Source organism: Embiotoca jacksoni, unplaced genomic scaffold, assembly GCF_022577435.1.
Source record: "Embiotoca jacksoni isolate LCO1_2020_lvr unplaced genomic scaffold, fEmbJac1.0.p SCAF_6, whole genome shotgun sequence".
Taxonomy (NCBI): domain Eukaryota; kingdom Metazoa; phylum Chordata; class Actinopteri; family Embiotocidae; genus Embiotoca; species Embiotoca jacksoni.
This window is the reverse complement of record NW_027185414.1, coordinates 8,559,813-8,630,538: the sequence shown is the minus strand read 5'-3', so window position 1 is coordinate 8,630,538 and position 70,726 is coordinate 8,559,813. Positions and strand designations below refer to the sequence as shown.

Below are 70,726 nucleotides of genomic sequence, written 5' to 3'. Positions count from 1 at the left end.
CTTGTTTTTTGTTGTTGTCTGGGCTGAAGTTGGTCTGAGGGCGGTCTAACTTTGTCTGCCACTTGGTGCAAGGCAGATAGTGTATAGCAAGTATACTAGAGCAACATCTGATGCTGCTGCTTTTGAGATAACAGTTGTGGTCCTTGAACCCAAAATAATGACCTTATTGAGGTTAAAAATCAACTCAGAGCTGAAGTTGAAGGGAACTTCAGCTGGGTAATAATAGTCTGTGAATTTGGCATTATGAGTGAGCTCTTTCACAGAGTCGTTTGACCCATTGTTAAAATAAAAAAATATAATGGCACCGCTTTAACATGAAAAAAAAAAAAAAAAAAAAAAAAAAAAAAAGAAGAAGCAGATATAAATCCTATACAATAATCCTTTGGATGATTTTTTTTTTTCTCAGAAAAACCAATAAACAATGATGTAAATATTATAAATATTAAAGACTTCCTCTTGATATTATACAGCGTGTTAAGGGTGAGTCATGAGCAGGGATATAGTGTGGAGTCCGCTGCTCGTCACCGAGGCCCCGCCCACGCCGTGACGTCTCGGGGAGAGTGCTGAGCAGCAAGAGGAAAGCAGCTTTAATTGCAGGGCAGCGAGAAAAGCCAGCGATGGCTTCGCTCAGGCAGGAGCACCACTATGGGCTCTCCTGTGGAAAAAATAACAAAAACAGCCCCAACAGGACGCTGTTCCATGTCAAGCTGACGGACACGGCTATCAGAGCGCTGGAGGCGTACCAAAACCTCAAGGTAGAGTTTCCCTGTGCGCGTTTGGGGATCAATTCAAGTCTTACACTTCTCAAAGTTTTCGGTTGTGCTTTTTCTTCCTTGTAAAAATTCACTGTTACCTTTGTGTTAAATTACTGTTTGTTAAGGCTTCTTTTTTTATTTATTTTTTTATTTTATTAATGTAGTTGTTGACATGATGTAGTCAGTTTTGTGGTACAGACAGTCGCTCCAGTTACTTCTAACTGCGTTTCCTTCTGAATCATTTGGCTTCATTGCTGCATAGCAGGACTGAACCCCTGTGATTGTCGGGAAAGACAGAGTCCGTCAGCTGTTTGCTGGGAAACCTTCGTGGTGCTTCAAAGTACAGCAGGCAACCCGCAGGCTGCATAGTTATCTAATTGACTAGTAGGCTAGTTCGTCTCATAATTAGCTCCAGGGGAGACCATTAACGGCACACGGGCATTATTGATTGTGTAACTTTAATTTGCATTTAAACAGATTACGTCGTGTGTTGACTGGACTAATTGAGATTAAGGAATTCACATGAACAAATATATGACACAACACATGGCTTATCTGTCGTTCTCCTCTTCCCTCAGGGGTCTTTACCAAGTGAACCATCGATTTGTTTTAAAGGAAATCAAGGGGTAAGTTTGCTCTCATTCTCTAATGTTAATTTAGTCACATTAACAGCCCATGTGATGGGCAATTGATCAACATAAAACAAGGCTTTATTTCCTTATCTGCCAATGGATACATTACATTACAAGATGAGTGGTTGTGTTAAAAAAAAAAAAAAAAAAAAAAAAAAAAAAGGCAACACTCCTTAAAACAAAGGCAAACAATTTCTTAAATTCAAGAACTGCAACGACGCTATTGCTCATCACACGTTTGTGTTGACTCTCATGCCCCACCGTGCTGCCACCAAGGTCAGAGGACTCATGGGAGCCGGTCTTCTCCTGCAGATAGGAGGCAGGCAGGTTACTGGGTCAGGCTGGTGACTGTGGAGAGGCTTTGTTTGGTCAGCGAGCGGCGCTGGGAAAAGGATGCGAGGAAAGAGGGAGGGAAGGAGAAGTGCGCACACACACATGGACTATCATGTCCACGTCTGCCTCCGCCAGATTCAACAGTGAGGAAAGGAGTTATCAGGAGTCAAATGAGGAACCTTCGTTGACGACAGACCTGCCTTGCGCATGTTGTTTTTGTTTGGGAATTTTTTATATCTGTGTGCATGTGTACAATACATTTGAAGCACCAATCAGCAGCATCTTTCTGTGGCTCTTTAAATTGAACCATAATCTGCAGTAAGTAGCCTGAACTGTGTGTTTTGATTTAAGCCAAGGGGAAGATTTACTTGTCAGTCAATGCTAATTGCGCAGGCTGGTTGGAACGAGTATTAACCCCCTTTCCTGTCATGGCAAGATGAAGTGAGTTGTTTTTGTGGGGGGGTTTGTGTGGCTAAACCTGTAAATATGCATGGTGGGGGAGTGCGAGTTGCTTCGTCTGAGTTTGAAGCGCTGGGGTACTTTTTACAAGATAGTTTTAACTCAAAAAGGGCAGTCGGCTTGATTTAGACTTCCTGACCGTCAGAATCATTCTTACAGTTTTGGTGTGGTGGATGTGGCTCCGTAACTCATCCTCAATGTGTTCAGTCTGAAGTTTCTGAACTGACTCAAGTTGTCATGTGGGATTGATTGCTGAGATAGTAATTCTCTGAGCAGGGGTCAAGTGTTGGAGGTGAGGGGGCGGTCAGTTTGCTTTTTTTTTTTTTTTCCCCTATTGTTTGTTTTCAGGGGAGTTTTAGCTCTGTAGATCTCAACTGCAACTCTCAGTGCACACGGATATGTGTGGCATTAAATTAGAAAGAATGCTGCAAATCCAAAGCTGTGTGACTTGAGCATATCCTGCAGTGCACCAAAACTAAACTTGATGATTGGATTCATGTTATTTTATCAGAAATTGAAGTGCCTGTTCAATAAAGTGCTTTAAAATAGACACACATGGTTGACCTAAGAGAAGAAGTTTACTAGCTTTATTCTGTACTGGATGCAAAAGGGAAATGGCAGCTGTTAAAATACAAAGAAAGGCAATAAAACTGATATTTGAACCAGGGTTAATTCCAGTGGAGATTTATTGTAAGAGAGCTGTACTGTAGCGACACTCGTCAGGAGACGTTTCCTTGACAGTTCATCTGTTGTCATTGTGATTGCGGAAGGATTGCAGGGAATTTTTCACCCCTCCCAGCACATGGCACAGAGAGCTAAAGTTATTAGCAAAATGAATGTTTAGAGGTAATTACAGGAGTCATGATGCTCTTGATTACAGCGTGAGGCATCATGACTTCAGTTTGCATTAGCTTTCGCTGTCTGCCTGACTCAGACATTCATAAATCTGTGTCTGTGTGTGGAGCGCTGGCACACTTATGCTGCAGTAATAGCTATGCTGATGACATGAACTCTGGCCTACTAATTTTCCTGTCCCGTTCCCGGGCTGGAGTCCCACTTTTTCCTCTGTGTGTGTGTGTGTGTGTGTGTGTGTGTGTGTGTGTGTGTGAATTGAAGAGAGAGCACACCTTTATGCTAAAGTGTGTGTAAGTGATACACTGCATGTCTGCATGCATCAGTATGCATTGCATTTTTTTATTTGCTTGCTGCGACCTTGTGGGGATGGTTATTTTTTTATGCGGGTGTGTTTGTTTTTGCTGTGTCCTGTGTGGTCTGAAGACATGATTTATTCATGTCCCACCTCCTTTTTCCTGTCTTGCCCCCTGTGCCCATTGTGCTGCAGTCGTTGGCCTGCTAGGACCCGAGTGGGTCCCTTGAGGACCCGCCGTGTGTGGTGTGGGTGTGTGTGTGTTTGTTTGGTTGGTTTGGCTGCGTGAATGAAAGACAGAGAAAACTTTGCCCCTTGGCTTTCTACAAGTATCCATGTCTGAGTGTAGGTTGTTTTTTTTGTTTGTCTGTGTGTGTGTTTAAGCTGCCTGTGCTGAGATCCTATGAGTCCCCTCTGATTGTGTTCTGTCTCCTCTGATTTGAATAACAATGAGCGGGGGAATGCAGGCTGTGTGTTGTCACTTGGATCACCCAAAATGAATCAATTTATTCAGCCCAATGCGTTACAGTCAGTCCAGATGTGTTGTGGCCCACCCGGAGGGTTTGTTTGTGCCCAGCATGATAGAAACATCCCTGCTGTGCATCTAATGGAGTGGAGACTCGAACTAAGAACAGTGCAAACATCTTCCATCTTTAACATTTGCTTATTTAACCATGACCGAAGTTGAATGTTTAGAGTTTTAGCTGACATCTCTGAAACACTGATGTTGCTTTCAATGCGGTGGATGCTTCATTATGAGGTGTGTAGGAATAAGAACTGGTTAATTATCTTAAAGCAGTGAAGAAAATACGCTCTTTATTTGAGCATAAATCATTTTGAAACATTGAGTGTTTAACAACACGTGGAAAGGTGTAGGGCATTAAAGGACGTAAGCACAAGTCCATATTTTCACTTTGCACTGCATTTCAGTAATCTCCTCAGTGTAGCGCATGTGCTGCGTATGTCACTTGTTATAAATGTATGTTGTTTTCCCTCAGATCTCGTTAATCGGTGTGTGTGCCCACAAAGGGAAAATTGTTAAGGGATTATGATGTTTTTAACATCGGTTATAGCTTGCAACTTTTCTGTAAAAAGCCAAGAATGAAAATCTTGTGCAGCGACCAGATTACATATTTATTTAGCGAAGGTGTGAGTGGAGGGCGTAGACAAGCGTCCCTCTGAGATCTGGCCGTGGCAGCGCTGGAAAAAAGCGCTCTCTGTCCGACGAAGGAGCTCAGAGATACGAAGCACATCTCGGCTCGCTGAGGAACGTGTCCCGTCTTAATTCCCTCATGTGAAAATTCACACCATAAGTTAATGACGCATAACGAGGTACTTGTTCCGCCCCACACACACACACACGTGTGGGTCATGGTATGGCATGGCCCTAAATGTCTAGAAACATAGCATTCTGCAAGGATCCCAACGCTTTGGGGGACGAGGAAGGATGGGGCAGTCGTCGGGCACAGTGACCCACAATTTGTTGAAGTTGACAGTCTGGCCCTCGGGCACCTACCGGAGACGTATCGTTCTTGGCATTACAGCCAGAAACCTCGGGGGATGCTCGTGGCACTGCACCCCTTCCTCCTCCTTCGTGCCTTCCCTCTTCTGCCCGAGCGCTGGAGCCTGCAGCTCTGGCAGCAGCTCTGCCCCTCTGTGAAATTGCAAATGAAAAGGAATGGAAGGTGATTACACTCCGAGGCTTGATTACATGCACTGTCTCCCACTCGAGGCGGCCACATTAATCACCCAGTGTCGGCATGTGGAACTCGGCACGAGAGAAGACGCCGCGTAGCTCCGAGCGCCGACTGACTTGACTGTGGGATCATAAACACGCGGCTGCAGGAAAACGCGCATAAATGCGACTTTCTTTCTTTGCGTGCTCTTCTCCAGCTCGGCTGACCCCCCCCGTCCTCCTCTCCTCCTCCTCACAGACGGAGACACAGACACACATTGTTTTTTTTGTATCTCTGTCCTTCATTGTGGTGGGGACTTGCCTTAAATGGCATGTGTCAACTTGTGGCCCTGGGAACCATTCAGCTCTTTTCTTTGTGATGAGAAGTAGTGTTTACTGAAGTGTGGGGACGAATAGGGTGGTGGCTGGCTGCCTGTCTGAGCGTGTGTGTTTATTTGTGCGTGTGTGTGTCCCTAGGCCAGTGGCGAAGATGTTTGGCTGATAGCTAGACTTTGGCCTTTCTCCCTCCTCACTCTTATGAGTGGCAGTAATGCTGATTACACCCTGGTGAGAGGAGCTGGAGCTGAGCCTCTCTTTGCTCACACTGGATTAACACACAAACACACACACACACGCACACGCGCACAGAGTTTGCATTAGCAGCCTTCCCAGAGAAACTTGCCTCCTGCTGATAGCAGACAGCAGTGGTGGAGACAAGTTTCATTCCCTCCTCCTCCTCCCTCTCCTCCTATCAACCAGAAAGGGGAAGCAGTGCCATGGCATCCCACTCTGGAGCCGAGGAGGCCAGGACAAAAGACGGCCTGTTTTCAGAAGGCCATTACTCAGGCTGCAGAGGATGTGGAAACAATAGGCTGCATGAGATCTACACCCAGACCCCACATTCAACCAAAAGCTAGCAGGAAACATAAGCCCTGTGCAGCGACAGCAGTCTCTCACAGTTTTTGTTCAATCGACTTTATAGTTTGATGAAGCCAGGAAAATGAGCCTTTCCCGTCCTGCATCTTCCACGGGTTGACACATTTATGACAGTAGAGAGTGAACTGAGGCTCATTAAGACAGTGTTGCCACACAGACTGGCAGTCTTGGCTTTCATTGTCAAAACTCGAGCAGGAATGCCAGCGGGGGTTTTTTCTCAGGTGGAAATTTTCAACCTTGATGCAGGTCAACTGGGTAGTTTTGGTATTTATAGATAAGCAAAAATAATCCGATTATTTTCAAAGGTTATTTAAACAAAATAGTAAATAATAATAAAGAAAGCTATAAAGGGGAAGAAGGGCAATAACTATCCACATAATTTTAAAATATAATAATCGTACAGACTTACTGCAGAGTAAAATTTGCCCCCTCTTCTACTCTTACCCATTGGACAACGTTCCAGTTGTTGTATAATGAGGTTTTCAAAATTTTAATACTAATAATCCAATTGCCAATTCAGTGATTATTTGTCAGGCGCTACAATCGCGGTGTCATGTTTTCTCTTTAGGCTGCTTACGGGTGCTTCCATTGAATGTCCTGGGTCAGAGAGAAGCAGATGGGTGGTGGCTTGTAATGGTGGAAAAGTTTCTAACTGCCTTCTTTTTGTTAGTTGTGATTATGTTTCGTGAAGGTTATTGTAACTTGATTTGTTCAAGGGTTAAGGACATTTGTTGTCTCAGTATCTTAACCTAAAACACTTTACATTACTGTGTTGTGTTCACATTAGAGCGGCTTGTGAAAGTTATCTCGACGAATCATCGGTCATAAAACCCTCAGTTGACTGAAATCCCTTTTTTAGTGTTATTTTGGGCACAGACATTGAACCACTGACCTTCCTCCGGTGGATGGAGAAGAGCCGAGTACTGTCGGCCCACGGAGGGCTACTGGAGTGAAGCTGCCCAACAAGGTGTCTGAGGTTAAGGTTCAGAGTGACGGCCCAGAGCTGGGTGTCCCTGGACTGGGATCCCGCACTGGTCTCCGCATGCACCGTCCTTGAAAAAAAAGTGCCACCTAGAGTGCATCAGTCAGGTGGAGGTGGTGGGGGTCACAGGGTCATCTGTTCAGGAGTAAGGCTCGACTAGAGTGTGATTTTGATCATGAAGAGAAGGGCCTCTGGACACACGAGGGGTAGTGACGGAGGGAAACGCCTCCACTGCCCGCCGCTAAAAGCAGAAAGGGGGAGAGACCCTTGACAATTCAGAGGCAAAGGAAAGTGCTGAGGATTTTCTGCTTGACAGATCAGAAAGGAATTATTATTGAACAGCCAAATCCAATTCGCGTACAACCCGAGTTCATTTGCCCTAATGTGAATATCGCCAAGTTCTTTTCGAAATTCAAGTCTTGGCTTGACTGTTTGCATGACGCCGCACGAAGTGGACTGAAATATGACACGCACACACAAACACACAAACAAACACAATACAAGTGCATTCACAGAAACATGCAAGTCACATGGAGACATACAGAGGCAGAGTAAAATATGGACTCGCACTCACAGACACCACTGTACATGCGAGTATTTTCACAGAGATGTCATTCAACTCAAAAAGCCAAGGAGCTCAAAGAACTGCAAGTCACAACTCGTCAAACCTAAAACTGCTGCTGCTGCCACTGTGCTCCCTTACATAAGCAGCTGGGGTGAAAAGTTGAAATGTCTTCACATTTATTCAGCCTAATTTCTAACATGATAAATATAGCAAGATCTGAACAAAAATGTCGGTGGCCTGAGGGAGCGGATGCGTGAGTGAGATGGAGGGCGTGACCTGCTCTCTTCGGTTCAGTCTCTAAAAAGAGAGAATAAGAAAATGTCATTGAAGTGAACGGCGTGCAATAAAATTGCAGCCCATTTATCACTGTATGGCAGCGTGGGGTTTGTTTGGTTTGTATTTGTCCCTGTGGATACTGATACGAAGTGTTTTCACTGAATTAGGCTGATTAGGCCTCCTGTCAGGACTGTTTGGTTGATTGACGGCTCTGCTCTTAGCCTGGCTGCACATGTCAGGGTGGGACGAATGACACTTTTGTTATTATAGCCCAATCGCACCAACATCTCAAATGGTGAACATTTTGAATGAAATCTGTTCCTTACACATGTGACTTTTAACCAAATCTGCATGTAGAATAACCCTTCAGATTATTTCCTTTGCTTTGAAAGCTTGTATTGAAAAACTAAAAAAGGAGTCTGTGAGTCTGACAGAAACAGGCAAACCGATAAAACTGAAATGAACGAAGAAAACAGATGGAGAGACAGGCCCACGCCAAGAATAATGCCTTTGAAAGAGACAGACAGACAGACAGCGAGAGAGGGAGAGAGAGACAGACAGACAGGCAGACATTTCACACAGACAGAATTAGTGAAAAGAGCAACCAGAACAAGACTGTCCTAGCTGTGTTACTTACAATCAGAGTGGTGAATGTCTAGAGTGAAACAGAGTTCGGTTCAGGGACTCGACTGGAGCGACAGTTTGGGTTAAAAGTTAACATATGTTGAAACACCCGTCAGATTCAGGCTCCTTTTGCTGTGCCTCTTTGCCTTTTGGCCTCCGGGGGTCACTGAGCATTACTGGGGTCATAAGTCACTTTCAAGGCGATTTTTATTGCATCCATTTCTTAAGAATAGACCCTTGCTGCTTCTTGTATTTACACTTAACCATCCTGGTAACTTGTAGCTTGTTTTGTTGCCGCGTTTTCTTGTCTTTTCTTTTGCTCAATCAAGAATCACAAAGATCAGAAGCAACCCACTGATTTTCTGAATATTTTACTTGAAAGGAAGACGATAAATATTTCATTATTCATGGTCAGTTGAATTCTTTAAGTGCCAAAACCTTTGTAAGAGCTCCTCTCCGGGTTTGAATTGCAGTGTGTGCCTCTCAGGAGAATGCACTGAGCTCTTTGCTGTGGGCCCCATCGGCTGGGAACGAGAGTGCTTGTTGTAGTTTGCACAGCAGAGGTCTCAAAGTCTGCCCGTGGGGGTCGTACGAGCAGACATCGCCGGATAAATGTCAGTGAGCGCGCCGACGTGCAATGCATGACTGGGCATCTGCAACAGCTGGAAATACTGTGACGGCACACAGCACAATCTGGCGGACACATCCGTAAATTATTAATTGTTGTTACAGAGTAGGAAGATCAGAGGAAATGTCCTCCGATGACCCCCTCGCTGACTAAGTAACACGTTTGTTTCCAAAGTAGGTTGTTCCTTTTCAGTATAAAATTTCAGCATTCATCTTTGATAGACTTAATTTTCACCCAGAAGTGCTTTACATCTGCAGCTCTTCCAGACAAACAGAAATGTTTTGAACTGAATTCTTATTTTCCCCACTTACAAAATGTGATGCTGCTAAAAAAAAAAAAAGTTTTGTTGGAACAACACAATTATAATTTTATGACTTTGTTTGGCTCGTAAACTATGTTCCTGTAAAGTGGCGTTTATCCAGCTTACTAACTGTATTTTAGCCTTCTGCTACACTAATAACTCCTCGTAAAAAAAGCTAATCATGCTTTATGTGAACTTTGGATATCAGAAGTCGTGTTCAAAACAAGCAGCAGAGCTCTGCATCGTCTGTCTGGGCTGTTTCAAGTAACTCGCATGAGCAGCACTGGCCAGGTGAACATTTAAATGTGCGCTGACCTTAATTCCTCTTCAGGGTTCATGTTCTTTTTGATTGTGGCTAGTTATAATAATGGATGAGGATGACGTGTTTTTTTTTGTTTTGTTCCAACAATAGTCTAAAACCTAAAGATATTCTGTTAAAATGTATATGACATATGGTGTACTTGATGGCAAACGGTAGGTTACACATCGAGTGATGTCAGCATTCATTTTAAGTTATGTTACATAAACCTGAACTTTTTCTGTGTGCAAACCATAGTTGGTGTTAAAGGGACTATATAGTATAAATTCTGATTTCCATTTTTTTTCTTTTTCTTTGTTATTAAACATTTGTTACATTAATATTTTATGTGGAAGAAAACAGTGGTCAATCCATCAGAGAGCGATTAAGCTACAAGAGGCGGCCAATCAGAAGACAGGGGCACTGATATTTATGCACCTTAAAGACATGGACACAAAACAGCCTGTTGTTGGTAGAGCCGCAGAGGGGAAAAAAAATGAAGAGAAAAGGTCCAAAATATCATTTAGATGGCTTTTAGTAATTAAAACCACAAACATATCTTCTAAATAATATCAGGACTGCAAATAAAAAGTGTAACAATGGGACCTTTAACAGTATCTTTGCTGAATTTTTTTTTTATAGCAGTAAGAAAGAACCACGACTCGGTTAAAACATGACTAAGTACCTCACAAAGCCAATAGCTAACATGCTTACAATAACGGCAGTATTATACTTCTGTGTCCGCGAGTACTCGAGAGTCCGTGAGGCTACGGAAAATCGAAAGTTTAGGAGAGGCTGTGTGGAGAGGTCTGTCACCACTTGGATCTCAACAGTTTGCCTTTTAAATTCAACAACAATCAAATGTGCAACCATAACGGGGACATTGCCCACAGTTTAGGAATAGACATCGATCTAGAGTCATGATTGAACCACGTTCTCAAAGAGTACTACTACACGTCCACGGTGTTCGCAATTTATTGATGGTTTTGCTGAGACTTGTAGCCCTTAAGACTATTTCTCAAACTGCAGTTTGCAACTGAAACAAGAACTCTTGTTTAGTGCAGCTCTGACTGCCAGCTGCTTCTCTGGTTTCACAGCTAATTTAAGGTTTCACAATGGGGATGGGGATTTCTTGAAATGATTTGTGGGTGTAAGATGGTTTAAACTCACAGATATGTTAGTGCTGGCCGTGGCATCTGTATTTAAAGCACTCTTTTTATTTGTATCACTAAGAGGTCGTTGAAAAAGGAAGGACGTAAACTGTATAAATATTTAGTTGCACGATCTGACGATCTAAGTGGTCATTTAACCGAAAGAACACACATCGCAGTTGTGAAATGTTGACAAAAATGTCTCATGGTGTCAAATAATCCATACGGTGATCTGCTCAGTGTTACAACATGTTTTCTTACCATCTTTCTGTCTCCTGCAAACAATGGGATATCCAGTGTTAACCTGGAGGCTGTAACTGTGTCATTAAAGGGCTGGCCCCAGGCAAACATTGCACAACCCAGCACAGGACGCATTAAAATTCAAATTATGTCAGAAACTGAGATCCACAAGTGCGGCTGGATGCAAGCTGCTCTGTGCTACGAGAGTTCAGCCATACTATAAACAGTTTGTGTGAATTCCTGCGGTGAAAGCCTGCGTGTGAGGACATGTGCAGCAGGCTGATAAGAAAAAAGAGCCAACGTCTGTGCTGCTTTGTTGCATAGTTGTGTCAAAACATCTGAGGTGACTTTTAAAGACAGCAACACAGAAGTAACGGGGCCGCCCCTCTGAAACTGAACTGAGCGGCAGTCGCAACATTTATTAGTTCAGATCAGATTGATAGTCTATTGATCTCCCGAGTCGTGGTCAGTGTCCGTTATCTTCTGAAGCAGAAATGTAATTTATAAATACACTCAACTGTCAACCATTTACCTGATTGTCTGCAGGACTGGAAGTTAAACTGTGATTGATTAGGGGACTGACCATATCTGTCATTCAGCATTTGTTTACACTGGCGCACACACAGATAAAGACGCGACCATTAAAGTGATGGTGCTTGCAGATACATAAAGAATTTGTATAGGAGCTGCGGCTGGATTTTGCAGCAGTTTGCCCTGGGTTTAAATGTGTGCACGCTGCATGATAAACTGTGCACCTGCTAATTTCGATTGATAAGCCAACAAACACTTAAGCTTACATCTCATCTTACTCTTAAGAGTTTCAGCACTGCTGAGGCAGGACCAAAATAACTGCTTTGTGCATGGTTTGGTTTTAAAATCTCGTCTATCAGGAAGTGCATGCCGTTTAGATTGAGTGTTTTGTTTTTACCTCTGTCACTGTGATTTGTCATTTGTTGTGATTGAATGGTTTAGAAATAAAAAAAAAAAAAAAACACAGTTGCACATAAACGACCGGTCTTGAGAGCTGGCAGTTGCTTATGCAACATTTACATTGAGTGGGATTTGTGTACCCGATTCATTTGTCTCCACTCACTCCTGATGGAAAGAGCTGATTCTTGAATTGCTAAATGCTCCACTGTGTTCAAAGGCGAGCTGCTGACTCTTTCAGTCTGACGTTTGTTGCTGAGATGGTGATGTACCGTGCGTTTTTAGAGCTTTTTCTCTGAAAATGATGCTATGACAGTGAACCAAAACATCAAGTTATGTGCTTAACGATGAGCTTAAAGGTACTAAAAAAAAGTAATTTGATCTTTTGCTAATATAAACATGATATATTTTAACAATAGCCATCAGTAAGAGGACATTACACATGACATAAATACATAGTTCCCATTTTAGAGTCTTTATTAAAACCACACTCAGTTAAAATAATTATAGACACCATTTCCAGGTTTAAGAAATCTGAGCAGTGACTGGACACGATTGGCTAAGTGGGACCAGAGCCGTGTAGCAGAGACTAAACCGAAGATAGCACTGGAAATCCCCCACTATAACTGCACTTTAACTGCTTCCCACCCCAAAGCGACGCCAGCAACATGAGGAATGGGACGGATATGAAGCTGCTGATCCCTCGGCCACTGTTCAGAGGCAATAGAAAATAGTCGTGATGACAGTGTGGATCTCTGATGCGCACTGAGATTTAACTTGCTGCATTTATTGTAGCGCATGACTAGCTCTTTATGAACTGGCCTTCACTCACTCGTGTGTCCCCTAAAACTCCTTTTGTGCTTCTGTTGCAAATTTCCCATAAAACTACATGGAGGTCACATTGAATATTTTCTGAATTTTACTTTCGTAGACCTGCAATAACATCTGTGTCAGTGGTCAGATCAGCGTGGATGCTAACTTTGTTCTGATCCCCATTTTTCTGGATCTGTTATTATATGTCTGTGTGTGTTCGCGTGTTGCGTTGGTCTGCCCTGGAGGTTGCAGCCTTGGCTCTGGTGCGCTCGTCTGAGTCTGCCAGGAGATCTCATGGACGCCTCAGTGGAGCGGACTCTTAAGAACATAGTTTACCCAATGAGATTTATTTAAAGTTACAGAGCTTTATGGTATTTATACGAGGCCGTGTTGAGATGTCTTTGAAAACAAAAGCGGCGCTTTTGTCCTTTCTTAAAAAGCCGTATATAACCTCATGATGTCATTTCAGCGGAGTATTTCTCCACAGCTCATTTGTCATAGTCCAAGTGCTTTAGTCTCAAACAACTGCACTGTGTTTCTGTTATCTCCCAGATTTTCCCCAGCGACATTGATCAGATCATGCTTGTATATCTTCCTATACTCTTGACAGAAGACTCATTCATGCGTCATCTGGTTTCACTGCGCTTTTCCCAACCTCTGTGGAACGTGAATCAGACACCACTGGTCTTTGATATACGCAGAATAGGGTTTTGTTTTGTTTTTGACGTCACGTTGTTTAAATGACTGGTATTGAACAGTTTGTGTAATGTAATATAATTCGTCATGTGGGAGTTTGAGTGCGTCGGTACTTCTTCTATAGTGTTTCAATGCAAACACGAGTCAGTAAAGAAAATATACATTGTAAGAAGAAGAAGAATTTGGAAGCAAGTGAGGTTAAACAATGCATGTCCATTTGTTATGTTTTTGTTTTCCCTTAGATTTTCATTTCGAGCTGTCAAGGATGATAAAACATTGGCTGGTCAGAGGGTTTGTCCAGTTTTGGGGTAAAATATGTAAATTTTCCTTTTTAAATTCAGGGTGCTTAGTTGGAGGGTGATGAAACCTGCAATAAATGAACACCTTTTTAAGATGATATGATAAACTTGTTATCAATCAGCTGCTCACTTACACCTCCAGCAGTGACAGAGTTTGGAGTTATGTCCAATATTTAGTCTCGTTTATCTCCGTGTTTGGTCTCTACCAACTCACAAGGAGAAATCTGTTTCTCTGGCACTATGTAAACCAGCCAGACATTTTCTCGTCCTGTCTTCTGTGTAATGCTCAGCAGGTGATGTACAGTGGCTTTTTAGAGCTTCCTCGCTCTGGCAGAAACGATGCTATGAGAACGAATCAAAACCGTACATTTTCAGGACAGACAACTCGACAAAGAGCTCACTATAAAGTAGCAGATTTATAGGATATTTCTCAGTGGGCTTGTCAGTACGAGTATCCCATTGTCATATTGTTTTCACGTTTGATTCAACGATATAAAAATGTTGACTGTAGCAAATTTAAGGTTTTGTTCAGCCCCCGAGCTTTTCCTGCTGTGGCACCCATCTGGCTGTCCCTCCAAGTAATCTCTGAGTCTGTTGCTCAGATTGCAATTAAATTTACAAAGCACATTTATGTGCCCCAGAGGTTGAACCATTTTTGTGTTGAAAGCTCCGTGAGCTTTTCTCTTGTGCAATTCTCAGCCTAGAGAACATATGTTATGATATTTCATCATCTCTTGGGCTGCAAATATTGTTGTACACGTTTCATTTCATTAGTTTCCCTTTATCCTCCTCTTCTGTTGTTTTTGCTCCTAAAATGATTTTTTTATTTTTTTTATTTAAGCAGCCCTGTGGCCTTTTTTTTTTTTTTTAAACAAGGGTTAGGTGTATTCTTAGCCCCACCTGCAATTAAAGAAAAATACTTGGTGTGCTTTTTTCCCCAACATCTTTTTCTTGTATTTGCATGTATTGAACAGCGCAGCCGGCAGGCGATATTGTCAAGCTTTTTTTTTTAGAGTGAACTATTCCTTTCAGGGCTTTTTAACTACACTAGTCAAAGTCTGATCTCGACAGTGGGCTTGTTGGTTTTGAAAATAGAAACTTCACTGATTTATGTTGATTGCAAAAACCTTGGCTTTGGATGGCCTCGTGTCCTTGGCTACAATACATTTGGCATGCGAGTTTGTCTGAAATTCTGCTGAGTAGGTAATTGCTTTTCCCTGCAATAAGTTGACAGTTTGAAAGATAATAAGATGTATAAACTCTTAGGAAAATGTTGACAAGTTAAAGCAACTGGCTGGTACCAAACCAATGAAAGAATATAAGCATGTTTTTACTGCATGTGGTCGTGCCCACATACAGTACACATAACCTGTTTTTATGGCCAAAATCATGATGAAAACTGGCAGAAAAACCTGGAATATGTGTTGCACATTGTGTGGTGACATGTATTGTTTGTATGTGTGGAGTTTGGATATAGGAACATTACTTGTATAGCTGCTTTTGCAGACATTTTCACACGTTCGTTTCTGTTTTAAAGAATTCTTTTAACCAGTTTTTCTATCGTTTCCTTCGCAGTACATCAAGATCCCAGCTCCCACATCACAGTCACCTTCTGCTCCTCGCGTCTTCTCCTTCTACTTATCCAGCGACAGCAAAGACCAGCCGCAAGCCAGCTTTGACTGCATCCATCAATATGTTTCGAGGTATGGAATTTTTCAGTATCGACGGTGAAGTACAACCATGTTTATTTCCACCAAAATTTTTCCACCAAATGCTACTTTTATCCAATATAAGACCCTGTCTTAAACACCAGTGAAGCATTTTTGTATGTATTTTTTTTTTCTACATAAATCAGCAATGAAATTTAACAAATATTTTCTGCAAAAAGAAATTCTTCAGTTTCCGGATATGTTTGATCTGATACACTTTTTGTGACTTCAGATGACAGAATTTTTTTCATCATAGATTAGCAGCTCGCAATTCACCACATTTTTTAAAACCTGATTCTTCCAGCTCTCTCTATGCTCATATATCATGAGACAGTTCACTCGCAGCTGGCCGTACACAGCACGGCACCATTGTAATTTCCTGTATATTTCTGAGCTGAGCCTCTCATTACTGTGACCTGTGATGCTTTATTTATGGACTGGATATGCTTGGAAACTGAAGGTTACGCTCTGTTGCTGCCTCTTGCTGCCAGATGGCTAATTGTGGTCTTGACTTTAACTAGTTGTGGTTTCAGTCAGTTGCTGCAGCCAAAAGAAACAGCGCAACAGCGTGAGGGCAAGATATAGCTCTCTCTGGCTTCATATTTGTTTAGATTTTTTTTTTTTTTTTTTTTTTTTTTTTTGTAGGGTTAAATGGACGTAATGGTCAGCGGTCACGTATGTAATTGTGTTGTAAAAAAGGAATATTGGATTGGGGAACAGTTCCTATTTTTATATATTTAAAAACAAAAGGATTTGGCAGCATAGTAAATCCCTGATTTATTTACAGCATTAATGCAGTCCAGGTTCACGTGTTAAACTTTTTGCTTTTGTCCAAGATGATCCTTGTTTTGCAAGCATGCTGGCAGGAGCTAAAGTATTCCTGGTGGTTTTCCACAGGATCTAAACTGCTTTGAACCAGGATATCTGGCTTTCACGGCTGTAGCAGGCTGTGGAGCTATATCTAGCCTGTGACATGACATACAGAAACCATAGACCTGTCTTCTACCGCAAAGCCACGTTAAAATTGTGGGGAAATTTAGTATGCCGCGTGGCGCCTATACTGATAGCTAACAAGACTGTGTCCTTGCAGTGTTTTTACTGTGGAGTCGGAAGAAAGCTGTTCAAATAGCTTTGTGTTTTTATTTCGCAGTGACGGCCGTGAGCAGCTGGAAGGTCAAGGCAGCATCCAGGACAAGATCACCGTGTGTGCCACAGACGACTCCTACCAGATGACCCGCGAGAGGATGTCTCAGGTGGAGAAGGACAGCTGGAGCCGCTCCGCCATTGAGATCAAACCTGGAGCCACACATCCAAGTAAGATTAGGCAAGATGCCCCGTAATGAAAAAACAGAGGATCGGAGGCTGACACAGCTGCAGAGTTTCATGGGGAAGGGTCAAACAGCTCTAAGCTTGGAGAGAGATCAACAAATTGGATGTGGACACAATGGTGCCCTATAAAAACAAAAATAAAAGTATTATAGCACCAATAAAAGTCAGGAATATTTGCCTTATTTGAAAAATATTGCTTAAAGCTTAAAACCAGATATTTTCCTATGTGATGTGTAATGAAAGCAGATGTGTGGGCTGTGTTTTTGGTTATACAAGTTGAGACCAAAACCTAATTATTGTCTCCAGTATTTATTATTTTTTATTCATGTTTTTTGTTTTTCAGTCTGACTTTGTGTCTTTTCTTAAATCTGTCTTTTAAAAGAGTGTTGACCAAATAGGTGCTCTAAATGATTTCATAGGTTGTTAAATGAATTTGCTGCCCTGTGGTGCCACAAGCTTATCTGCTCAAAGTTATCACAAATTTCTAATGATGAAGAAAAGTTGGCAAAAATTTTCAATGCAACTAGAAATTCAAAGATGATACGCTCGTGTGTTTTCTTAGATCATAATCATCAAGAATACCTTAGAGCATATTAATCATACAAAGGCATGAACTGGAAAGCTACGCTCTCTTTTTTTTTTTCTCTTCTCCAACCTTTGCCGCTGTTATGCAATATTTTTTTCTTGGCCCAATTCTAGACCCCCATGTCAGTCCTGGAGCTCCAGGGAGGAACTCTGGCTGGTTTAGACCAAATTTAGACTATGTGGATTGTGTAACATCAGATCTTTTAGGTGAAGATGACATAGCAGCATACAGTATGCCTAAAGGGGAAACATGTATTAAGTGCAGTCTAAATTCCTCCCTCAGCCTCGGCAGGGTGTCATAAACACAGTGCACATTATAAAGCATGCCAAAACCTACAGCGCATGCATCTGACACACCACACACCGTAATTAGGACATAGTTCAGTGTATTTTCATCATGATTAATGACTGTTTATAGACAAATGAAAATGCATGGGGTTGTTATCTCTTGGCAGGACACACTTTTGTGGTTGAACAGAAAGCTTTCTCTTCCTGCCCCTCTCCACCCTCTCTGACCTTCAAAGCGCAGATTAACCTATAATGGGATTAGCACAGAGAGAGAGGTAGCTTTCACTGCTCTAACATGCCCCACCCGTCTGCAGCAGCGGTGTAGGCAATAATCAATCGCGTGCTTACATTTGAGGAGAAATATCTGCAGACCTGCATGCACATGTGATCTAAAGATAATGCAGAAGATATGTGGATGAATATTCACACATCCACAACCAGTTGTCACGACAGTGCAGCCCACAGAGCGTGTTCCCCGTGTTGAACAGGTGAAAGCAGCGTTGAGAGGTTCAAAATCATCTCGCTGCCTTTGTTGGACCTCCTACATAAAAATGTGAAATGCTTTTGATTTTTGTGTCAACGTGACACATTTCACTGAGGCCCACTTTCCCTGCTGCGGATTTACAAACGAGCTCCAATGAGTTTAAATTTAAGTCTCTCTAAATGTCAGGAAACTCTGAAGACTTGATTTCTTGATTACTGACATATTAAAAGGAAAAGAATATGCTGTAATATGTATAACAACACAGGCTTTATACAATTTGTCCTACTGATATGATAAAGTGTAGAGTTTTGATGGTAATTTAATCCAAATGCTACTACAAGAATTCAGATGTATCACTTAAATTAACCGTGTTTTCATTCTCTGTGTTCAGGTAAATGTGTCAAGTACCACAAGAGGCCAGCTCCTCCGTCTGCCTCAGACAGCAGCTTCTATAAGCAGTCTGCCAACAACCGGAGGAGCGGCGGCACGGCCACCCCGACCCAGAAGCCCCTGAGGGACCGCATCATCCACCTGCTGGCTCTCAAAGCGTACAGAAAACCAGAGCTGCTGCTGTGGCTAGAAAGAGAACGAGCCGGCCCCAAGGACAAGGCCGAGCTTGGTGCCATACTGGAGGAGGTACTGAGACACAATACTGCACGTGAACACAAACACTTACATGCATGCGCAGACACACCCTTAACACAGCATCTAAAAAAAAAAAACCATCACGCACACGGTCACTTGTGTGTTCGCTCATACATTTGACCTGCACATTTGCACACTACCCACACATGAAAACATACCGAGTTACATGCACACACATTTACATGTATTGGCTCCTGTCTGGTGAGTGTGTTTTGAAATGAAAGCCCACATGAAAAACTATGTATATTAACAAAGTGCTCCAACCTACCGTCAACACATTATAAAATGTATTTGACACTATTAAAAAAGAAAGACATCAGTTTCAAGGAACTACCACCAATGTTTCACACTAAAATCACAATATTTAAAAATAGCGATGATTTTAAACTGTGTGACCCAGGATCTAACAAAAATCTTCTTTCAGGCAAGCAAACATATAATCTTGGGCTGAAAGAAACACGGACCCTTCGTGCTTTAACTGAAGCTGTGATTGTTATTGTAAAATATAATGTACATTTTGTCCATATACATTTTTGAGTAATTGATAAATGATGTTTGTGCATTTGTACTGCTGCCATTGGTGTGTGTGTGTGTGTGTGTGTGTGTGTGTGTGTGTGTGTGCGCGCGCGCGCGCGCGCGCCTGTGTGTGTGTGCGCCTGTGTGTGTCTGTCCGTGTGAGTAATTAGGTCGCTGCAGTAATTGTCTCTGCAGAGATTGTGTTTGCTGTTGGGCGGGCTGCTCTGTCAGGCGGCCCCAGAAAGATAGATGTTCTGAAAGGCAGTCTGACGAGAGGTTAAAGTCACTGAGAGAGAAAGTCTGAGACTCCCTGATGGGAACAGAATCACAGAGAAATACTTTTGCTTTTCAGGAATGTGGATGAGCCACTGTAGCACATCCTGGTCCATCTTAGCAAATATATTTAAGTATTTTTGTAATTACACAATTTATTAATTATTCTAGTAACACAAGTTTTCAGCTCGCCTGACAGTTGACAAAATAAAAGCTGGAATATACATACATGTACATGTAGGTTCAATTTCAAATCAAGAGAGGCGTTTAAAATGTTTTCAAAATACAATTTTGACTTTATCAAAGTAGTTAGACACTATTTTGGGTATTTTACGTCAATGTTTACATTTTAAAATGTAAACAGGCCTGTTCTTTTTTAGCACAGCCACATTTTTCATCTCCTACAGTAATAAAATAAACAGACTTGTTAAACAAATGTAGAACATGTATCTACTTTTCATATGACTGTTTCTGAATAAGTTATCAGTATTGTATTTTGTGGAGTAATTTATGGTATCTAGAAATCACAAAAACAACCAATTTGGGCCTATTAAACCATTAAACTGCCATATAATAAAATAGCATATTTGTATTATAACAATGTGTCAAATGACAAAGAGGATGATTGTAGCTTGTAGTTTTATAGCCTACAACTTTACTATCTTGGTTCACTATCACCACTCGCATGTTGTTTTAGGCCACAGCAGGCAGCTGGTTCACTATAAAACTCACTGCACCCTACTTACCCAGCACCGAGCGGCAGACAAAATTAGCACCTAGCTGGTTGGCATGTTGGAGAATGTAACTGCTCAACAGCCAGATGTTTCCTTCGGGAGCTGGTAGAGACCAAAAACTAAAAAGTAAACATTTGACTTTAATTTGCCCGGTGGTCGGAGACACCGTGAAGTCCCAACACAGTAATTCACATAATTGTAGAAACATCACACCAATAGAGCTTATTTTGTTACGTAGATGGAGTAAAACTAAGCTTTCTATCAACTGTGGTTAAGCCGTGTGCACAGTTTTGAAGTTCAGAAATTAAAGGCATTAATGGGAGTTAAAATTAATGTCATGTGGTGTCTTGGATATTTCAGGTTGCCAAAGTGAATCCCAAAGACAGCAGCTACTCGCTGAAGGATGACTTCTACAGACATGTGCAGAGGGACTGGCCAGGCTACAGCGAGGAGGAAAGGCAGCTTATCAGCAGGCTGCTAGCCAGGTGAGTTGGACACAGGCGGATACGTGGATGCCTTTAACAACAGACTAATGATTTCAATCTGCTACTGTCATTACACAGCTTCTTTCTCTGTGACATGGTGTGTACAAACAAGTCTGTCTTCACTTTTGTCCGGGCCACTTTTTGCTGTTGATTATTGTCAGCACAGACTAGTGGTGAAAGTCATTATCACGACTGACAAATTGCTGTTACTTAAATTTTTTTTTTTTAAATGGCAATTGGACCTGGAAACGTTATTTTCCGCTTGACAGTCTCGCAGCTTCCAGCAGGCACAGGCCCTATTAGTCACCTTTTCACCTCTCGCCCACATCCTCAGCTCTTAGTCCCACAAATCTGTTCCATTTTCATGTTCAGCTTTAGTAGTTCTCCAGTAAACCGGCATAACTTTGGAGTTAAAACTGAGCGTTTCTAAATTCCACGTAGATGATATATTTGTGTCTCATTGCCTTGTCCTCTCTCTGTTTAACAGGAAGTTGCAGCCTCATATCAGCAACCAATCAAAGAATCTTCAAGGAAACTCGTTGATACTGAAAACCTCAGAGGATCAAAGCGTAGCAAAAAATCCTGCACTGGTAAATGACCCTTTTTTTGTTTTCCATGAACCTTTCAATATGTGTGGAAGTCACCAATCTGTTTGTAAACTTGCTGCTGCTTTTTTTTATCGTGGTTTCTGCACATGTAAATGAGTGCCGTTTGCATTTGAATTGCTGCCCTCCAGTCTTCACCCTCTGCCTTTGACCTGTTGGTTTTTAAGTTACACGGGTGAAGTCACTTGAAAAGAAGTGAGGTTGTGATTGGTATTCGGTTCATGACTTTAAACGTCAAATTAATAAGCTAAGTTTCAGGCTGTTTGTGTGGCTTGTGTAAAAAAAAAAAAAATATTTAAGAGATAAAAGTTGATTTCTCAAATTTTCTTTCTTTCTTTTCCAGAAACGCCCCGTGCCTTTTGACTCACTGGAAAGGCTAGCAGCTAAGAGACAAAAACTTACAGACCAGAGGTTACAACAGCAGCCCGCTGTAAACGGACTCTTAAACAATAAAGGAGCACACGATAATGCAACCTTTACCCTCAACCCCAGTTTCCACACAAAGACTGAGTTTCAAAGGACAAGTACCCATACTGATTACCAAAATGGCTTACCAGGGGGCAACAATGGCTTTCCTCTAATGCACAAACTGCCCAGCAGCTCTGACAGACCTGCTTCAGAGACCACGGAGCGGGAACCCAAAGTGAACTTCCTCCCGCCCCACCGTGACCCAGACTGCGCTCAGCAGCAGCTCGCCAGCAGCCAGCACAGAAAGAAGAAATCCAAAAAGCACAAAGACAAGGAGCGGGAGAGGTTAAAAGACGAGAAGCGAAGCGAATGGTTACAGACGAGCCCTGATCTCAAGCAGCAGTCAGGCAAACTTGACAGTAAGGCCTTTTTCTTTTTACACAAATTAATATTTTGGCTGATATGGTTTTTGGTCAAATAATGAGATCAGTGATGAGAGGGGGAAGTCTTTGTTGATTTTGACCACATCCCTGCTTTTATAGGTCTTTTTTGATTTCCATGCGGCAGTCTTTATTGCTCCCGAGACTACTGAGCTGTCACGTCTCCAAAACACCCTCTTTGTTGTTATGTGTCCGAAATGCAGTTTCTCTCGTGAAGTTGAACCACTTATATTTAAAAACTGTTGATCAGTAGTAATTGTGTGCGAGGTCGCTCTGAGTGGCCGTTTATCTGACAGCCCCCTGGCGCTTTTGTACAATATTGTCTCGTAAGTGTGGCTGTGTGCGCTCCCTTAAGATCGCCCTCTTGAGTCCTCAGTGTGTTATGTGGCTGACTGACTCAACAACATCTTGAGTGGTGCACTGGGTCTCCTAAGCCGAGAGGTCTCCTGACACCCACAAGCTCCTAGCTTGTGTGCACAAGGGAGGGCGGGGACACTCGCACAGTGGCTTTTAGCAATACAAAAACACATTGATTGACATTCAGATAATAGAAAAGTATCGTGCAGAAGACTCCACTGTCGCTAATGTCGTTTTCTTCATCTCGTCTTTGTGCTTCAGATCCCGACATCACAAATGCTGTGGCCTCAGAGGAGAAGCCGGATTATGTGCTGTAAGTCTAAATGTGTGTTAAAGTAATTGTTCCATGTAGTGTCACTGTTATACTTTCCTTTTATTTATTATTTGTTGGTTATATAAAGTAGATGAAAAGGGAAGATTCAAGTGATGAATGCTACCATAGCTACATAGCACTGTGCTGCCATCTAGTGTCAAGAAGCGGTACGACACAAGTAGAAAATTTTAATTAGGATTTGAGATAATTGTCTCTTTTAGAAAACCCAACATCACATGAGTTAAATAAAAGAGTGTGACTGCTGAACTATATCCTATGACAAAATTCAGATGTAGAAGTGTATCTTTATGCTGTAATCTGTTGCAACAGGCCGAATACATTGTGTGTCAGGCCATATAACGTCACAGATACATCATCACTGAGTGTGTTTGTCTGCGTGACTCCTTGTAGCACCTACAGCAAGATAAGGAGTTTGGAGCAGCGTGAGAGGTACCAGGAGGATTTCTGTGCAGAGTATGACGAGTACAAAGACCTCCATTCCCGGATCGCCACCATAACTCACATGTTTGTTCAGCTGGGGTCCAAGATCAAGAGCCTGTCCCCCGGCACACAGGAATATAAGGTACTTCTAGACATCCAGATCTGATCTGATACAAGGCACACAGTGCTGAATTGGGATATTAGTCTATGCAGATAAATGAACAATTTAATGATTTGTATTTTGTACCATTTAGATAATGGAAGACCAAATACTCGAAAAGTACAACAAGTATCGAAAGGTAAGTGAAACATTTAAACACACAGAAATCTTTTTTTTACACCGTAGCTAAGAAACACTTAACATTTCACACAGAACTACATTTTAATTTAGCAGAAACTGGGTGCTAATAACTTGATATCGGTGCCAGAACTTGTTGTGCGTTAAGTTTGATCATTTTTTTTATTACAGTGCTGTTAAAGAATTCGTGTTTATTAGAGAAATGCATCACACCAGGGTGGAAAGGTCATCATCCAAAAAGTTTCTGCCTTTGGTCACTAAAGCTTTTGGATGAAACCAACACAGATTCTTTGTCTATCACTCTGAGAACTGTAGGAGTATTTACGGTCTTAAAATGTATCCCAAAAAGGAAGTTAGGGAACAAGGAATTATAATATCATCAGCCAATGTGAAGGAGGTGAAAGTTTTTCTCAGACTGCAGCTAATTAGTGTGTGTATATATATATATATATATATTTTTTTTTTTTTTATTTTTTTTTTATTTTTTTATAACATTCATATAGAAAGCAATATGTATGAAGTAAAACCTTTTGAAAGGTGCTTTGTATTTGATTACCCTTTGAGACACATTGCCACAGAATGTCTAAAAAGACATTTGAATTATGTTTTTATTATTATTATTATTATTATTATTATTTTATTATTTATTGTTAAAATGTTCAAACTTTCCATAGTTATGCACCACAAAGCATGAAAAGATATTCATCATAAATCAGGGCTCACAAATCTGGTTGCTACCAGCTTTCTTTAAATAACTGTGTGCACCATATACTGTAGCTGGACCCTGAAATAACTGCATTCTCATTTAGGTCATTCAGGTAACTGGACCTCCAAGGAAATATCTTTTTATAGATTTATCAGCTATGTTTAGTTTAAGACAATCACAAGATTACTGACAATACATAAACACTGTGAACTCTGGAAGGAAAAAGTCAGCAGTAAACTCTTTAACCCGCTTTATTTTTAATGTTGTTTTGTTTTTGTAATAGGCGAAAGTGTAGCAGTATGGCATTAGTTTGAGAAGGGCTGTTGCTGTTGTCTTACACTTTGCTCCTTTTTATTTCCCATGATCAGATATTATCCATACTGGTTAATGGCAATCATTTTTAGCTTGGTGTAAAGAATAAGTGTAACGGTGTAAAACCCCTTTTTATTTACACACTTTCTTCCTCTCCACAGAAGTTTCCAGGCTACCGGGAAGAGAAGAAACGCTGCGAGTATCTCCATGAGAAACTGTCATACATCAAACAGCTGATTATAGACTATGATGACTCCAAGGCTTCCTCATAGCATTGGCTCTCAGATTCTTATGTATGGAACTCCCTATTATGCCCAAGTGTCAAACAAAGCATTTTTACAGGAGAGTGATACAAAAGGTTTTGAATCAAGCCACAGTTGTCGATACAGACCGCTTCTGCTGGGACCACGGATGATGCTGTGAGCACGAATGATATGAAATCAATAGCAGATTTCGCTCTGGTCTTTTTTAAGCCTGTTTGTTTCCAAGTCATTATTTCTTAATCGATGTCTTGTTGATGTGAAACATCCAAGGGAGGGGCAAAGACAGTCAGCCTTGCTGAAACCAGAGTCAGTGTAAGCCATTGAGATGGAAATAGTCTGTGAAAGTAGCAACAACTTTAACTTCTACACTTTGTTTTTGACACTTGTTAAGTCAAACATTCCTTCAGGCAGTTTCTTCCCTCTCCTTCTTTCTAAAGATTTCATTAGGCAGCGTAAAAGAGAAAATATACGCATCAAAGGGGCCTCATTTGATAAAGGATTGAAGCCGACCATTGCAAAAAACCTGAAATATTGTAAGTCATTTCATCTCGTATGTAGCCGTCATGTCTTATTATGCAAATAGAGGAGATAATTCTACCTTTTCCCACTGCAGTCTCCCTCAATATTTCAGGAACTTGAATTGAAGCAGGGGGAGTTTAAAGCAACTGCTGCATCATGATATTTAAAAGTGGATTTTTAAGTAAATCTAAAAGAAGTTTACCATACATTGGAAACAAGTGAAATAGTATCACCCTCATGGCAGTTTTTGAACAGAATAATGTATTAAGATTTAGATATTTTGCAATACAGCCCCTGAGAGGCTCCCACTGTTCACCTGGATTGATCTGGTTAGTTTGTTTTCTGAATGGAGAATGTGATCCTGACTCATCACGTATTTCATTCAGATTCATTTCGAAAGCAGCTGCACCCAATGAGCAAAAACTGGAAATTAATTAAGTGGTTGAACACCAATAAGTTGAGGGATATGCCGTCCCCCAAATGCACCCGAGTTTATATAAAGTATTTTTTAACCACACTCCCTTTTATTACAACGACTGGTAAATGGACCAAAATGCTCAGACATAAAGCAGCAAGTCTAGTTTAAAGTATTTTAGCCTACTGGAAAAAAAGTATCTCTATCTCTTTTTGCGTAGAACTACTGATGTATTTATTTTTTAAGCCCTTTTCTTCTGTCCTCTGTCTTTCGTCGGCCTCCACAGCTCGTAGCGTCCAATCTTGTGAAATCAAAGTGTAACAAAGCAGCTGGGGGAGCAAGGTGGGAGAGGTTGTGTGTAGATGAAAGGTATCGTAATATATTGTGTGTTTTTTCCCGACACAGTTGTGGACAGTCTCTGGGTTACAGAAGCCCCAATGTTCTCTAAACATGAATGGGTTAATATTGCGACGGAAGGCCTCGGGTGAGATGTTAGCAGCCGCTTCACCCACTGAAAGGATTCACTCGCTCGCTATTAAAGGGGATAAAAATAGTATCGGACGCTACTTTAGTATTGTAAGGCATGAGCATGGTGTGAAACTGAATCCACCAGAGGAGATAGTAATCCTAAGGTTTGAAAATTGAGACAGGAAATGGGAGAGAATACTAAATTGGGGACTTTTATAGTGTATAGTGAAGGATGTCAGAATCGGCTCTAGATAGTTGATTTTCAGGATAATGTGCCGCCTTGTTGGTAAAAAGTTGTGTTTTCTGGGTACTTTAAATGCTAGCCTATAGGGTTTTATAGCCTTCTATTCCCAGGTAATAATCGGTGCCCATTCAGACTGTAACTGTTCATTGTGGTTGCAGTTTTGGTACTGAACATCATTACACAGTCAATGACAAAGAAGCCTTAAAACGACTCTTTTATAGGACAAAGTCTTCAAACTGCCAATATTAAAAAGAATAAATCATCCACACACATTTGTTATCTGCCTTATATTACTGCTACCTGTTACATTTACAATGTTTTAAATGAATGCCAACAGTGGCTTTCTGTATTCATAATGGAATTTAGAAATTGTCTAGTTCAAAGTTTGATTGGCCGTGATGACGCTTACTCATCAGTTGCATTTGTAATCCTTCAGGTACTTATTTTTTTTTGTTCGTTTATATCAATCATCATTGAGGTAAATATTCAGGTATTTGTCATTAGGAATACCACTGATGTGATGTGCATCTCATTTGACTTTCGTGGAACGTGGAGTAGTTTGATTGAAAGACTGTCCTCGGTGGTTTCAGCCATACTTCAAGCGCAAAATGTCCATTTTAGAAGTAATGCTCCATCACTTTCAGGTAGTGGTGGTAATTATGAGAAGGATTCGGAGGGGAAACGAATAAGTAGCTGATTGAAAACCACAAGTATCTGGAGAATATTGAATTTGATGGAGACTATAATTATTAATTTGGATATTGAGTATGGTGGAAGTATCACTGGTCTTGGAGACAGAATTTCTCTTTACAAAATCACTGAATTAATTTTATGTATCTGTGCAAGTCTTAATCACAAGCTCCAATAACAAGTTTGTAAAAGGTTTGTTTTTTTTTTTAAGGTTTTTTTTGGACTAGTGCTTACATCAGTGTGTACTGCACAGCAGATGTTTTTATGTACTACACACCTGCTGAAGGGGCCTCAGTCACAGAGGAGAGGAGAGTATGCATTATGAACGTTTACTAATGTACACTTTCTCCTGTGATGTGCAAAGTTCAAAAGAATAAAAATGTCAGTGATACTTACTTTCGCAGGTTCTGCTTTTTTGAGTCGCTCTTTGAATTGTGTTTTCTTTAATCGCGCCGTTTTTGACTGCATTTGTTGTGATATTGATCACATGCCCAGAAGGTGCCCAGCACACACTGAGACCTCAAACAGCCATGGGGAAATTTAAAACTCTTGTCCGCCTCTTCAGATTTAACCCCTTTTATGACAGCCATTTAATATAAGTAAAGGCTCTATTAAGGGGTAGTAAATTGTTTTATAGATCTGATATAGGTTACTAATGAGAACAACTTATGTTCCACGTTGGAAAAAAAAAAATCCCCTGGCAGATGTTTATCCTCTAACAGGAGATTTAGCTTTTTAATCCTTAGATTTATTAGGCAGATTCTAAAAACTGTAGAGAATCGGTACCAAAATGTATTCATTAATAATTTAGTAACTGCAATCCTGGTGGCTTATTGGAAAGCATAAAACCTCAAGTCATTTACCAGTGAAATATAAAGGACAAACTAAATCAAAGGCATTTTTCACCATCTGGCAGCTTTTAATAATGGCTTTTAACTGATCTCAAATGGTTTGATATCCATCACAACTTTTGCACCCTCATAAAAGATGACAGAGTTGCATATATAATATTTTCCCTTTTACTGTTTTGGAAGATGATCTTCTCAGCTGGTGCATTAGCTCGGGCCATATTTCACTATTGATTCTTCTGAGTTTTGTGGGTGGAGAAACGAAGCTATAAATTGTGCATATTGATCCGTGTGATGAGCCCTGAACAGCTGAGGTTTAACGGCTATTGAAAGTCGTTTATTCGTGACAGCGTCCTCTCCGTAACAAATTAAGACGTAAACAAAAATGAACACCTCGCCACTCTCAAAAATAACCGTAAAATGAAAACCGCAAGCAGTGATATGCGGGCCCTCGGACGCTGCACGTCGGGGATCCAGCGGGTCGGGGCCGCCGGCTCCCCGACGTGCAGCGTGCGAGGGTCGGCATATTCCTGCTTGCAGTTTAAATTTGTTTTCTCGATCTCGTTCCTTATTCTTCTTTTTAAAAAAAAAATCATTTCTTTGGCGGCTTTAACATCTTCAAAAACTCATGAAAGTTGGTTCCTGATGCAAATTTGGTGAGGTTTGGAGCATCATTTGACCTTAAACATCAACTTCCTGTGTCACGGCGAAACATCAAACTTAGCCGCATCGCCCTGGCTATACTATATACTCTATACTATATACAAAAATTACTTTTGGGTCATTTTTTAGACTACATGCTATACTATGACTTTTTTTTTTATATATATATATATTTTGGAAGACATACTATAGTATGTCAAACAGTTCAGTTTGACCTTTTTCTGAACTGACATACACCCAAACCCAGTCTGAACCCCACTGTGAGGCAACTGCTCTAACCACTGCACCACTGAGTCATACTATAGCACGTGTCCGAAATGTGAAAAAAAAAGTCATACTTTAGCATTAAAATGTATTAATGGGATTTTGGGGGATAAAGTTTGTGGTAGTTTGGACAGAAATCCAAGAAGATTTAGACACACCCTTTATTTTAGGTTTTGTTTCGTTGTTAGTATGACTGCATTTACAACGCAAACCCGCAACCGTGCGGCTCACCCCTTAGAGGGACTCACCCTCCATGAACCATGAGTGTTACCTTGGCGGGGCTCGAACCTGTGTCTTCATGAGGTCGTTTCCAGCTCAGAGTCAGTGTCGTAGACTGCTGGATTATCTTCGGTGCCGGAGGTCATGTCGCGGCAGGAGAAAGTGGTTCATGGAGTTCACTCAGAGCTTCCAGTGACTCAACTAACAGTCTGGTTAACTCAACAGGTGAAAGATTCTCCTCCACCAAGGTTGCTATTAATGGTTCAGATTCCACCTCGGCCTGTTGATGGTGATTCAACTTTTTGGTGAAGTTGAAACGTTTGGAGAAATTGAAAAAGTTTTGCATACACTACACATTACAGGAAGATATTTAAAATCACTGCAGACCCCTTGAAAACATGTATATCTACCATCCAAAGAATGTCTGCGGCAATTGTGGTCGCATTTGAATAAATATTTGTGGACGGTGGAGTTATAGGTTGCAGTGAGCCAAAGGTTTATCACAATGCTGCCCAACTCCCGGCAAGATTGGTGTTGCAATGGTTACCATTGTTACCTCTTACCAAGAAGATATGGGGTTTGAGACCCCCCCTTTGTCATGACTTAAAAAAAAAAAGTCACTCTATCGCATATTGTCCAAATTATGAACAAAAAGTCATACTATAGCAAAAAGTGACCCAAAAGTCATTGTTGGGTCACTTTTTGGACAACACACACATATATACGTACATATATATCTTTCCCCATGACCTGGGGGTAATTACGTCATGTCATATGTGTGCGTCATGATGTGTACGTCATCTAGATGGGGTGCAAATTTAAGCAAATGATTTACTCTGGATGTCTTCATCTGTATAGTAAAGATAGTTCCCAGAGTAGTAGTGTTTACAAGGACAGCAACTTGTACTCATTCATGTATGAATTTAATAATAAAAGTTAACTGAAAATAAGCGTTCACATATTTAGACCAGGTTGTTGTTGTTGTTGTTGTTGTTTTTTTAAATTACTTTTTCGATCAATTCGTTAAATTTAGATCTCGGTGGACGCGAACCGCACGCGCAGAGCCCGGAGTCAAGTCGGTCGGTCACGTGTCAATAGAGCCGCTGTTGTCATGACGACTGTGAAACATCTAATGGCCGCTCCTTTCATGGCTCATTGTGAACTCAGACCGAACTAAGGTAGGCTGAGACCGACACGATATTTATAAATATTTAAAAGTTGTTGTTGTTTTTTCGTTCACCGTGAACATGCAGCAGTTTATCTGGGAGGAAGCACATAGATTTACTCACTGTCAAATAACGTCTGTGGAGCAGCCATAACGTTAATGGTGTTGTAGAGTGAAAGTTAATAATAAATAAATAAACACGTGTCTGAAACAAACCCACGTGTGTTTGTTATTCACTGTAAACACGGAGTCAGGAGTCGCTGTGCTAATATCTCGCTCAGGTGTGTACAGGTAAGGAAGGTCTCTGTTGTTGTCAGGTGGATTTTAAATTAAAAGTGTCTCTGCTGCAACCTTTTTGTGGATTTGTCGCTGGAGACTTGGACATTGAGCACCGGGGGAAACAATAAGGGGATAGATGTCTAATTCTGCAAGCAAAGGAGCAACCTGCAGGTTCTTTACTCAGCACAGCAAGTAGAAAAGTAAATGTTAACATCAAACAAGCGAAGCGGGTCAGCCGGGTCACTCCCGGGTTAAAACATCTCAGTAACTTAAAGTAATAGACTTATTTCTGCAGTCAAAATATTACCGTAGGCCCGCTTATATATTGTTAACTTCTGTACACTTCAAAATCTCCAATGATGATCTTGTACTTTGTGTTTTCCATTTGATGCTGAAACTAAAGTTAGTGAGGGTACACTTGACCGACGGACAATAAAGACCGTTTTAAAGACAGCTCCTGCAGGTGAGACTTCTGCACTCTTCTTGCTGTTGTTGTGTTGCATCAAATTCAAACTGCTTTGTGTGAACTGTTTTTGCCGATTTGAATTGTAATCCATTAAAGGTACACCAGAAATGAAAGCAGAGCAACCCGGAGAGGAAACACCCAGTCTGGAGCTACACGGTGTGACACGGGTACGGACAGAGTTTAGAGTATTTAATACTTTCTGGCAAAACTGTTCCTAAAGTGTGTGTTATTTAATGCCAAGTCAAGATTATTAATGCTTTACAGGCACACAATGGAATGCTTTTCATTCCACTCGTAGAAATAAATAGGTTATTGGAATAAAGATATCCATTCTCATGAAAGGAAATCTTGTATTATTTCTTTTTTTGCATGTTTTTATAGCTTCCGGAGGACACCAACTGCCTGGCATGCTCAGAGGACGGCCGGTACCTCTGTCTGGGTCACTCCCAGGGCTTGTCTGTGTGGTGTGCCTCTTCTTTGATCCGTGTTGCGGAGTGGCTGCAGGACAGGCTGGAGATTACCTCCATTCAGATGACCATAATGACTGAGACCACCTATCTGCTTGGTAGTGTTGATGATATGGGTAAGTAGTCATTCCTGCCCACCGCAATAAGACTGTACAATAACTCACCTCTGGCAAAATCCATCACACAACAATAACACCGTTGGTTGTCCGTTTTCTTGTTTGTTTAACTCTTTGCACTATTGTTTAGTTAGTTTTAACTTAATTTAATTATTCTATTTGATTTTATTCTATTTATTGGATTTTCACAAATTGACATTTATTTCTATGCTTGAAACACACTGGCTTGATTCTAAAATCAGGAAGTATTGAATTGAGACATTAACACCTGTGAAACAAAGAAATGAAGATTTAATCTGGAGTTCTCAGGAGTTTTCCAGTAAGTGTGAAAACAGGTGTTTTATTAAAATGTATTGTCATCTTCCACTACAGGTGTCGCCAGAGTCTTTGCACATCAGTCTGACGTCATTTACCTCCTCTCTGTTATTAACATCATGGTGCGTATTGCCACATTTTATCAAGTTGTTGTTGTTTTTCAAAATGTTGTTGTTTATACTGAGAGGACAGATTTTTTATTTTAGAGTTGTGTAACTCTGCTTATGAACAGAACTAAAGAAAAATAACTCATAATAAATCATTTCAATTTCAGGAGGATATCAACAAAAGGAGCATTTTTTTAACATTTGAGCTGTCTGAAGGGGGACATTATGGAGCTGCGTCAGTCAGCTGTGAGTGAGGATTTCTGTTTGAGCCGTTTTTATTATGTCACTACAATTAAAACCTTCACATTCAAATACCGAATCACATTAATTTCATATCTCCTTTCAGGCAATGGAGCTTTTTGGCTCGAGGTTTATCACTTCCCTTTAGCAGCCTGGCTGAAAGAGTTGGAGATGGTGCAATCACAAAAACAGGTCACGAACTGTAATTTAATTGGACCTCGACTGTGTATTAGGCATCTGACTGCCTGAGGAAGTTGAAGCTTTTTGTTTTTTTGTGTTTCTCATGCCATTAGGTGCCTGTGTTTGTGCACACATTTAGCATCATTTTTAATATTTTCTAGTTGTTGTTTTGTTTTTTTTATCCCAATTTTAGATCGAGTCTATGTCATTTACCTGCTGCCAGATACTATTAAATGTCACTGAAATATGCATTCAATAAGATATTTCATGAAAAACGCACTTGTTTTTTTGTTTTTTTTTGTCAGGATCCAGACTCACCTGGAGATGTGGATGTGAAATGGTCTCCACTTACAATGATAATTAAGATCAAGCTGCCCAAAATTGCAGCAGGTACAACTTTAAATTCCCCCTCCACACAGAAATGTTTTTTTTATTGTTGTTCCTACAGATGAATGTTTGAGCTTCGCTGTGCAGAATGATGTGTGTGTGTAGTGTTTAAAACCAGAAGGATGTTTTCACTTTTATCCGCTGAAAGTGGAAAGTTTCTCTGCACTTATTGAAAATGTAATTTTAAGGGGTGGGTCTTATGAGTGTGATTTGTGATGTTTTGGAAACCAATCTTGGGCAAATTCAACTCACATAAATATAATGTGGCCACTTGAAACCTCCAGTCCACACTTTACAGTGAAGTATGAGACATTGTGTGTCCAGCAACTCAATTTTGAGATAAAATATTTGCATTTACTTTTTCATTTTTAATGAATACAAATGAGTAGTTTCATTTTAAGTATTCTTACCTGATAAGTTAGACATGTTGGTGATTAAAAAAAAAAAGGTGATGATTATTCAAAGTAGAGTGTTTTATGTACATCTAAAAACAGGCCTGGAAAGGATCTGAAATGTATTGCAAGTATACTGTGGTGTAAACTGACCAGAAATCCATTGTAGGTGGGTGTCAGTGGAGGTGATGCAGAGGTGCGTGCATCTGTATCTGTCTCTGTCTGCGATTACACATTATGTCTTTTGTTCTCTGACTTGCACCATCAGTTTCAACTCTTTCTGTTAGAAAATGAAGTAAAACAATAAGATTGGGAGAAAAAAATCCTGTTCCTATTACTGGTGTTTTGCAGGGAGGGCATCGTATGGGCTGCCTGAGAACTCGCAGACAGACTATTTGACACACTGCTTGGCTCTGGACACAATCAGGAACAACAGTTGTCAAAGTGAGAAGACGTCTTTCAACAGAGATTCAGGAAATACAAAGGAAACAAATCAAAGTCAAAGGTGTGATCAAGTTTATGTAAATACGGTCAGCGGCTGTGGTAGTTTTGTTATGGATTCAATGTAATTCAAACTTAGATTTTTGAGCCTTTGAAGTAATTTATTTAATTTATTTTTTGATCGTAAATCATGACCTGTAAATGCTGATCTTCTTGTCTCACATTAGTTGCATGGAATCTTTTTCAGACGTTGCACTCCGCACTTTCTTCTGCCTTGTGGTCAGTTTCCTGATGACCACAGAGAAACCTTTCAGCCAGGTTTGTAATGGAGTGTGTGTGATGCTCAGCTCTCTGGCAACAAGAAATTTGTGTCTTGTATTTGTAAATTTCCTTTGATAAAAGTAGTGTATCGGAGGCATTTCCACAAAAGAATTGTCAGTTTCCAAAATAATGCATCATAATCACATCTACCGGTTTCAATTAATAACCTGACTGGTTGACAGGCACAAGGATAAAGTCCTGCTCATTAATTCTCTGGATTTTATCCTTCATATTCATCCATCAACTCCTTATAAAGCCATATTCCAGTGTGTATGCAGACTGTGCTCCTGCTCATGTCATTTTTAATCTGTGACCTTTTCTCAGCAGGATTGCCTGTTGCTGTGTCCGTGTGGTGGAGTGGCAGCCATAATCTTCTTCAGTATTTGCTGCACAAAACACAAAAGGGCAAACCAGGGAGGATATTTATATGTTCAGAGATTAATCTAATGGATGCTCACAACCACATCTTTAAAATGTGTTGCTGTTTGTCAATATTTCAAGCTACTGTGCCTTCGTCTTTACACTAGAGAGGGCAATATAACAACAATAATAATAATAATAATATAATATGATTTTTGGTCTGGACCTTTTCTCCTTCTTTGTGAAGCAGATGTGGAACCCATGCCAGATGTGGTGTGGCCAAACGCAAAGGGAATCCTCTGCTCGGCTGTTAGTAGATGCACACGTTACATAGCTCTTGGGCTCGATGATGCTTTGGTGTGTGTCTGGGACCGGCAATCTGGTGAGAAAATCTTATCGTGGAGGATGTCCGAAGTTTCATCATATTGTTGTTTAGCCAAAGCTGAAAACTCTTGGTTGGTATTTTGAAGAATAAAAAAAAAAGATTGATTTCAAATAGTCCACAAACATCCATTCTTCTACAAACGGGTAATATTAGGATTATTTACAGCAAAGCTTATTGTCGACATCTTTCAACAGCAAACTGAAACTAAATAAATATTTCTACTGTGCTCTTGCCATCAGCAGCAATCCTTTTTTTTTTTGTAAGATTCACAGACACTTGTTACACGTGCGTGCCTGTGAGTGACGGTCAATCTAGCAGCCGTTTATTTCTTGTTAGAGGTTTATAATATAAACGAGTTAATCAGGCCATTAACTCGTCTATGTTATAAACCTCTTTGATCCTCTATCTATGTCATTTTCTCGTCTTTCCCTCAGGTGCTCCACTCTCTGTGGTCTTAGTGCCAGCAGCAAACAGTCCCTTCCTCAGTGTGCAGTTTGTGGATTACTGGCCTGTGACTGCTGCTGAGCTCCACATTTCCACTGCAGAAAAAATCTATCTTCTGGTATTGTGTAAAAGTGGAGAAATTCATACCGTCACCACAGGACGAAGGACACAATCCTGCACAATGCAGCTCACTCAAAGGTTTCCTGACATTTCCATATTTAATATACTCAACTAACTTTTTCCATCAAGTGATATTACATCTTGTCCATCTGTGATATATTTTATTGCTCGAAAAAAATAATGCAGTCTATCAAAGAAAATCTTTTCTCATACACTTGTAATTTCCTGTCTGCAGACTGAAAGACAGCAGGGACATCCCGACTATCACCACGTCAGTGCCCTTCCTGCAGGGTTTGGTAGGAACACCAAAGCTGTTCATTACAAATACACAAATTATTGTGACAATACTTTATAGATTCTTGGGTCTAATTATGCCGTCTTGTTTTTCTTGCCTCCAATAGTCACTTGTGGTGCAAAGAAATGGGAAAATGTTCGTCCAAGATGTCATCAACAAAACCACTGTGTGCTTCCTGACTCCTCCCACAAGCCATCTGATCGCTGCGCCCTGCAATCCTGTTTATGCACTAAACACCAAACAGCAAACTCTGTTCATACGAGGTAGACCCGAGCATCACTGAACCATTTTCAACCATTTCAGGAGAAAAGTAGCGACTGAAGATGATCTAAGCTTGAAGAGCATGACCTTCAGTCGATGTCAGACTAAATACGGTAACTGAAGTCTTTCATTCCTCACACAGGTGACCAGGACTCCAGCTGCAGTGCCTCTTCTGAAGAAGACAGCCAGAGTCAGCTTTTCAGCTTCTGCTTTGCAGAATCAGACCTCATGAAGCAGTATGTGGCTTCACAACAGCACCAAACACTGGGCCCCGTCCCTCCGGAGGAAACCTGCAGTCTCTACCTTCAGCAAAGGTTTGCATTTCATGTGCTTTTTATAAATTGAATACATGTGGTCCATGTTGATGAATTGTAGACTGTTTTTGGAAAGACAAAATACAAACAATTCATATTTGAATTTTAAAGTAGCTTCGTGTGTTTCCTGTTTTCATGTGAAGAGCGTTGTCTGTGGATGAAAGGAACAAAGCTGTGAGGCAGACCTGGGAGCAGCTACAGGAAACTGCAGTGACGGTTCAACAAAGACAGCAGAGCTGCAGTCAGCCGAACAACATCAACAAATGATTTATCACACAGAGGTACTAGCGGTAACTGGTTTTGGTTCCCACGATCTTCACTGCTCTGTACAGTTTTCATTTACAGACAGATGTAGTTTTTGCCAGTTGAAATTGCTGCAGAATCGTAAATATGCCTTTTGCTTTTTGTTTGTTTTAATAAATGTATAGATTTAAAAAGGGGGGAGATATTTAGAGAAAAGTGCCTAAATCATCATTTTGTGTTTTTTAAATATTTTTGACGAGTTCAAATTTTCCCATAAACGTGATGTGGAGCAAGCAGCATTCAATCCAATAACTGATGCTGATTTGCTGATACGTTATTGATTTCTGATCAACTTCCTGGTACTTATATTTGGGCACAAACTGTGTAGAAAGTGCATATGTGGCTAAATAAATGGTGAATTCTAAACATTGTTTTTATTTAATAATCATATTAAAATCAGATATATTCTCCTAATTAAAGCTCTGAAACCCATTCAGATAAATTGATTGAATTAGGGCTTTAAATAAAGACACATGATAACAAATGGAAAATACTTCAGTAAAATTAAGTGAAACCGTATAAATCAAAAGCAGAAGTTGTGTTTGTGAGGTTTGTCATAAGCACTAGATACTGTGGGGTAATTGGATCAAAGGTTTCCTGTCTGTGTTTGTGGTAAGTCATTATGATTCACGGAGGATAAGTTGCTGTGGTATTATGTTTGATTATCTTCACTTGACTTTCTCAGAGCAACACTTTGACTGAGCGACTGTAAAGACAATCACATGACTCCAAATGTGAGTGTACGTGACTAAATCAACAGTTTTTTATTTCAAGTAAAATCAAACAGATTTGTCCGTTAGAAAAAGTAATGTCGTTGTTTTTATATCTGTTATGCTGGAAGCTTATATCTGGCGTGTATTTTAAGAGGCGGACTCAGACCGAGCTGAATTCAGTCACGGCATGCTGGCTTTCTGTTGCCTCTGGGGTCCCTGAATGTTTCATATGTCGTGTTTTCAGAAAACATAAAAAAAAAAAAAATGTTAGCAGAGGGTTTAAAGGCTTTTCTTAAGTTGTGCAGTTTTATATCTGGCAAACTGACGCATTCAAATACAATCAGTGCAATCAGCTGCTGAATAATGTCTGATTTAATGAATACAGGGGTCAGAACAGATGACCGGTGAGGCGGGATCACATATTTGAGTTTAGATCGATGGTGGAACAATAATCGAATTCTGGAATAATGTTGTGTTCATTTCTTTCTTTGAACCCAGAACAGAACATTTATCTTTGTTGTCGTGTTATTTGTATTCGTCTTCTGTAGTCGTATCAGATCTTACCGCGGCGACTCGGAACAGATCATGATTTTAATATCTACTTTAAAACCTCATTTGAATTTCTAAAAAGCTTCACAGGGAGTTGATGCCAAAGAGCCTCGCAGCATTGAGAGCATAATCGTACTGCAGGTGCTCTATTTACGGAGCTTGGCATGTGTTGGTGTCGGCATCAGTTTTATACTGGGAAAAGAATCAGTCAGTAAAAAAAACAACGGCCTCTTACGTTCAACTTTACACTCTTTTTGTTTCAACATTGTAATGGCACTTTAGATTTGTTTTCCCTTTCCCAGGATGTAATATTTATAAAAATGTTTCTACCTGAGATAAAATTACACTCATTGGCAAGAGCTAAGCAACAAAACAGTGTACAGTGGCACTCATTCACTCGTCCGATAATTCTCTGCCTCGGCAGCCAAATGACAAACTGTTGAAAATTTGAAGACTGTGAAGTAAATTCTGAGCTTGTTTGTTACATAAAAATAATAAACACTGGAACAAATAAACAAAGTCCATTAAAGGAGTAGATCAACATTCTGCTAAATGACTTTTTAACTTTTTCCTTTTAACCCACCTTTGCTTTTTTTGTAGCCCACCTTCGCTGCCCTTACCCTCCTCACCCTCCTCACCCGTTCACCATATGTGACCCCGTGCAGGATAAACTAAGTGTCATTGTTCCATTTGTCTTTGTATAGATTAAAGAAATGAGATACATGTTAATTTTTTAGAGGTAAGTCAAGAATGAACTTTTTTAAGTTTGGATGCTAAGCTAAGTTAACCAGCTGCTAGCTGTGGCTTCATATTTATTGTACATCCCAACGGCTGGTCGATTGATTGAGCAAATAAATGAAAAATTAACGGATCATGAAAATAATCCTCAGTTGCAGAACAGAAGGGATAGTATTTGAAATCCAGACCATTTTCCTGGTCCTGTTGGCACACTGTTGGATGATTAATGAAAGATAGATGATACAGACATCAGTTTATATAAAATGGATTCAGTTTCTTATCTCAGTTGGAAATTATTACAGCTTGCAGCCACAATGACAAGTTACCTTGCAAATCCAACATTGTACAAATCCAGCCTTTATAAACTGCCAGGATTTATCTAAATTAATTTCTTCAGATGATTCTCTATTATTCTGTGCATGCTAAATATTCTTCAACAAAGCAGGTTTTCTAGATGATTACAGGTTTAATAAACGCTTTCAAAGTTATATCCATCTCCCAGCTGCCTGCTGTTTAGCATCCTCTCATCATCTTCTGGAACTGAAGGAGAAGCGAGCCTCCACACGGGAACCTTCTTCGCTCTGAACAAAAGCTCTTTTTTTGAAAAGAGCTCAATTTGATTTTAAAGTTATTTCTTATCTCTGCTGAAAATCAGTCTGTCACAATCTCAGGGTAGAAATGGCCTTTCCATTTGGGCGCTCTGACTCAACCCTGATCACAGGCAGCTGCCCCCTCGGGGGTCCTACAGAGACAGAAGAGCGTTTGCATGAGACGTGCGCAGAAATCGCATGCAACTGCTGTCCATAACAAATTGCGTGATCACAGTTGCAGCTACATGTAAAAAAAATTTTTTTTTAAATCCCTCTACCCTCTGACATTTATTTACCTCTGACAGCAATAGATAAACCAATAATCACTCTCATCAGTCCCAGTGAATACATTTAATTTAAAATAAACACAAATTTAAATTTACAAAGCACATAAACATCCCTTTCTTATAGAAGCTCAAGTTATGGCAGTGTAATTTGATCAGTGTATGTTTTTTTTCTCAAGATTCCCCTTCCTTACAGAAAAAAACACATGAATTTCACATGTACAAAAACTCATGTGATCACATGTGACCACATACACATGTGATTGTGCACATGTGAAACATTTATTTTTCCCGGGGGAAATGTGGTTTTGGAATATTTTCATGGTCTAATGTGTGCAGTCCATGTAGATTCCCACGTGAAAACATTTCCGCATGCCCCCCCCCCCCCCCCCCGTTTATATTTGTGGCAACATGTGGTAAACATGTGTCATACATGTGATTACATGTGTCCCTTGTGGAAAACATGGGAAATGTATGTTTTTTTCAGCCTACAGCAAACCTGTGTTTTTTAGGAAGCCAAAATGTAGTATTCCATTAGACAGAAGCCCACACATCAGACAGTCAGACGTAAATAATAGCGTGATGTGACAGGAGTAAAAACCTTCAGAGGGCCTCCTCCGCCGTGTTTTTCTCATAAGACGCTCTCAGGGCTGGACTGGTTGGGATCTCCGTCCGCATCGTTGCTGGCTGTTAGAAAGCTGCCCCTTGGTGACATCGACTCTGCTTTGCTGACGTCGTCGCTGCACAGCACGAGTCCCTCCTGGCTGCTGGGGCTCACCTCTCTGTTCAGTGACAAGGAATTGGCAGCGCATGAAAAAGATCCAGTTATAACCGAGTTACTATCCAGGTCTGTCGCCGAAGGAGCATTGCAGTAATGCCTCCGGAGCCCCTTTCGGAAGTGGATGGTGAACAGGCCGTAGGTGACGGGGTCCAGGCAGGCGTTGACCAGCCCAAATATGAACAGGATGTGGGTCAGTGAGTGGGAGACCTTTCCCTCCAGGTCGTCGGGAAAGAACCAATACCACAGGCCCAGCAGGTAGTACGGAGTCCAGCAGATAATGAAGGACAAGACGATCACAATGCTCATCTTTAGAGTTCTCATCCGGGCTCGAGGAATGTTATTCTTCGAACACCGCAAATGCATTTCATTCGAGGTCACTGGGGACAGATGGCAGAAACAAAACAATATAAACAAATGATTGATGTATTGTTTAGTACTACATGCATATTTTGTGTTTACATGTAGTGAAAAAGAGCAATCCGCTATTCCTCAAAGTTAGAATAAGTGTCAAAGGCCTCTGCTACAGCTAACTTTTCAGTGTGACCTTTGGGATGAGATGAGGAGGGTCGTAGCAGAACTGCATTACAATGCATTTAAAACATCAGTTCAGTCAGTTTCTGTCTCTGAGTTTCCTGATCTCTCTTGCTAACCCCGAGCGGTTAGGAGCCGGTAGTGACCATATTTGGGCGAGCTGGGGAGGAGCGAGCGGGGGATCTGACTCGATCTGATAGGAAACCGGGCAAAACAAGTCCCGCCCACTGATAGCCGTACCCTGACTGCACCACAGGCCCCCCCAAAAACACTGCTTTTTAAAGCTTATTAATTACGGAATTATTTTCAGGTGGACGGCTAGAAAACTAAGCTATCAAAACCGAAATAACATTTCAGAATTTTATGAGACTAGTTGAATGGCAGTCTATGGAGCTTACCTCTAGCGTCAAATGGTGGCATCGCAATTTATTCAATAGTTGTCAAAAAAATTTAAACCTTGATGGTGGCGGTGTGGAAGAAATGTCAGGGGATGATTCACCCTCTTGGGACCATGAATTTCAAGGCAATCCCTTTTATTGACTGTTGTATATTATTATATTATATTTCAGTCCCAACCAAAGTGGTGGACAGACTGACCGTAGAGCCGCAGCACAAAATACTCTTCCAAAAACTACCGTCTCTGTTGAAAATCCACAAAATCCACTCTTCATAGTTTACACATTGTTTCTTCAGTACATTCATTTAATATACAGTAACTCTATACCGGGGTCTGGGGATTATTCAAACTAGGACTGAGAGGAGGTGTTGCAGGTGAATTATTGAACTTAGTTTCCATTGTAGGTGTAAAGCTGTAAACTGATGGAGTGAACTCTGGCCTCAGTTTAAACTTACAGTTGTCCTTCTGCAGTCGTTTGGAGATGGCGCAGAAGATCCGGGTGTAACAGGTGATCATGATGACCAGCGGCAGCAGGAACAGGCAGGAAAAGGTGAACATGTTGTAGGCCGTTTCATGCCAGTGAGTGACGAAACTCCCCCGTGTTGTGCACTGAGTGAAGTTCTCGGGATGGATGATGGTCACATTGTGAAAGAGGAACATCTGAGGAGGGAAATAAACAATATTTAGAAAAGCATTTTCGGTCATACAAGGTAACACGCGTTGCTGCTCCTGCGAGTTTGGGGATTTTTCACTGATATTTTTTTCAGGCTCCGACCAACCGAGAAAGTAACTGTCTCAGGAATTAAATTGAAGAGTCAGTTTGGGTCTCAACAAAAAACTTGTCATAAGCCTATTGAGTCATGCATACAGTTAATAACTTTCCCATTTCCTATGGTAGAAAAATAGTTCCAATTAAACTGTTGTCAGTGTCAAACCAAAACGATTTGCATGGCTAGACACCACCAGGAATAAAATACTCTATGTTGGACAAATTAATCTTTTAAACTATTAGACTTCTTAGCTCATTAAAAAAATAAAACACTTTCAAATTGTTCACTCTCTGGAAATATAGTAACGTGGATTTTAATACCCTTGACCAGGATAATAGATGATATGTGTCTCGTATTTATTTATAGAAGAATTCATCCTGTCCACACAAGTCCTGCAGGTCTCTCAGCAGTGGTTCATACCCCTCACGGCTTGTGACCCTCAAAGCTACATTCAACCTGTCATCATGGCACACATGAGCTGTTTATAAGACTGTGTGATGACAGAAACCTGTGGAATCAGGGTAAAGGTCCCTGGTTTGAACTCTGGACCGGCACTAGAAATCTGCGTGGGAAAAGTGAGAAGGCAGTACTTGCCCCTCCCTCATTACCACCGCTGAGGGTGACCCTAAGCGATGACTGCATGTGGTTGTATTGGATAACTATCCAATACAACCACAGTTGCAGTCCACAGTTTAAAGAGGAAAGAGACAGCAGAAGTGTCTTTTAACACAAAAATAAAGAAAAAATGGCTTCGAATGTAAGAAAAGTCGAGAAAAGACACTTAACTGCAAAGATATATAAAGTGGGCTCAGGATGGCGTAGCTGTAGACGGAGAATATGGATGAGTAGAAAGTATCTGAACGCGGACAGCAAATATTAACAAAAGAAAAGAAGAAAATTGGTTGTCTCCCCTTGAGAGGAGTTGCAGTCAAGCCGGAAAAGAAGAGCTAACTGGTTGAAATGTTGAAAGAAAAAAAAGAAAAAAAGAGGCTGAACATCTGCAGCGAGACACATTCATTCAGTAATGAAACAAGATGCAGTTTTGTTTTAAGGGCACTTAAAATATCCATTTACAGAACACATTAGTTAGTAACTCGATTCTATCCCTTATATTGCTTAGTTTAACACTCCTCTGTTCACTGTACAATAAGTCCTCCAGGTGTGTGTGTGTGTGTGTGTGTGTGTGTGTGTGTGTGTGTGTGTGTGTGTGTGTGTGTGCGCGCGTGTGTGTGTAACCGTTTGTGTAAACAGGACTTTTTGTGTAAACAGAGCATTTCTCTGAGATGGAAAGGAAAATGTATCTCGAGGTAATACTATAAATTACTTTTATATCACATTCTTTTTTTTTTAACTTTACATGATATTTTGTCCAATGACCCTCTCAGACCCTCTCAGACCTTTACTTTGGGTGGTCCCGACCCTAAAATTAGGAACCCCTGACTTGAGAACGGTGCTGTACTTTCAACTCTATGAATATAATCCGTTCAGTTTGTTTCAGGTACAAATGAAAGAGAACGGACCTGTGACTTCTCTCCATATGAAGACCGACAGTGTTTTTGGTGAGAACTTTGTGGGCTTTTTTTAAACTTAAAAAACTTAATTAAAATACACAAACAAAAATGACCAGTTGTAATTAATAGCTGCTATACCTTGCTAACTAACATACAGTTGGCACAAATTGACATTTCCCTCTAAACACAGTCATATAGAACAATATTACCCTGTATGCAAACACTTCTTTAGACAACAACAATATTTTTTAACATAGTGAAAAACCTTTATCATGCTGGGCCTCTGCAGTACAATACATGTAAGCTGGATAAATTGTAGGATTTGTTCATAATAGTGAAAAAGATAGAATTATCTTTCCAGAGGAGATAAAAATAACACGTTGGAAAGAAGCTCTGAAGGATGTCATCGTTTATTTTGGGCCAATTGGGAGGAAAACTGACTGCCACACATCTCACGTGTTTTGTTGGCAGGTTTTTTTGATGGAAATTATTATTACAAAATAAATAATCACAATAAAAGGCCACTCTAAAACGTGCAGTTTCATCATGCAACACAATGCCACAGATGCCACAAGAAGAGTGACTGCAGGAATGTCGACCAGAGCTGTTGACCGTGAATTGAATGTTTATTTCACTCCCAAGAACCGTCTCCTACGTTGTTTTAGAGAATTTGGCATTACATCCAACCAACCTCTGAACTGCAGCCCACCTTCAACGACAACAGCTCAGGACCACCACGTCCAGCTGCTTCACCTGTAATACCGTCTTGACACCAGCCACCTAGTCAGCTGATGGAACAGTTGGTTTCCACGACTGAAGAACTTCTGCAGAAACTGTTTCAGGGAAGTTGAACTGAGTGCAAATGGCGTCGTGTGTGCGAGCGGTTTGCTGATGTAACCGTTGTGAACAGCGGGGCCCACGGCGGCAGCGGGGTTAATGGTATGGACAGGCGAAAGCTGCGGACAACAAACACGGGTCAATTTGACCAAAAGCAATTTGAACGCACGGAGATATTGTGCCGAGACCCTGCAGCGTGCCCGTTTCGCAAGGATTTATACAGAAGTCTTAAAAGCTGAAAAACATCCCGGTTCTCGCATGGCCTGCACACTCACCAGACATGTCGGCCGTTTAACATGTTTGAAATGCTCTGGATCGGCGGATACGACAGTGTGCTCCAATTCCTGATAATATCCAGCAGCTTTGCACAGCTGTTGAAGAGGAGTGGACCACCATCAACCACCTGATCAATTCTATGTGAAGGAAAAGTGTCGCTCCGCACGCAGTGCGGCAAATGATTGTCGCACCGGATAATGACCGGTTTTCTGTCTCCCATCGTCCCGTGAAAATTGCATTTTTGCAGCTTTATGTAAAATTGGGCCTGATGCTGTAAAAAAAAAAAAAAAAAAAAAAAAAAATCAAGATACAACTGCACATTTTAGAGTGGCCTTTTATTGCGACCAGTCCAACCTGTGCAACCATCATGCTGTTTATTTAACACCTTGATGCGCCACTCCTGTCAGGTGGATGGATTATTTTTGGTAAAGTGCTCACTAACACGGATTTTAACAAAGTTGAGAACAAAATTTGAGAGAAATATACCTTTTGTGTGCATGAAAAACCCAGTCTTAGATCTTTTACTTCAACAAATGAAAAATGGGAACAAAAACAAAAGTGTTGCGTCTATATTTTTGTTGAGTGTATTCATGTAGCAAAGATTATAAATCCGAAAATCGAATATCCTCATGTAACAACTTGAACCAGTACGTATGACCTCAGAGTGGAGAACGTCTACATGTGTGAATGTAAACACGACCACTTCAAAAACATTTTAATAGCCTAATCTGATTAAAATAAACCCCGACACCATGTTGTCGGCAGGAATACTTGACCTTACCTGAGGGACTGACAGCACAACACTCATACCCCACGCCACAGTGAGCATTACTCTGTTCCTCTTTCTGGCCTTATTGATAGCCAGAGGGTTGAGGATGGCTGACTGCCTATCCAGACTGATCACCACAGTGACAAAGGCGCAGGAGTACATCGCCTGCAGCTTAAGAAACATCAGTAGCCTGCAGGTGAAGTCGCCAGCCAGCCACTGGACGGTGATGTTCCACACAGCGTCCACAGGCATCACGATGAAGGTCACCAGCAGATCAGCCGCCGTCAGGTTGATTATCAGCACCCTGACGTGGGATTTTCGTTTGCCATCGCTGTGCGCCGCCCACAGCACAGCCAGGTTGCAAAAGGTCGAAATGCCGCAGAGAATGAACGTGATGATCACTCTGACTTTGGCTGCTGTGGTGAATGTAGGCAGCTGCAGGGCGTCACCCCCCGCCGTCCAGTTGAAAGGGGCTGAGGAGCAGTTGTAGCTGGCGTTGAGTCTGAGGTCGGCCGCCAGGTGATACATGGTCACTGCGGAGTCACACAGAGAGGTGTTCATTTTGTGAAGCTTGCGGAGGAAGACGCATTCTGCTCATCCACCGTGAAGATCAGCGCTGGAATCAGGGAAGGACAACACGGATGAGTCAGGGGGCCGTGACGTGGACGCAGATTCATCCAAACCCATCTGTGTTACAACAGAAATACAACCTCCCCTTAAATGAATAATAACAGCGGCACATCAAGAGGAAGTAATATGCATATATGGAAGCCCCTTATCCACTGAGCCAGAAAGATGGAGCTCACAAACTGTGACTAGTATAGAAGTACATTTAGCTAAATTACATGACATGGTTTGACTTCTACACACGTGTTTCTTTTCTTCATGCAATAATGATAATATTAAACCACAAACTACTGATTTATAAATCATTTACAGCATATAAACTGGAATTTTTTTTAAATTTATTTAATAAATATAGGCTGCTATATATATATATATGAACTACCCAACCAAGAACTATTTATGATAAAATAATATAATGTTATTTGAGCCCAAACAATAATTCTTTGCCAATAAACTGCAGGGAGATTGAGAGAACAGTGCTGTGTTAATAACATTACAGCGATATCAAGTATGAATAACATTACACTACAATGAAACATAAGAATGGAAGAGTTTTTCCTTCATAAATCAAAGGACCATAAAACACAGCTTCATAACCGACCGATGCTCCACCAGCATCAGGTTTGCTTTGGTTGTTTATAGGATAAAATAAATGGTAAATATATAATAAATGATCAAATAGGACATATTATCATTGGCATATACATGCATTATTGAACAAAATGTTGAACATCATGGACACATACTATAACTAAATGTATGTAAATGTCAACATAAACGTTTTTGTAGTAAATAAGACATGAACACACACATGCACACTGATCCCATTAATCATACACACACTTTCTTTGTGTTGGAAATCTTTAACAGGTTTACAGTTGAAAATAAGCGGCAATACAGCAACACGAGCCCTGCACACGTTCAAATGTTTAAAGAAAAGTGGGGAACTTGGATCATTTCCGGCTTTAAGCCCGGTCATTCGGTTAACCTGCTCCACAGATGTCATTTTTTTCTAACAAGTAATTACTCATCACAATCATTAGAAATCCTTCCTAATAAAAGTTAAAAAAAAAAAAAAACAACAAAAAAAAACCTGATCTGCCCACATGCAACCATACAAAAAAGCCGAATTCAATCAACATGTTTGTCCACAGCACAGAGGTATTTTTTTTTCATTTATTTATTCCCAAATAAATATGACAAAACATAAACAACAACTTACATTCATGTGCAGAGGAGGGAGGCGGTGGACCCCGAGTATCCTGTATTTAATTCACTCAGCTTCATCGGTGTTTGTGTCCGCCTCTTTTTCATGGGTGTGCTGCTATAAGTTTAGAGACGTAGCAGCTCTTCAGTCTCCGCATTTATCCAAACACCAATCAGAGCCGTGTGATCGACCTCCGGGGTGGGCAAGGCTCAGCTCTCCACACCGACATGCTGGCCAGCAGAGAGAGAAGAAGCGCAGGAGGTTTGGGCGCAAAACCATGATGGATCATCTTTTTTTTTTTTCTTTTTTTTTGGGGGGGGGGGAATCATTGCCGGTTCTGTGTAAAAAGCTCCTGTAAAATGACAGTGTACTATTACATACGACATGGTTCATTAGATTCATGGGCACATCTGAACTGCTTGAGGAACAATATGCTGATTAATGTAAAGCAGTTCTTCACCAAACACAGCGCCTGTTAAACTGCTAATTATAGCCTGCTATATAACATAACTGTAATATAGTGGCTAAACTATCGAAACTGACACCAAATATTAAAGTGAACTGAGCTGCAGGTGTGTTTTTAGTTTTCTCAACAGTGAGCTTAGCTATGACTTGCTGTTGGTTGCTCACCTGACAGTTGTCACAAGCTTATATCTGTGTTTATCAAAGGAACAGGCGTTTTGTAATGGAGGAGTTAAAACAATGTTAAGTTAAAGTTAAAACAAAAGATGTTAAAACAAAGATGAATACAAATGAAAGCTGCTTTGGTGTATTTAAAAAAAAAAAAATAGAGCTTACATTATGGCCAATGTATGCACCTCGGTTTTTTTGCCAAGAACATCTGTGGTAGGCTGCAGTAGAATATGTAGTTTGGCTTTGCATAAAGGCTGGAAACAGATGGAACAGCTAACCTGGCTCTGTTCAAATACCAAAATCCACCCGTTGATTTGATTTTCTAAAATATTTATTGCTGGGCTTTTTGCCATCATAGAGATAAAACCTCTAAGTACTGGCCACTGTTTCTATGGCAAAGGCTCATTTAGAGCCCACCACAGGTCAAGGCAAAGAAGGAGAGGAGAAAGGAGCTAATTAAAGCAGTTTTTCAACGTCTCTTCTTCCATTCCAGTCTGACAAATCTGAAAACACACAAGTGAAGACTGACAGCATAATTACATAATCAAAGAGTCATTACACAGTGTGAATGGAAATAAATTGAGGGCACATTTATGGTTCAGCACGGAGATGTTTCCTCCCCTGTTGTCAAGCTTAATATATTTTCCTTTTGGTAAAACCCATCACCATATGTGCAAAGAAAATAACAGAGACATTTCAAAATTTCTCTTTAAAAGGCTGATAATCTTTCATGGTTAATTAGGAATATGAGATGACTATTAACCATGTATATTAAACTGTTTGCTCAGCTCAGTCACTTGTTCACATTTCATAAGTATTGCCGCGGTTATTTTGTTCTTCACGCTGAGTTTTTGCTGAGGTTCAATAAGGTGGTGGGCTGAAATGACAGAATGAGTCATTTACAATAAAGACTGCACTTGGTTATTGCTAACTTATTTATTTAAAGACACTGGATGTTGGAGGTGTAAATCGCTGACAAACAAATTAATGAAATAATTTGTTAGTTATTTACTAATTTCGGTCACCTTTTTTTTCTCCTTCAGTTTTTGTGAAATATTGCAAGTATTTATCTTTAATTAATAATATTATTGGGCCCCCTTGTCTAGTGTACTGTTTTACATGACCTTGTATTTATTGTTATTTGTTCACCTTTATATCTATAACACCCTATAATTATACTTCTGTTTGTATGAACTCATGAATGGATCTTTTTTTGATTATGAATAGGCTATATAAAGTAAAAAATAAAGTCCAGTTTATTCTTCTAGCTGCTCTGAGCAACATTAAAGTGCTCTGCTGGAAAGTAAATGTGGTTGGATAGTACAAGTGAAGTATTCAAATGCAACACTGAGTTGAGGCCTTGCGAGAGGACCAGTTTCACTTTATATTTAGTATTTGGTCCATGTAATGGTAAGCAGTGCTGTCTTTTGTCTGTGGTTAACAACTGTAGCAGAAAATAAAGTCCACTCTTGGCAGGACTGACCTAAATCACTGCAAAGCTTCTGACAGCGTGAAGCAAATGTTTTTCATTCTAGCTGAACTTCATTCAAGCTATCATTCATTAACAATCCTTCAAGCATAGAGGACTGATGAATTAATCAAGCAACACTAATGAAGGCATGATGCACAGTGGTCTCACAATAGCTGCTCACGACTGAGATACTCTGCAGACTCCCAACTGGCATCATCCTCAACCTCTCTGTTGGTTAAAACACCTAAACGTGCAACAATATTCAACCTGGTGATATTAAGAAACTTGTCATCATGACATTTCCAGACTCTTAATCTACTTCCAGGACAGTCTCCTTCCTTTGTGACATCCTTGTTGTGACACATTGAGACAGATTCATTTGGATTAAATCACTGCCAGGAAGGGGGGAGGGGGGGACATTATGACCCAAACAAACTGTTATTTTGTCATCCTGGTCTTCCTGCTTCGTTCATCACAAGCCCTTGAAGGGAACTCAATACTCTCAATCACACTCGATTATGTTTTTAAAAAAGAACTGCTGAACTGTTTGGTGATTAATGTTCAGTGGAGGAAAATTAAATAAGCATTTATTAGATATGGATTTGTCTAGAAAAAGAGAGAAATTTATGATGTAATTACAACTCACAGCCATTTTTAATTTTCCTTTTCTTTTTTTTTTCAACCCTCTAGGCTAACGCTGACTGCCATTATAAAGTAATTATCAGCTCTGTAAAGTTTCCAAATCAAATAATGGTGGACAACAAATATAATAACTCACACGAAGATCAGACATGATTCAGGTCTCTCCAAGGTGATTTTCATACGATGTCATCAATCATTTCAGAGCGGCTGTCTATTTCACACTTGATTAATCCAGCTCAGAATTGACAGTGTCGTCAACTCCTGGCAGGGAATGAGAGACTGATTCTCCTTTTATCTTGTGAACGAATTATTATAATAATATAATAAAAAACAATTATGCAAAAGGAAAATGGAAGAGCCTTCTGTGGTGCCCATAAACAGCATGATTGAATTACCTTCCCAGTCAACCAGAGGCTAATCAACAGAGTAACATATGCATCAGAGTACATGTGTGTGACTCCCTGCAGCACGCAGCAAGCCAAGCTCACACTTTATTATCTCAAGTGAAGCAGCACGACATTTCTTGAACTTGAGTTACAGCTTCCAACACAGTCCCCTCAGCATGAAATCTCTGTTCTGTGGTATAAAGTGAATTCATAATACGGAGAATAACCATGAGAGTGAAAGGAACAATGATTCTATTTTCTCACAGCAGAAGGTTGAAGGCTCCGACAGGCGTTGATCCTCGGCCAGCAGGGTCAAAATGTTCACCGTGCAGTGTGTTTCATGTGTTGTAGTATGCGGACTACATCACTTAACCATCGTTGGCTACCTTTTTATTTTTATTTTATGTCTCCGTTACAGCGACAGTCGTTTCAGAATGTACGTCCCATTTTTGTAAAAGCGATATCTCAGGAATGCCGTGAGGGAATACCTTCAAATTTGGCACAAACATTTACTTGAACTCAAGAATGAACTGATTAGATTTTGGTGGTCAAAGGTCAAAGGTTAAATGTGACCTCACGAAACTCGTTCGTGAACACAACTCCAACTCATGCAGTAATGACAAAACTTCACACAAATGTCTCAAAGGATCAAATAAGGCAGTGATGCTGTTTTATATATGAAAGGTCAAAGGTCAGCTTCACTGTGACATCATCATATTCTGCAAAAATAATTTTCTGTCAAATATTCAACACCATAACTCTGGAGCAGAGGGGGAGATTGTGACCATATTTCAGCGTTGGTCTGATGTTGAACTGGTAACACTAATCTTGGGTGGCCACCATGAAACTGTGTTGACTGCGTAGATCTTCTGTGCTGTTGGGTTGAAGATGTGTGTGAAGCATCCATGTTTGCCGCAACATCCACGTTTGAAGCATTATCTACCGCCATGGCTACAGAATCACCTTTATTGGACAAATTTCGTCAATGTCTTCACTGCATATATTATATGAATCTGGAGAGACATGAATGAAACTCTATTTTGACTGGTTGGCTGAATCAGACAACCATAAAGTGGTCATTTTCATACGAAATAGACGAGCTAATGTTTGTTACAAGCAGATTGATAATTTCGTCTTTTTCACTTTCTCTGTTACTACTAGTGGTCCTTTGCTTTATCAAAATAAAGGACAATGCCTCGAATTCCAGAAAAGACATTGACATAATAAAACCTGATGTTCATAGCACAGTATCAGTAAATCTCCCAAGAGAATCCAGTGTTTCCATGTTGACGACCTAATAAAATAGAACATTTTCTTCTTAACAATTTTGTAGGGATTTAATAAACCATGTATATTGTGTTAAAATCAGATGTGTAGGTCCTGGTGTAACAGATTCTGTTATTTTGTGACAGACCTGATGTTTCCTCTGTTTGTGTAAAGCTCTGCTAGGTGACGCTGGTGGTGGTTTCATATAATCTATACTGCCATGAGGTTGTTATTGATCTTCTCACCCCCATAATTGTCACCATGACAGCAAATAAGCATTTTTCCCAAAATGTAAAATTATTACATCGTTACTCCCATTCGGATACTCAGGTAAAACATTAGGAAAAGAGGCAGACAGTGACTGTTGTGTTCATCACTGTAACACTGCAAATGGATTTTTACTTCTTTATCATTTATTTTTAGAGAGACTCTAAAACTGCATCCAAAGGGAAATGGCATTAGGGACTCAGCATCCCATGCTACCAAAGATTTCAGCTGGATGCGCGTGTGTGTGTGTGTGCGTGTGTGTGTGTGTGTGTGGGGGGGGGGGGGGGGGGTGCAGGCTGATAGGGGTGCATGTGGCTCATCAGTCTTTTCTTGGTTTGGTTAAACAATCTGTAAAGTGACTGGAGTTCCGTTCCCAAAGTAAGCAATGTGTTTTGTTGAACATAGATTTGCATATAAATAGACTTTTACAAATAGACAACATTAAATGCTCTGCAGATTTACATCAGACTGGTCTCGGAATAGTTTCCAGTGAAATATTAATGCATACTGTATCAATAGATATTCATGATGCGGTTCCTTAAATCTGAAATATTTTACCCTTTAAAATGCATTGCGAGCAACACGGCAGTCATTACTGACAGCAGCAGTGCAGCAGCTGTGCATTTAGAGAGTGCTTTAGTGGGAGAATAGATTTGGAAGTGATGTATTTGAGGCAAAAACATCAAGCCATGGTTGCAGCTGCCGGCCACTCAGGTCAGGGTCAGACGGAAGGAGGCAGCTGCTGTGTTTATCATGAGTTTTGATGCTGTAGAGCTTCAGGGATGAGCCAGGAATCTTCCATGTACGCTTGAAAATCCTTCACCATATGGTTGGTTTTAGCTGCGGAACCTTTCTCTGTCATACAGTAACGGAGGAGAAGATGACATATTCTTTACTCATTCATATAAGCCTGCAGAGAAATAGAGTAAATCAGTCTGCATGTGTAAGAGGAAAAGCAAACATAAATGTGAGAATTCCACATTTTTAAATGTTCTGTGCTGTACACACATCCAGATATCTTGATGGCATGGTTACTAATAACATGCGATATTTAGCCTAATTCCTATTAATTCCCAGTGTAATGTACATCCTGAGCCCAATCATCTCTTCTTAGAAAAGCTCACAGCACTGCCTGTAATTGTCAAAATGATCTGCACTTGAGCTAATGGTCCATCTGTCTTTGAGCACTGGTAACACATTTTAAGCCGTCCATGGAAAAGGCAGTCAGGTGAAACTGATGAATTTGACATTTCAACAAGCATCTGATTACATATTGACTGGCTATTAGTTAATTGGTGCTGAGGAGACTACTGGATGACACCACAGTGTGGATCTCCATTAAAAACATGACCACATGTATCTTCATTCTGTCACATTAGTGGTTGATTTGTATGAGTCATAATAACAAGGCAAATCAAGCAAAGCTAAAGGGGCGCAGGGGGAAATATTCAGTGAGTGGTCATACTGTGACAAGATTGTACAGCATGAAAAACAAGTCATACAAGAAATATTCAGTGCAGATCTACAGAGTGTCATGGAGGGATATATATGTATATATATATTCAAAAAAAATCTTAGGACATTGAGCTGTTTTTGTGCAATTAGCATCGGTTATAGATCAGAGGAAAATACTGTGAGATGATGGGATTTGCATTTAAACATGGGTTAAACATTTGTATACAGGAACAAACCCCGGGCTCAGGCTGTAAAAGCCATCTGAAAGGAACCGGCCGAGAAGAAAAAATCGGTCACACCAGGCTCCGACTTGTAATTTCAAGCCAGAGACATCAGGAATTTCTGACAGTGACATGTCTCCCTCTTGGTGGAAAGAACCGCAGACATGTCAAGAAACTGTCAGTCGATTGTGTGAATTCTAAATGCACCAAGATGCAGTGCTGGAAAACGGCATAACGGCCTAACTTCTTCAGACAAAAATGCAATGGGATGCGCCTATCATTTAAACTGTCATTTAAATGTCGAACAACATGTAATATTTACTCGCTCTGTTTATTTTCTTAGTTATTTATTTGTTGCTTTAAATGAAATGTGGTGGTACATGTTCGCATAAGGTAGGTGGCAGCACTGTTGCACCGTGCAGTAAAAACATCTAACTTTACCTTCAGACAAATACTAAAGTATGTCGTGGACACTACTTCAAACATTACATTCATTCATTTGACATAGGAAGTCTAGCCTACTGTATTCATAAAAATCTCACTCCATGTGCTTCAGAGTTTGGGTCAGTATTTGTATGGCTCTCACGGCGTGCAGGGACCTCTGAGAAGCACAGCGGCTTGTTTTTGTTTTGTTTATTGGCTCTAATGTATTTGGTTTTGTGTAATTAAGTGGAGCATGTTCAGAAAAAGAGCAGAGCAGTGGGTTTTTTACTACAGCGTACCACATCCACCATGTCACGTGTTGCCTCTGTGAGGATCTCATGCCCATTAATGAGACTCTGAACCCATTTTTTTAGAGCTCATCATGAAATACCTTCATCTTGAGGCCCTGCATGTGTCACAGTGGTATTTTTTTTTACTTAATTTCTACAATGATGGAAAAAAAGAAGAAGCTTAGTTGCTTATTACAAAATTGAACTTATTGGCCACATTCAAGCATTCAGTATATAGGCTAAATCATAATTAGTCACTGAAGCTGGCTCAGGTCGCCCTCCGATGGTTAGAGGCAGCATCTGGCCAAACAGAGGTTATAACGGTGCAGATCTGCTCATTGAGGTGAGCATTTGAGAGGGGACATTTTACAGCTTTACATTAAGGCTCTGTAAATCCTGACTCATCGAACAGAGTCAACACTGTCAAAAAATGCCTATTTTTTTCAGTGTGAAGACTTTCATTGATGGAAAAGTAAAAACTTGAAGTTTATTGTATAACTTGTAAGAACTAAATGCACTTTTATTTGAAACACAACTTGTACAACAATTGGACATGTCATTGATCATTTGTAACGTTAAGGTCTTGGACCTGTTAATTATAATGCATACAAATACAACCCTATTTCCAAAAAAGGGGTGACGCTGTTTAAAATTTACATAAAAACAGAATGCAATGATTGAAAATAGACCAAAGACAACATATCAAATGTTGAAACTGAGGAATCTGATTATTTCATGAAAAATGTATGCTCATTTTAAATTTGATGGTAACATCTCATTTCATACCAGTTGGGACAGGGGCATCTTTACCACAGTGTTGCATCACCTCTCCTTTTAACAACACTCTGTGAACGTTTGGGAACTGAGGAGACCAGTCGCTGGAGTTTTGAAAGTGAAATGTTGGCCCATTCACGGTTGATATTAGATTTCAGCTGTTCAGCACTTCAGCGTCTCCTTTAGTTTCATTTCTTTTTTTTTTCTTCTTCTACTGAACCGTTTCTAAATTAAGTATTAGTAGGGGGGGGAAATGGTGTTTGTACCTGACTCAGCCAACCTGTAAAGTCTCACCAAAATATTTTAATGACTTTTCAGTGCTTGACTGCTCGTTGGAGTTTCGCGTCGGAAAACTGCGGCTTCTGCTTAACCGAATAATACTTTTACATGTCACTTTCCAGGTGACACATTTCCCATTTTATTCATGAATAAAGTGTCTCTGTGGTCGAGACGCTGACAGGTGAAACAGAAAGCAGCTGGTCAGCGTGTCACACGTGACAAGGAGGAAGTGACAGGCAGTTGCTGAGAAGCGACCACATCAGCCATGAAGAGACACGTAACTTAGTTAATAACAATAATTTTAAAAAAAGAAAAGAAGTAGATTAATGCTGAAGCTACAAGATTGTGTGAAAAAGCAAATGCTGCCAAAATGGAGGGAGCTGTCACAGTCGTCCTCGTATCGCTCATGTTCGTGCTGTCGGAGGTAGGTTTGATGGCCTAACTTAGCCTCGAAAATACACGTCGTCTGTGGCTCCTGTTAACTGTCTGCCATGTCCCGCCGGTGTGTGCTCAATACACGGTGCTGAAGCGTGTACCGGGAGGAGCGTGTCGTCCGGTGTTCAACGACGGGACGGACTGACTGCTGTCGGGCAGCTAACGCTCGTTAGCCGCCAATGCTATACGTCGCTTTTGTTAAGTCGGTGTGCTTCAAGACAGAAAATGTTTTTTTTTTTTAATATATATATATAATGCGCTGGTTTTACATGAAAGGGAAAGAGTCAATATTGACAAAAGGTATTAAAAGCTCAAATGAAGTTACACCCTTTATTATCTAATTGTAGCGTGTTGTTTCACTGGAGGTTTGACGGAGGGGGATTTCTCTACCAGCGTCCTGTCACATGACCGACCAAGACCCGAGTCACATGTCTTCAAGGACGAGGACGGTCGCTGTTGTTTACAGCTGTGTGCTTGTTTTGAGGTGGATAGTGTTTGTTTAACCTGCTTGGTTAGCTGGAAACAAAAGTCACCGAGTTGTTACAGATCAGGATTAAGTGGCGAAATGTAACTCAATACATTTAGATGCAAATGTTGAGTTATTTGTGCTGCCCTGCCTTCTTATTGTAGGACAAACTGTACATGTCCGTAAGACCAACTATATGACTATAATTATCATTTTAATGACTTTCTTTGGCTTTGTTGTTTGCGGCTATTTAGGGTTTAATAGATCAATCTTTGTTTATTTTTTTTATGGAGTATGTTCTTCCGTTTTTGTATGCCTGATTATTTCATTTGTATTATTGTCTGTTTGTCTGTGTGTGTGTGTGTGTGTGTGTGTGTGTGTGTTGGTTTGTCCAAGTCTGGTATTGTTAATTAACATGCTGTAACTTTTTATATTTAATATTTTTTACTGTTGTTTTATTGCTTTCCTGTACCTATAATGCTGCTGCAGCGAAAAAAAATGTCCCCTTGTGGCATTAATAAAGTAACTATCTATCTATCTCTCTCTCTTTCTGTTCCTTTTGTTGGATGTCTTGGTTTGTGTTTGCGTATTTTGTATGTGAAGGACCCCCCTGAAAACGAGATGGTACATCTCAAGGGCTTATTCCTAATAAAGAATTTCCTACATGTGCTCAAAGTAGTTAAAATGAGAAATACCAGGGAGCACTTACTGTGAAGTGTCTACTTTTACTTTTTATACTACTATACTGTACTACTTTACATTTTGCTGATAATACTTTTATGCTTTTACTTAAGGAAGGTTTTGAAAGCACTACTTTTACTCCTAGCAGAGTATTTTCTTCTTCTTCCACCACTGGGTGATTTGACTATATTTCAGTGTAGAGCGAGCACATTAACTATATTTTACACTCCAGTACACATTAAACTATAGTGGCCTTGGTGTAAACTCAAATAGTTAGTGGCCTAATTTTTATGATTTTATAACATACAAAGTGTCAAATATACGCCTACTGGGGATGCTGTTAGTCAGGCAGGCAAATCAATAAATGTTCATTCCTTTATCGCGTCTGATTCATCAGTATTAAACTGACAAAGCTGGGTTGTGTTAAGATATTTTTTCTTTGTGTAACACTGATGAACAACGGTTGTTTTTTTTCCCACCAGATAAATTGCCAAGAAGCGATCTTGCACATTTCGAATGAAAGTACAGACAGAGAGTACTGCATCGTTTACAATCACTCCTGGACTCCGATTTCAGCAACTCTTGATGCTGCAGTAAGTTTTGGTTCCTTTTTTAGGTGCCATCATGGTCTGATTTCTTATTATCAGGACCGGAAATTAACCTTGAATTTGAATGACTTCTTAAGCTATTCCTCATTTTTATGCTATTTTTGGAGCAATAATATAATAATAATTAGTTAATAGAGTGGCTACTTGGCAAAGTGTCCAGTTCACGTTAAACTTGACATTAAGTTACTTTCTGTTCACTGTAACACCCCTAAATGTTATTCTTGAAAACTTCCTCCCATCCTAATTGTGAATTCATTATCTTTTTCAGACAGAGTACCCATTGGTGAACCTGACCTCCACTTCGCTGTGTAACGGTTCAGGGATCAGTCCAGATGTAATGAAGGGCAAAGCGGTGGTGGTGATGCATGGAGACTGTAACATGAGCCAGAAAGCTATTGTTGCTCAGAAACTTGGAGCTACAACTTTGCTCATTGCCAAGAACAGATCATTGGTAGGCCATTTACATCCATCTGTACTTTGTCAATGGATTAAGCTCAAAGGGATATGATTTGATATTTGATTTATATTTGATTTGATTTATTTGTTTTTATTTGATGCTGATGTTAGTATGTTTTGGATACAACAGTGTAAAGTGGAAGAAACGCTCACAGAAGTGATTCAGAAATAAGGAAGTGTTGTATTCATCTGGGGGTTTCCATCTAAATATACACTTTTTCTTTGAACACTAAATCTCCTTGTTTCCACATTTCAATCACTTCACTTTGTCATTTTTTTTACATAGTTCTTTGGTTACACATTGTTCATAAAATGACAGAAATCTCACCAAAGGCTTTAGAATACATTTTCCTGTCAAACCAGGTTTATTTATATAAAAAAAAAAAAATCTCTTCTGTACTACTTCAGGTCACTCCATCAGCCATTGAATCAGAGTATGCAAAGGTCCACATTCCTCTGGCTCTGATGAGGTACAGGGACTTCCTGGAAGCACAGCAGGTCAGAGGGTCTTCATTTTTAGTCTTGTTTGCATTCCTCCTGTAGAGGTCGATCTGATGAAGAGGTTCAAACTGGATGTAAAGTTTTAAACTCTTGTATGTCCTCAGGTGTTTGGTGAAGGGATGCAGGTGAAGCTCTATGCTCCTCCTTACTCAAAGATTGATCCAAGCATTGCGGTCATCCTGCTGATTTCCATTGTCACAGTCACCTTGGGCGGCTTCTGGAGCGGGGCATGTGAGCGGTGAGATTTTACTGTTGAACAAACAGAGCTGGAAGCTAAAAACTCACATCTGTAGTTGTGGCACATTAACCTAGAGTGACAGATAAACACATTGTTTTGGAAATTGTTGACACTTGTTTTCTTATTGATTAATCAGTTACTATCAGTGTGACTAAATAACTTAATGAAGTGTTAAACACAGTTGGCGTTAACATTGTCAAAAGCAATACATGAATTTCCAACAGTCATATTTGATGTGGTGCCGTTGTATCAGTTCAGTATCGCCCACAGTCTCCGTGTCAGTGTAATGAAAGATGTCGAATCTTGTTCTCCTTTTACTGAACCACCATTCTCAAATACAATAGGTGTGAAAAGTTTACGCAGACCGATGGAAAAAACGTGATCTGCAGTCCAGATTTGCCACTTTGTTTCTTGTTTATTGAAGTAGCGTGGAGTTGTAAAAAAAAGACAAACATACGAAGATATTTCTTTTTTGCAAGTTGTATGGCGTCAATGTGGTGGCGTGAGAACTGTGTGCTCTCGCTCGACCTCTGCCCTCCTCCCTGTTGCTTGTAACCATATTTACACACACACCCCCGTGTGTCTAAGGACTGCCTCTAGGTTTAAAAAAAAACAAAAACATTGCAAAGTTTTTTTTAAACAAAATAATATGACATGTTAACGGAAAACATAAACAGCTCTGACACCACACAACCACAATTGAAATATTTTTCTGTTTGTGGCAGGGACCGGTTGAATAGTGGCGACACCGGGGGCGGAGGGGGAGAAAACAAAGCAGACAGCGGAGAGCTTTTCCTCTACTCGCCTCTCAAAGTGGTTATCTTTGTCGCCATGATGTGTGGGATGCTGGTCCTCATGTACTTCTTCTACAACGTCCTTGGTGAGTTGGACAGGAAGATCAGCTCTTGTGTGTTTTTGCAGAGTAATGTTCTCCGCTGTAATATTAATGCGGTCTGTTTTTCTTTTGACTCCAGTTTACATCATTATTGCGATATTCTGCCTCGCTTCTGCCTCTGCGCTGTTCAGCTGTCTGGATGCAGTGATGGAAAAAATCGGTTGTGGCACTTTGAAGTATGAGCGTCACTCTTTAAAAAAAACACTATTTTTGCACCGCACACATGCAGACATATTCCACCCGTGGTGGGGAAAATAGAATAGACAATTATGACCCATAGACAGTGTTATTACTTCGCAAAAATAGAAACAACAATTCCAGCCGAAATAGATGTGTCAGTTCTACCTGATGAACGGCTCAAAATAATGAAATGTGTATTTTCCTGGTTTCCCCACAAACTAAGTCTCTGTGTGTCTTTTCTCAGCTTCTCTATCCAAAACTGGAATTTGTCATTGAGGTCTCTCCTGCTGTCTGCGGTGTGCATCAGCATTGCTGTGGTCTGGGGAGTGTACAGAAATGAAGACAGGTACTCTGAGGACACACAAAAAAACAAAAATACAACCTCACAGTCCCTCGGTCTGTTTCAGTCTCATTTCCAGACATAGCTGTGCTACTGCTGCGGGGGACTGGTTGTTTTGTGGTTCAGTGCTGTTGGTTAAAATAATCTTGAAAACACTCACTTTGTTTTTAGAAGTGCTTCTGATTGCAACACCCGTTGCAGCGTTGACAGTTTTAAGTGTAACTGAACAAATGTCGTGGGTGTGTGAATTGGGATATTGGTCTTTCTTCTTCAAACTTGATAAATCTTTTAGATGCAGTCAATATATGTTCTCTCAGACACAAAGGACAACTTAAGTTTCAGTTTTTTTTCAATAGTTCAATCAGTGCCTCGATTTTTAGCATTCCTCACTGGCTGTGTGATTTCTAATAACGTGCCTGTAGATGTATTTCCTTTTGTAGCGGTAGAGTGCTGTAGTTCAATTTAAAATATATGATCAGATGAAAACACATGGTCAAAGATCTTTTATGTCCTTGCAGATGGATCTGGATCTTGCAGGATCTCCTTGGCGTTGCTTTCTGCCTCAACTTCATGAAGACCATTTCACTGTCTAATTTCAAGGTACATCTTCACCCGCTCTCCCCAGAGAATCATACCCCTTCTTTCATTATGTGCTTGGTGTTTCTATTGTACCTCTGAGCCATAAGGACTACTTGTACTGTACGTGTATATTTATATTTACTGTCCTCCATCATTAGCATCTCACCACTCAACAAGACAGACCTCTGACTCTTTACTGTTATTTCCAGGATTTAATCCCAATCAAGTGGTCCATTGTTATAATTTTGTTCCTCAGTTGTGGAACCAAGTACAGTTTGTGATTTTTTTTTTTCTTCCCCTTTCTTTTCAATGTCTCATAGATCTGTGTGATTCTACTGAGCCTCCTGCTTGTGTATGACGTCTTCTTTGTTTTCATCACTCCTTTCTTCACCAAGGTATGTGCATATTTATTTGCGATGTTTTAGGACCTCAAAGCTAAAGCAGTAATGTTTTTTCAGATATAGAATTGCTATTGCTTTATAATGCTGCAGATTTTTTTCTCTGCCATTCTTCATTATTTGCTGCTCTTCAAATTCAGACTTTTGTTGCCCCAAAGTTCAAAGTGTTTTGCATCTAATCAGCAAATTTGACTGATACACAAAGTCTCAATTTTGGGAGAATTCCACGTGATTCATAAACTAAGAACATATTGACATCTCTTTCCCTGTCAACAGAATGGAGTTAGCATTATGGTGCAGGTTGCCCTCGGCCCAGATGCATCTGGAGAGAAGGTAAGCGCCCTTCAGTGTGTCCTGTGTTGAAGGGGAACTCCACCAAATAGTTTTTCTGGACTTTAACCAAAGTATTTGGTAAATTATCAGGGAATCTTAAGTTTTGGGAAAGTTGAAGAAAACAGAATTGACAGCCTGTTTTTTTCAGTTAGACATTAGTTTTACTATCCTGAATTATTACAGAAAAAAAATTACAGTTTTAAATTTGAGAAACATCCCTGTCAAAACATATCTGTAAACCTCCGACTCGAGCTATTGATTGTGTCCAAAAGCTGTTAATTAAAGCTCAAGCCAATGATTTTTTTTTTTTAAATTACATTGGGAGACTGAAACATTGTTCTGTGAATAAATAATGTTGTGCTTACGAATAGCCATTTGTAGAATTTCCTCAGGAATGCAGCAGTTTTATCACTAAAGTCAGGAACAACAAGTGGAAAGCTAAGCTTGGTGGAATTCCCCATCAGTTTGTATTGGCTTTATTAACATGCTGGCAGATCTGCACTGCTTGTTGTTGATGCCCCGAGGGAAACGATAGAATGACTGACTAACTCTGCGCTGGGTTTGGGTGGGCTCTGTCGTAGACACAAGGTAACATGGTGGAGATCCCCGCTGAACCCCAGGCTCCCTTTGAGAAAGTAAGGCTTGACTTGTCATCCACTACTATATTTAATGCTCCATCCTGAGGTGGGTGGAGAGGGATGGGGGTGGTTGATGTTTTAGTCTGGGAATGAAGATTGTTGAAATTCTCTAGAAAAATATGTGATAAAAAAATATGAGAAAAGTTTTGTTTTGGGTCTTTCTTTTGTTTAATATATCTTTCCATATAGATACACATGGACCTCCCAGATCCATCCAAAAATTTGGTCAACAGGTCTCTAACACTAATATAAATGCCTTACTTTAGGTATGATTACAGTGATTTCTCAAATAGGGAAAAATACAGTGGGTACGGAAAGTATTCAGACCCCTTTAAATTTTTCACTCTTTGTTTCATTGCAGCCATTTGCTAAAATCAAAAAAGTTCATTTTATTTCTCATTAATGTACACTCAGCACCCCATCTTGACAGAAAAAAACAGAAATGTAGAAATTTGTGCAAATTTATTAAAAAAGAAAAACTGAAATATCACATGGTCATAAGTATTCAGACCCTTTGCTGTGACACTCATATTTAACTCACATGCTGTCCATTTCTTCTGATCCTCCTTGAGATGGTTCTACTCCTTCATTGGAGTCCAGCTGTGTTTAATTAAACTGATTGGACTTGATTAGGAAAGGCACACACCTGTCTATATAAGACCTTACAGCTCACAGTGCATGTCAGAGCAAATGAGAATCATGAGGTCGAAGGAACTGTCCAAGGAGCTCAGAGACAGAATTGTGGCAAGGCACAGATCTGGCCAAGGTTACAAAATAATTTCTGCAGCACTCAAGGTTCCTAAGAGCACAGTGGCCTCCATAATCCTTAAATGGAAGAAGTTTGGGACGACCAGAACTCTTCCTAGACCTGGCCGTCCAGCCAAACTGAGCAATCGTGGGAGAAGAGCCTTGGTGAGAGAGGTAAAGAAGAACCCAAAGATCACTGTGGCTGAGCTCCAGAGATGCAGTAGGGAGATGGGAGAAAGTTCCACAAAGTCAACTATCACTGCAGCCCTCCACCAGTCAGGGCTTTATGGCAGAGTGGCCCGACGGAAGCCTCTCCTCAGTGCAAGACGTATGAAAGCCTGCATAGAGTTTGCCAAAAAACACATGAAGGACTCCCAGACTATGAGAAATAAGATTCTCTGGTCTGATGAGACCAAGATTGAACTTTTTGGCGTTAATTCTAAGCGGTATGTGTGGAGAAAACCAGGCACTGTTCATCACCTGCCTAATACAATCCCAACGTTTAATTAAACACAGCTGGACTCCAATGAAGGAGTAGAACCATCTCAAGGAGGATCAGAAGAAATGGACAGCATGTGAGTTAAATATGAGTGTCACAGCAAAGGGTCTGAATACTTATGACCATGTGATATTTCAGTTTTTCTTTTTTAATAAATTTGCACAAATTTCTACATTTCTGTTTTTTTCTGTCAAGATGGGGTGCTGAGTGTACATTAATGAGAAATAAAATGAACTTTTTTGATTTTAGCAAATGGCTGCAATGAAACAAAGAGTGAAAAATTTAAAGGGGTCTGAATACTTTCCGTACCCACTGTATGCAAAATCATGCACTGATCTAGTTGTATGTACTCACAACTTTTCCTGGGTTCTTGGTTCATGTTTCATTTGACTTTCCTCTGTGACTGCTGGTCTCATTACATTACATTTCATTTAGTTGACGCTTTTATCCAAAGCGACTTACAATAAGTGCATTTCAACCATGAGGGTACAAAACCCAGAACAACAGGAATCAAGAAAATACAATTTCTTCAAGAAAGCCAAACTACAAAGTTCTATCAGTAAGTGTCATTTTAAGCGCTGCTAAAGTTCTACTGTTCAAGGTAAAGTCGGAAGAGGTGTGTTTTTAGTTTGCGGCAGAAGATGTACAGAGTTTCTGCTGTCCTGATGTCGTTGGGGAGCTCATTCCACCATTTAGGAGCCAGCACAGCAAACAGTCGTGATTTTGTTGAGTGTTTAGCTCGCAGTGAGGGAGCAACAAGTCGATTGGTAGAAGCAGAGTGGAGGGAACGGGCCGGGGTGCAAGGTTGGACCATGTCCTGGATGTAGACTGGACCCGATCTGTTCACAGCACGGTACGCAAGTACCAATGTTTTGAAACGGATGCGGTCAGCTACTGGTAACCAGTGAAGGTCTCCTTGTGAAAACAGGGCACTTACGAGATCTAACTATGATTTCTTCTAACCCTTCCCCAAAAGATAAGCAAGGGGAAGTAACACCCAGATTCTCACATGATTATCAGGTGGTGGGGGCTGATTAGTTATTCACATTTTGAAGGCAGCAGTTCTGCTAAAGCTTCATTTGTTTTACAGTGTTTGTCTGTTTTAATTTTCTTTCATCACTGATAAATGTTTTGGCCTTTGGATCGTTCCTGTCTTTGTTTGTTGTGGGAAATTGTTTTGTAGTACTTTTGCATTTGAGGAAAGGTATATCCAGTAAGGAATTTTAAGCCATTTCAGGGTAGCTGAAAATGTTTTCACTGGTTTCTTTCTGCAGCCCAGTGTATTTTCTTGGACTCTGAGCTTTGTCTATAAGCGTACACCTGTGTACACACTGCAGAACTGTGGTCAGCTGGTTATTGTGCGCATTTCCATAATATTGATATGAGGATTTGTGGAAACGGCAGTCTGTTATTCTCAGATGTCACTTTATGCAAAAACCTGTGTGTGTGTGTGTGTGTGTGTGTGTGTGTGTGTGTGTGTGTTTTAACACAGACTTCTGTAATAAGCAATAATAATTAGAACAGTAAAATCAAATTAAAGCGAATAGTCGCCAGTAACTTTTAAATTGTGCTGATTTCCTGCATCTGTAGAAAAGCCAGTGAACAAACATCACTGCTAACACACAATAATCTGAGAATGGTACTTCAATAATGTCAGAAAACAATAGCAGTACTGTTGTTTACTGACACTCTGCTTTTACATCATTGATAGGAATACTGTGGTCAAATCCTGATATATGGCCAGACCATGTATGAGATGCTAGAGGGCTTTTAATTTTAAATGAGGGCTTTTAATTTCAAACAAGGGCTTTTTGGACACAGGAGGTGTAGCTGGGAAGGCAGAAGGGAGTTAGAAAAATTCCACAGCGGTGTCCACCAGTATATCTACTAGAGCTTTGAGACATCCATATTCAGTCCAGAGATTGCAGTCAGATCGAGGGTAATGCTCAGTGTAGCTATTCTTATTCAGCTGCGTGCAACAAGAACGACAATTCTGCTGTCACTGTTTATATCATTTTAAAGATCTAAAATGTTTTATTTTCTCAGCTACCAGTGGTGATGCGCGTCCCACGGTTCTCAGCTCCGGCTCAGAACCTGTGTGGGATGCAGTTCTCCATCCTGGGTTACGGAGATATCATCGTTCCAGGTGAGGTCAAAGTGTCACTAGAAATGTTTACCTAAACTGCTTTGAATGCAGATAACAGTGACAGCAGATCAGCACATCAGATATTGAGAATTGTTAGATTTAGTTGAGATTAGATTTGACTTTCTTAATCCCACGGTGGGGAAATTTACTCATCACAGGAGCAAAGAAAAGACAAAAAAGGTGTACACAATATGACAAAATTTAGGATATAGGAAATAAGAGATAATTATTTTAGAAAAAAAATAAGAGCAATGAATAGATACACACACATACACACAGACTATATACACAAAAACAAATAACATTAAAATAAATATAAATAATCACTGTTGGAAGTGTTGGATGCAAATACAGTAAAAAAAAAAATTAATGTAACAAATGGCTGTGATATACTTCAACATCCAGCTCAACTCATTTCCTTTAAGCCAAAACACAAGAATGATGATGGGTGAATAATTAGAGCACATAATAGAAACTGCAACGTCCATGGTTTGAGTCAAACTAGAGATGTTTCCACTGGTTCTCTGATTCTTTTATACTCTCATCTATAACTAAAAAAAAAAGTAACCTTGTGTCATATGTGCATGTAGAGAAGATTGATGAGGTATGTGTAATAATATATGAAAATATGAACTAATATGAAAAACTATTGTGTATTTTTTTGCTTTTTGCTTTGAAAGCCCCAAAACCAATGATGTTGCTTTTTTTTCTATATATATAAAAAATAGAAGGGAATCAGACAAACTAAATGTGGGCAAACATTTTTAATATGATGTATGACTCTTTCTCTGCATTGTCTCTGGTCCAACAGGTCTCCTGGTGGCCTACTGTAGCCGGTTTGATGTTTGGATTAACAGCAGAAGGAAGATTTACTTCGTCAGCTGCTGCTTTGGTACCTCCCATCTCAAATTGTTGTATCTGTCAGAACTTTGCATCAGTACATGAAAACATTAAATCTTGTGTAAAGTAATATGAAAGGGCAGACTTTTTTTTTTTCTTTTTTTTTTTTTAACTATGAGTGTTGGTGAGGGGATTGACAATACTTAAAATACATGTACAATACACCATTCTTTATTCTTTATATCAGAATACTATTGATCATATTGCAGTTATTCAGTCATCTTTTATTGTCAGTGGCGATAATACTATTCCTGCTCTCCTACACAAACTCTTCAAACTGAACTCCACACCTTTTTAGACTTTATTGATTTGCATTATCTAATGCATTATAATGTTTTATTGATTGCACATTCATTTAAAAAGCCATTAAGTGAGTCTATTTAATAACTTTTTTTTTTTTAGAAATGCTGCCATTCGATTCGCTGACCACTGGGTCTCTGTTCATTTCCTCTAAATTGAGCCATCGACTGAAAGACTTTTACTGAACCCAAGTTCTGACTGAGGTGTAAGCTTTAAGTTTACTTTGTCTATTTCCTTCTGTGTTTGTCCATCTCTCTTGTTCCCTGTAGCCTATCTGCTGGGAATGATACTGACGTTTGCTGTGATGCTGCTGTCAGGGATGGGCCAGCCTGCCCTTCTCTACCTGGTGCCCTTTACCCTGATAACCTCCTCTGTGGTGGCAGGCTGCAGGGGAGAGATGAGGCAGTTCTGGGCAGGAACCACCTATGAGGTGAGAGGAGAAAGAGTACAAAGTGTCTCCACAAAGGTTTGGACAATTAGTGCAGTTTGATAGCTGTGATTGTATTCCCTCAGGGCTTTTAAGCAGATTTCACAGTATTTCTGAGAAACGTCATCCCTCCTGCGTCTGTGGTATTTGACTGACAACACCCGTTCATGAAACTGCAGTCAGCACAGTGCTATTCTTAAGACCAAAGCACAGAGCAAGGCTTACAGCAAAGATGGTCACAGCTAATTACTAATATGGAAAAGGCTAACAGGCTTTAATTGCAAGCTGTCTGTACATAACATTAAAAAAAAAAGAAAAAAAAAAAAAAAAAAAAGCATTTCGCTCATTCAGCTAAAAAAAAACGATTCGTGGTCAGCCCTACTCATTGCAATCCTGATTACAAAACGTAAGTGTCATTTGCAGGCATTCTGCAAAGCAAGTTAATCTTCTGCAGTTGCTCTACACAAACAGATAAAGCCTTCCCCCTTTTTCAGTTGCAGCTACATAGCTCACATGAGCTCCAATTTGCCAAGCAGCTGTCTGGTCATATAAGTAAACCGTGAAAAACAGGTCCCACTAGACACATGAATTCCTTGCATTGAATGACAGCCTCAGTGAATGATTTTCCAGACAGGTTTTTTAAACTTTTCCCTCACTTGTTCTTGTCTTGATGTGGGAAAATGTGAAGTCCACTGTGCCTGTGAGGGTTTCTATTTGCAAAAGCTTCAAACTGCCACTTCTTCTACTCACTATGACCCTCAGCATATTGTATATCCTATATATTTAATATACGAGTTATCTTAAGAAAACTGTGACACAATCAGCAGTCACCATTAGTAGTTTAAAGTGCTTTGTTACTTTTAAGTACTTTATCACCACACCCTAAGTTAGTTTTCCGATGCTCAGTTCAATGCTTCTGCTAATACTGAGTAAACACGGCACCATCGCTGCACTGTCAAAATTATTTTAAATGCGACCATGGTGTCCTAAAAATACTGTAAAAAAACCCCAAAAAACTCAAGCAGTGTGTTGGAAACTACCTTTGCTGCCTCGTATGACGGTTTCGTAACACACTTTTTAAACAAAAACAACTTGTTGTAACTAGCACACTTCCTTCTAATATGGATATTTAAAGATATGAATAAATAAATAAATATTTAAAGATATTTAAAGTTTAATATTCTAATAATGGCATACAGCATACCAAAGTGAAGAGCAAAAAAAGCATACAGTGTACACACGTTATACAGTAAATACATGCATATATAACACACAAAATAACTATGGAATTAAAAAACAACCCCAAAGAAAACTAAATAATAAAATGCTGGACAACAGGAATATTTTGAATCTGCTTTTGAATTAAATTAGTTTTGGTACATAGGAGTGTTAAAACAGTTTGGGCCATAAATTTACCTGCCAGTTCATGTTTGCAGCAACTACAGCAGTAACTCAGCACAGCAACTGTTTCTGTTTGTTTGTTTGTTTGTTTGTTTGAGCTTGTTTACTACAGAATTATCTAACTTTTCTAAACCACACCTTCATTTTTCAGATTGTCTTTGTATCACCCAGCCCAAACATTATTGTCAGTTATCGCTTGTACCGTATGAAAGAGAACATGCCGTGACCTGAAATGTCCTTCTCAGTTGAGTTTTAGGTCTCTGCAGGTTTACTTCCCCATCTGACATCAACTGACTGAAGAATCAATTGAGATGTTTTGGAGTTTATTGAAATCCCATGCAAAAAATAAAAACTCGCATTATGTTCCTCACATTTCTCATCCTTCATGTTCACCAGGTCTTGGACTCATCCAGGGAACCTTTGCTGCCAGGTGTGCTTCTCTCCAACCCAGACATCTCCCCTGCATCTCTCCTATCATTAGCGTTACATACTGCGGTGCCTCATCTTCTCATACCGGCTTCATTCACCCCCTTTTTCTTTTGACGTTTTAACTCCTGATTTCCAGGGTCAATGCGATATTTGAAGACAAAACAGATGTTAACACCTTTAAAACATTGAAATTGCAAGACTGTAGTTTGGACACTTCAGCGTTTTGGCCACCAGGTGTCTGTAGTTGGCAGAAAACAATCCTCTGATATGTCTGAGGAGCTTTGCTTCAAAGTGGACTTGTCTTAAAGCTATATGGCCCTGGAATACAAATGACTTCATTTCTTTATTTCTACAATTTTAATAGTTTGTTTGCCGTTTTTGTTTTTATTCAACACGTTCTGCACTCATTCGTCTTTTCCAATCAACAGGTATTAATCCCCGCTCCCCCCTCCATCCTTAATGCAGTTACCAACATTTTTCATGTTTCCCTCTGCATGTTGTTGCTTGCAGTTAACATGGAAGAGCTGTGGCATGGATTTAGTAGAACGCACCGCTTATTCTTTGTTTGCATCTAAGTAACTTGTCTTTCTTTTCATGTCTATCTTATTTTCAGTTAACCAAAACATCCCATTGAATTACTAACATTTTCTTTCCTTTCTTTAGAGGGAAGAACTGACTGCACCGTAGAAGGTGAAAGATGCTGACTCAGTGCTGAGCATGTGCCCAGCTGCTGGATGCTTTATTTTTTTTTTTATATATTATTATCACCTTTTTTATGCATTTGCAAGGCAAGGGAACACTTGTTATTGATCAAAAGATTCTTCAAACTGCGTGGGTTAATTTTGACTGACATGAATGGTTGGGAGGTTAATAAATTCTGTGCAAGTGGAACAGAGTTGTGTAAGTGATTAAAACAACTTAATTAGTGCCTGAAAGGTCCGTCAGGTTCACTCTCAGAAAAATGTAATGATTTTGCCTTGGTGATGATCGCTTACGACAAAATGAGAACGCACTTTATAATATTCAGCTTGACAGTTGTTTCATTGTGGGGTGGGGGTAAATAGAGGTTTAAATTGTAGCTATTGTAATACATTTTGATAACTGGGGTTTCTGTGTAACCTGTTTTTATGATGTGATTTCTTTCATTGCCTTATGATAAATAAAGAACTTCGATTTAATGTTTCTGTATGTGGGTGTTTGTTCCATTTAACCTTGCTCACCGTTATTCAAATGCCCAAAATCTTCCTGTAGTAGATAATCAGTGCATTTCCAGACAATCAAACACTTGCTGTTCTGCTACTGAGTCACTGAACACTAAGAAAGAGCAAGTTTTGAAAGGACCTATAGGGGATATTGTGTTTTGTGAGGTAGCCAGTGGGCAGATAGTGCCGGGCATGAATAATAAGTTCCTAAAATGAATGCTACCACAAAGGAAGTTGCTGATGTAAAGTGCATTAAACAGAGACTGCACATTTCCATCTCTGCGAGAGTTATGCACTGGTTGGAGGTACAAACTACAACCAGTGCCCAAAAAAATCATTCCTCTGACGGTTCCTGCCAAGACTTTTAAGTTTTTGAATTGTTGACCACCATTTAAGTCCCATTTTATTTCACATAAGTACTTTGAAAAGTGCCCTTTTGTTTGGCTGTTAATTTTTTATGTCACTTTTAATATGTTAGTTAAGATAAGTATTAGAAAAAAAAAAAAAAAAAAGATTAAACTGACAGACATGAAATATTCTGCATGGATTTTATTTCCCTTTCAACACTCTGTCCTTGTGACATGACTCTTTTATGACTGGTATTATCAGCTGAGTAAATATCAA

General features: G+C 40.1%; 4 protein-coding genes across 7 annotated transcripts; 3 read left to right on the top strand and 1 right to left on the bottom strand.

The window, feature by feature from the left end:
* The first annotated feature begins 610 nt into the window (after positions 1 to 610).
* Positions 611 to 27,647, top strand: LOC138213317 (RNA polymerase II elongation factor ELL-like). The gene is made up of 12 exons (XM_069174342.1): positions 611 to 755; positions 1,334 to 1,381; positions 15,313 to 15,440; positions 16,597 to 16,760; positions 18,524 to 18,768; positions 20,661 to 20,785; positions 21,273 to 21,375; positions 21,734 to 22,217; positions 22,857 to 22,908; positions 23,320 to 23,491; positions 23,604 to 23,648; positions 24,827 to 27,647. Exons 1-12 carry the CDS (start codon positions 618 to 620, stop codon positions 24,935 to 24,937), a joined length of 1,815 nt encoding a protein of 604 aa, XP_069030443.1. The 5' UTR covers positions 611 to 617; the 3' UTR covers positions 24,938 to 27,647.
* Positions 27,648 to 31,120: 3,473 nt separating this feature from the next.
* wdr93 (WD repeat domain 93) lies at positions 31,121 to 36,952 on the top strand. The gene is made up of 16 exons (XM_069173990.1): positions 31,121 to 31,165; positions 31,265 to 31,335; positions 31,550 to 31,751; positions 32,124 to 32,188; positions 32,341 to 32,419; positions 32,520 to 32,605; positions 32,899 to 32,983; positions 33,724 to 33,877; positions 34,061 to 34,131; positions 34,462 to 34,563; positions 34,742 to 34,876; positions 35,314 to 35,521; positions 35,679 to 35,739; positions 35,845 to 36,001; positions 36,142 to 36,313; positions 36,457 to 36,952. Exons 2-16 carry the CDS (start codon positions 31,276 to 31,278, stop codon positions 36,578 to 36,580), a joined length of 1,761 nt encoding a protein of 586 aa, XP_069030091.1. The 5' UTR covers positions 31,121 to 31,165; positions 31,265 to 31,275; the 3' UTR covers positions 36,581 to 36,952.
* A 1,921-nt stretch (positions 36,953 to 38,873) lies between these two features.
* On the bottom strand, positions 38,874 to 47,304 carry LOC138213377 (putative gonadotropin-releasing hormone II receptor). 3 transcript variants are annotated; one of them, XM_069174442.1, is made up of 5 exons: positions 47,212 to 47,304; positions 45,375 to 45,978; positions 41,655 to 41,859; positions 40,092 to 40,648; positions 38,874 to 39,358 (listed from the first exon to the last, which is right to left on the bottom strand). In XM_069174442.1, the coding sequence occupies exons 2-4, from the start codon at positions 45,921 to 45,923 to the stop codon at positions 40,122 to 40,124; spliced, it is 1,281 nt and encodes a 426-aa protein (XP_069030543.1). In that variant the 5' UTR covers positions 45,924 to 45,978; positions 47,212 to 47,304; the 3' UTR covers positions 38,874 to 39,358; positions 40,092 to 40,121. The 3 variants fall into 3 exon arrangements, with proteins under 3 accessions (XP_069030543.1, XP_069030542.1, XP_069030544.1); XM_069174441.1 differs by lacking the exon at positions 38,874 to 39,358 and having other exon boundaries at positions 39,878 to 40,648; XM_069174443.1 differs by lacking the exon at positions 38,874 to 39,358 and having other exon boundaries at positions 39,878 to 40,648; positions 45,375 to 45,895.
* An 8,212-nt stretch (positions 47,305 to 55,516) lies between these two features.
* Positions 55,517 to 70,078, top strand: LOC138212999 (signal peptide peptidase-like 2A). Of its 2 annotated transcripts, XM_069173784.1 has the most exons (17): positions 55,517 to 55,727; positions 57,368 to 57,478; positions 57,762 to 57,944; positions 58,358 to 58,447; positions 58,555 to 58,688; positions 59,414 to 59,568; positions 59,663 to 59,759; positions 60,008 to 60,109; positions 60,622 to 60,703; positions 61,003 to 61,077; positions 61,357 to 61,413; positions 61,995 to 62,048; positions 65,344 to 65,443; positions 66,255 to 66,335; positions 66,913 to 67,073; positions 68,868 to 68,901; positions 69,564 to 70,078. In XM_069173784.1, the coding sequence occupies exons 1-17, from the start codon at positions 55,674 to 55,676 to the stop codon at positions 69,602 to 69,604; spliced, it is 1,611 nt and encodes a 536-aa protein (XP_069029885.1). In that variant the 5' UTR covers positions 55,517 to 55,673; the 3' UTR covers positions 69,605 to 70,078. The 2 variants fall into 2 exon arrangements, with proteins under 2 accessions (XP_069029885.1, XP_069029886.1); XM_069173785.1 differs by lacking the exon at positions 61,995 to 62,048.
* The last annotated feature ends 648 nt before the right edge of the window (positions 70,079 to 70,726 follow it).

Coding starts and splice junctions, on each gene's coding strand:
- LOC138213317 (XM_069174342.1), top strand. CDS start 618: ATGGCTTCGCTCAGGCAGGAGCACCACTATGGGCTCTCCTGTGGAAAA. Junction 16,761..18,523: donor ACCTGGAGCCACACATCCAA/GTAAGATTAGGC, acceptor CTCTGTGTTCAG/GTAAATGTGTCAAGTACCAC. Junction 22,218..22,856: donor GCAGTCAGGCAAACTTGACA/GTAAGGCCTTTT, acceptor TTTGTGCTTCAG/ATCCCGACATCACAAATGCT.
- wdr93 (XM_069173990.1), top strand. CDS start 31,276: ATGAAAGCAGAGCAACCCGGAGAGGAAACACCCAGTCTGGAGCTACAC. Junction 33,878..34,060: donor GAAACAAATCAAAGTCAAAG/GTGTGATCAAGT, acceptor AATCTTTTTCAG/ACGTTGCACTCCGCACTTTC. Junction 36,002..36,141: donor GCAAACTCTGTTCATACGAG/GTAGACCCGAGC, acceptor TTCCTCACACAG/GTGACCAGGACTCCAGCTGC.
- LOC138213377 (XM_069174442.1), bottom strand. CDS start 45,923: ATGAACACCTCTCTGTGTGACTCCGCAGTGACCATGTATCACCTGGCG. Junction 41,860..45,374: donor TTGTGCTGTCAGTCCCTCAG/GTAAGGTCAAGT, acceptor TTCCCTCCTCAG/ATGTTCCTCTTTCACAATGT. Junction 40,649..41,654: donor ACGACTGCAGAAGGACAACT/GTAAGTTTAAAC, acceptor ATCTGTCCCCAG/TGACCTCGAATGAAATGCAT.
- LOC138212999 (XM_069173784.1), top strand. CDS start 55,674: ATGGAGGGAGCTGTCACAGTCGTCCTCGTATCGCTCATGTTCGTGCTG. Junction 55,728..57,367: donor TCATGTTCGTGCTGTCGGAG/GTAGGTTTGATG, acceptor TTTTCCCACCAG/ATAAATTGCCAAGAAGCGAT. Junction 59,760..60,007: donor ATCGGTTGTGGCACTTTGAA/GTATGAGCGTCA, acceptor GTCTTTTCTCAG/CTTCTCTATCCAAAACTGGA.